Source organism: Solea senegalensis, linkage group LG14 (genome assembly GCF_019176455.1).
Source record: "Solea senegalensis isolate Sse05_10M linkage group LG14, IFAPA_SoseM_1, whole genome shotgun sequence".
Lineage (NCBI taxonomy): Eukaryota > Metazoa > Chordata > Actinopteri > Pleuronectiformes > Soleidae > Solea > Solea senegalensis.
In genome coordinates, this window is record NC_058034.1 from 1502812 (window position 1) to 1564355 (window position 61544).

The window sequence follows — 61544 nt, forward strand, 5'->3', positions numbered from 1 at the left end:
CTCACTGTAACAGCATATTAAAATGACTGTTATCAGTACTTCTATTATACTCTCACATTAATCTGGACACGTATATTTGTATTTGTACGAGCTCGTCTCTCTCACACACACACACACACACACACACAGAGGTCACACATTGTGATGGGCCACAGAAAGCACGTATTCAACAACGCACCTGCGTTAATTGCGTTAGCTCGCAAGTCAAGTTTAACAGTTCCAAACTACAAGTAAAGAAACAACAACGCCTAATATTCAAACTTGACAACGTATTACTCATTAAACCAAGTATTTGTACGAACCTCGTGTGTACGTAAATGTTGTATATGATACCAACTGCCCTCGACGAATTGTGGACGTTTTAAAATGGCGGAGCCTCCTGAGAATCATGTATTCGGTTTATATATATATATATATTTGAAATACTTAATAAAACACACTTCCTTGGTCGTCCTTCTCTCTTTGCATTGCGTTCACCACCAGATACCAACTACAGCTGCCTTGCCTGAAGGTGGCCTGAAGGTGGCAGTAGCTAAACACAGTGTACAGTCGACAGCTGCCTGAAAACCTCCAGCGAAGAAGAAGTACCCGGAACAATAACAGACTTGGAAAGTAGTGAATGAAGTACTATCATAATAATCATAATGTACATGTACATGTAACATAATCAGATAGTAGTATTATGTGCTTTATTTTCTCCACCGTTTGTCTTTAGTTTGGACATATTGAGACACATCGTCTCTTGTTGACTGTGATTTCCAATGGCGTCACATCTTAAAGCTTATACGAGTGATAATGGACCGTTGATTCTGGACGGTGGACTAGCAACACAGCTGGAGGCGCAAGGAGCTCATTTACAGGTGAAAACGTTTGAGTTTATTCTTCCACGATATGCTGTTTAGTGTGTCTTTACCATAGAATATACTGAAAACAAAATAAAACTGAAATAAGAATAACACACTCCCTTTATTTACACTTTACTACAGACTCATGGTCCATTCCAAAAGTACAAAAATGCTGATTATAATGAAATGTAGAGCTATTTACTTCCAGCGAAAAGGGCACCAGCAAAATGTAATAAAATAAAATAAAAATAACAATAGAAAGAGGGCAACATATAGGTTAAAAAAGGTTGGAAAAGTATACCATATTATCACATTTATTTATCAACTATTTTGATAATCATTTAATTGGTTTCAGTCTGATTTTTCTGCTTCTTAAATGTGAATTTTATCTTCTATGCTCCATATAAGAAATAAATCATTAAAATGTATTAATTTTGGTTTATGGACAAAACAAGTACTCAAATAATTGAGAAAATAATCAACAGATTAATAGATTATGAAAATAATCGTTAGTTGCATCTCAATCCAATCGATAGCCTCCTCAATTGTTTTGATATTTTTAGGTTTGGTTAATCGTCCCGAACAGAAATATCTTGAAATGATTTCAATACACTCACAAAACAAATACATAAATGAGGTATTGCATAAAAGAACCTTTCATTTTCATTATAGGGCCATATACAAATAGGAAAGTGTTTAGGTTACCCTACACCTTCAAGAAGCCCCATAAAAAGGGCATGTGCATATAATTTCCCATCATCAATATGATGCAACTAGACATTTGATATTTTCATTCAACATAATAGTTTTTACATGCTGTAAAAAATGTCTTGTGTGTCTCACACGTCTAGGGAGATCCACTGTGGAGCGCAAGACTTTTGCAAACTAATCCCCAGGCCATACGTGATGCTCATTACAGGTTATGTCTGTGTGGAATATTCTGATTTAACAGTAGAGTTCATGTTTGTATGTGAAGAATTGAAAAATAGCTGTAATCACCACAGGTTTCTTCTCAGTGGTGCTGATGTTGTCACCACGGCTACATACCAGGCCAGTATTCCAGGATTCATCCGTCACATGGACGTGAGCTCTGAAAGTGCCAGAGAGCTGCTGATGTCTGGTGTTCAACTGGCCAAAGATTCAGTGAGGCGCTTTGTTTCTGACGGTCGTCCAACAGGTAAACACTCTCATATACACTCTGATATTTCCTATGCTGTGTGGACACATAGTCTCTGTGCTTTTGTCTCTTTAAAGAGCAGAGACGTCCCTTGGTGGCAGGCTCTGTTGGACCATACGGGGCGTTTCTGCACAATGGCTCAGAATACACTGGGGCTTATGCAGAGGAGATGAGTGTTGAGGTGAGCGTAAAGAAAAGTGCAACACATTTTGCAGCTATCAAGTGCATTCATTTAAAAAGTACTTCAGGCCAGATCACCACCTAATAATGTCTTCTAATTAGAGAATGAAAGGTACTTACGTATTATTGCTGCTCACCTTGCTGCTGTTTGTGCTCAGTTGTGTCACATGTCATCTTTTTTTTTTTCTTTTCCCAGGATCTTAAAGTTTGGCATCGGTCACAGGTCGAGTGTTTAGCCGCAGCAGGAGCTGATCTAATTGCTTTCGAGACAATTCCGAGTCTCAAAGAGGCGTCGGCTCTGGTGGAGCTGCTCAGAGAATTTCCAAACTCTAAAGCCTGGCTCTCCTTCTCCTGTAAGGTAACGTGCTGCAGCTGAAGAGTACGTTGATCTGTTTGTTTTTAAAATACCCGCTCTAACGTTCTGTATTCAAAAACTCAAAAGGATGGGAGGTGTATATCAGACGGCAGCCCGTTCACAGATGCAGTGCAGATCGCCAACAGATCCACGCAGCTGGTGGCTGTGGGAGTCAACTGCTGTTGTCCGGCCTTCGTGGAGCCGCTGCTGGACTATGCAGGATCCCTGTTGAGCCCAGACATGAGCTGGGTGGTTTACCCCAACAGTGGAGAAGAGTGGGACACTCAGCAGGGGTGAGTCTGAAAATAAAAATCAAATTCTTTTGCTTCACTACACAGTATATTTGTTCATTTAGTCACAAAGGGTTTAGAACCTGACCGACTTAAAGCTGGGGTAGGTGATCTGATTGGCTTTTCCATGAAGCAGATTTATGTACGTGACCCTTTAGTGGAAAGTTTGAACTTCTTTTAGGTCGTGTGCAATAAAACATGTCAGTAAAACATTTCAGAGATGGACATATTACCTCTGGTAATCTGTGTTAATCTACTGGAAAGGGCTTGAGACAGAAAGCCTGCATCGCAAAACCGTAGTACTGCATCTTTAACGAGTTGGTTGTCTTTGTGTTGTAAGGGTTTACATTATGGTTTGTAGTCAGATAGTGAGTTTAAAATAAAAGAGAAGTGTACATGTGGTCATTTTTTATGTACAACTCCAGACTTTCTTCACCACCGCAGCTCAACAACCCTGTTTCAGTCGTTTTGCTTGAAAACAAACTAGATGTTAGGTGTTTGGTTCACGCTGGGGAAGAAGAGATAGTAAACTCTCACCACAGCTGATCTACACTGACACACATCTCCACAATAAAGTGTAAGCAAATTCTATTTTCAACCAAAAGTTCTTCTCAGTTTCTTTCCATCTTCAGTTTTCTCCACAACGACGTCAGACTTTGCAGGTGTGACACTGAAGACTGAAGGAAGTGTTGAATCTTTTTTTGTGTTTTGTGAGGAAAACTAAAAATACAGATGCAAATGTTGCAGGAGTCATTTCCTCAAATGAGGCTGTTTCTGATCTGTTCCTTTTATGCACAGACACTGAGCTAAGGCCTGTTTTCTTTTTCATACTCAGGTGGCTGAAATCAGGAAAAACATCAGCATCGATAGCTGAACTCTGCAATACGTGGATGAACCAAGGTGCTTCTTTAATAGGTGAGATCAACAGTTTTTCCTCTGTTCTTTTCTCCAGTATTTTCTCTGAAAAGCCTCTTTATCCACCAGGCGGCTGCTGCCGTGTCAGTCCCGCTCACATCGCTGAGATACGACGACAGCTGAGAGGAAGTGACGCGTCTCGAGCCTCTGCTCTTCAACTGGACTGAATATGTTACGGCAACTTTTGAAAGAAGAAAGTCTCTTCTGGGAGTTTGTAAAAAATCTTAATTTATTGTAAATGACATAAATAAATAAAACACTACACCAGATCCATGTGAGTACACAATGATGTAAGTTGGGTCAAGAACAAATGGCACCTTTTAAGGTCAAAGCAAAATAACAAAATTATACACCATGCATTCTTCACTTACCATGGTTCACATCTTGTTTAGTTTTTCGGAGTTACACCTGTCTGTCTTTAAAAAAACAGTCTGTCTCACTGTCAGTTTTCATAAAGCACGGCTAAACGTTAGCAGCACGTGGACTGGACGGCATTTCCACTGAACTAACCACTGCACAGCACAAGCCCACTCACTCACTTCAATGCACCTCTACTACGGCGTCTGCAGGTGAATTTACAGCTTCACACGTCATCGTCATGTTTCGTTAGCAGCAATAGTTGAATAGAACGTTCACTGTCACATTGTGATGAGGAGCGGTAAAGATGATGGAGTAATGTGTGTGGGGATGATATTCAGTTAATCCTGTAGTGTGACTGTGACACGAGGGCTGCTAAATGTCAAAATACACGTCAGAGGTCCAGTGTGTAACATATAGAACTTACCCTCAATTATGTTTGTAAGAGCGTGTAATTGTCTGTAAAAAAACAAAAAGAAAACACTTGGTTTTCATATGGTTAGAAAAGCCTTTTATACATATTTAATGAAAGGGTCTTGACTTGTGGAGGCCGTCATCTTCAGTCAACATTGAACAGAGCTTCTGTTTCACTACGTGTTACTACACAAACGATTGTGGACAACTTCGTCCTCATAAACACTATGAAGTCAAAGAGTGTTTATATACTTTCTGGTGTGCGAAGGCCACAGTAGTTCCCTGATTCACTTGGGAAAGGTTGTGGGTTTGATTCCTGGCTCCGCTAGTCTACGAGCCAATGTCTCCCTGGGCAAGACACTTAACCTCACGTTGTTCCTGATGGCTGTGCCCGGCAGCGTGTGAATGGGTATGAAAGAGTGATAGAAAAATGTGCTGCACATAGATGTGCTGTGTGAATGAGTGAATGAGAAAACTGTAGTCATCAAGACTAGAAAAGCACTATATATACAGACCATTTACCATCACTCAACTGTCAATATGGACACATCATTTGCTATATATAATGTGAACAGTTGCATATGCTTTGGGCTGCAGTCTAAACAAGGCTAATGTAGCCTCCAGTTAGCATCAAAATTCAAAAGATGTTTAGTTTGTCGATTGTGTGCTTCTGTAAAAACAAAGGCTAATTCTGCGATCATTAAAAACAACATTTCATACAATCAGAAGACTGTATGAATTAAATGAAGTCTAATTATATGATCTTCAAATTACACACTGGACCTTTAACACATTTACAAGTATAACTCAAGCTTTACAGGAGTTGAAGTCATTACCTGTGCAACACCTCAACATGTCTGATGTGATAAAAGACCCATACATGACCCCCGACACACACACACACACACACACACCAAACTCAGACAGGAAGTGACATAGGGAGGAAAAGAACTGAAGTTTGTCCATAGTTAGCCAAAAGATTAAATCAGTGATCAATACTTTGAGAAGATAGAAGGGTGGACAAAATAAAAGTGCAGCCGCCCTTTGAAGCTCTGGAACTGTAAGTGTTGACTTTACAGTTCACTTTACACTTTACTTGTTTTTTTCAAAGCCATAGTTAAATGTTTTGTGTTAAAAAAACACAGCTGTTGACCCATTTTCATTATTCTATTTCCAGTTCATCTTCAACTGACGTTCCAAACAATCCAAATGACGACAGTCCTCCATTTGCCCACAAGGTGGCGCCTTGTACTCCTTGTGTAGCTGCCTGTGTTGCTGTGATTTAAATGAAGTTGCTGGTGCATCAGTCGGTTATAGGACGTTGTTAGAATGCGGCATCAATACTCAAAATAACAGCTACGTAAAATCACATTATTTCTGAAAGACTTAAGGAGAAGTCTGGAGATATTATCATATTTGTTCTTATTAACAACTCCCATAGAAAGACCAGAGCAAACATTGAATTTGTCCTACTATAAAAGGCTGAATTATGATTGTATCCCCATTAAGCCATAGGGGGAACTCACTCAAACACTAACTGAGCATTCATCCTCTGCTGAAAGTAGTCTCCTAATAAATTCCATTTTATTATACAATTATTTAAGCTGCATTAATATCCTTTTATATTGATACATTGTGGATTTATTGATACGCCCTAAGAAGCCATATAATCATTTGTTGTCCAAAAGTCATTTACAGCTGACAGATTAACTAACACTGTGTTTGCTTTGGTCTTTTTTTGAAGTTTGCTGACAGTAAAACACAAACACATAAGTCCAGACTTAAACTCTTAAGGCTACTGAACTGTGTTATTTTGTCCTCCCCTCTCTGTGTGTTCTGTTAAACCTGTTCAGTCTGTGATGTCTTCTTCGAGGTCGCTGTCAGGACAGCCCTTCTGTCTGAACTCTGTCGTGTTGGACAGGCGTTTCCAGCTCGTGTCTTTCTGACTGCCCATACTGTGCGAGCGTCCCAGGTGCGACTGGCGCTTGCTGGGCGTCCTCTCCTCCGTCTCCTCTGAGGTGTGACCGTGGGTTCGCTCCACGCTGGAGTGGTGGAACTCGTGGCGCAGGTTCTCCAGATTCAGAGCCCAGGGGCCGAGCTTCTGCCAGTTCACCCTCTGGAAGGCCATGATGCAGTGCAGGTTACCGCCCACCTGTGAGCCAGCAGAGGTGTTTTTAGTACCAGCTCAGGTTTTTACTTTCATAAGAGAAAATTCTACTCTTTGACCTTCTTTAAGTTGAATTACTCACACATTCTTATATGCAGACCTGATTATAGACCACCGATAACTTACAAACTCACACTTTAAGGCCTCTCAGTAAACTTGTACTTCATAAATTCTCTATACAAGGGTCAGGAGATCTTGACCTGTGAGGAAGATGTGTTATTTATATACTTTAGATACTATACTTATATAAACCTGGGGATTGCTGGCAGAATTGAGAGGATGCTAAGATGTTAACAACACACTGTTCATGTCTGGCATTCATGTCTCTGTTCTCCTCGTATCTGAGCGGTTCAACTTCACTCATCACTGACTCCAGAGACTTATGCAGGATGTGTACCCTGCACATACACATGTACAGCATCTGAGTTATTGTGAGTGTCTTGCTGTGGGGAGATTGTAGGCTGTCTGTTAGCGTGAAAACCAGCCGTGCAAGACGAGGGCCATCAAGGGCCCTCTCTTTTCTACCAGCTGCCCTCTAATTAGGCTCCTCGTTGTCTCAAATTATACTACATAAATTTAATATTGAAATAAATTAGAATAAAACATAAACGTCACTCAGATGAAATAGCAATCAGATTATAATATCATTGAAATAATATAGATTTTAAAATAAGATAGAATAAGGCTCTAACATATGTATTCCAAAACTGTAGAGGGAGCTTTGTGGAGAAAAAGCAGGAACCACATCCCGACCTGTAAAGTTCGGCTTTAAAATGAGGGGATGTGAGAAGAGCACCAACCTTTTTGGTTTTGCGGCGCTGGATCCCCCGCTCTGAGTGACGGATGTCCAAGTATTCTGGATTCTGTGTGTTGAGGTCAGTCACAATGTCCACCCACCTGAAAGAGCAGTCACATCATTCCACTCACCATCACTTACTGCTTCAGTGAAAATATCGAATTGCGATTTTCCAGATATTTCAGATATTACGATTTGATTTTTAGTTCAGTATTTATTGTGTAACAGATTTAAAACATATTAATCACTCTGCATGTGCACTCATCAGACACTTTTAGGTTCACTTGTTTAACAATTACGTGGTAGTAACTCAAAACGACAACAAATGAAATGAGCATCAGAACGAGGAAGAAATGTGGTTTAAGTGACTTAAAATATGACAAAGTGTCTGGTGTCAGACGGGCTGGTCCGAGTACTTAAGAACCCTCTGATCACACCCAACAGAGAACGGTCTGAAAATGAGAAAACATCCAGTGCCAGAGGGAGAATGAACAAACAAGAACAGAATAAGCTTTCACAAAATCTCAGACTGTGTTCAATAAATAAAGCAATAACAAAACTGCAGGACCTCTGACAGTGTAATAGTCTAATCATTTATTACAGCACAGCACTGACGCACATCAATCTAGAAGTGTTTTAAATAGTGAGTTTGATTATTTGTTTACTCGCAAACATCATTTACGATCATTTCTGATAAAACAAAAAAACAAAAAACAGAACGAACACTTACTTTTTACAGTGAATTGCTGGATGTTTCCTACTGGGCTCCCCGATTAGGATCCAGTGTTCCATGTCATTTGTAGGGAGATGGCCCCTTTAACAGGAACACAACAACAATCTTTCAATTATTAACACAGTCAGTCATATGACTCATGAGCTGAGCAACAGAGAAATACTAAGCATGTTAGTCTATTACCAAAAACTTTCAAGGCCTGGATCCTTTTTCTCTAATTCACAAAGTGGCAAAATGTCACACGTTCTTTTTACATCCAATTATTATCCAATAAACACAAGAAAGAAGAGTATTTTAGGTACAAAGGGAGGGGGCAGCATGAATCTCTGAAGACATCATCATCATCATCTGTACTAAAAATAAAAATCACTGTGATGTGATCTACCTGTAAGCCTTTGCTGCTTTGAGCGGCGTAGCCTCGAATCCCACTGGGCAGAAGTAGTGGTTCTGGCAGTGGTAAATGTAGGCCATGGACTCATCCTTCAGCCCCTGGGTCAGTTTTGTGAGCGCTCCTTCAGCTGAAAGACCACTTTGGATTTAACGGAGTATGAACGGACACGTAGAAGCGTTTCAGTGGCTGAGCGACTCACCTGTTTCACCTGCCGTCTTGTGTTTCCCATGAGGTTTGTACAGAATGTAGGAGCAGCCTCGCACTCGGAAATGGTCATTGATCTGTCTGAACCACCTGTGAGAAGAATGCAGCGATTACTGCGCTGAAGACATTTACTGAGTGGAAGTGGTCGTTAAAGGGAGAGAAAAAAGGCTGCGAGAGCAGTTTGTGTTACCGCATTAGAGTGGCGTTTCCTGTGAAAGGACCAAACTTGATTTCTTCAAACGGTGGCTGAAAGCCCAGAATGTGCAGAGCTTCTTCCTGAGAGAGTGGTGGAAGACTGGCAATAAAACAAAACACAAAAGCACACATCAGGAAGTGACTGTGACCTGAAGGAAATGGAACACACCTCACATGGAACCAGCATCAAAGATAAGTGCTCAGAAATATGCTAGAATCTAGATTATCCACATCTGCACCTTGTTCGTTCAGTAGATATCACTCTGCATATACATGGATTTTGTCATATGTTGAGTCTATTATACAATAGTTGAATATTTGGACAGTTTATGGCTGAAAAACCTGATGACGTCTAATTCTGCGAGAAAATGCCAACGTATTATCACTCAATGAAGGACTGTAGAGACTATATTGAATAAATACAGGACTAAACAAGCTCTTTGTTAGACAGTGCATTTGCTACTGCAATCAGAGTCAATAAACAGCCTTGAATTGACTTCCATTTGTTCCAAGATTGCTGGTATCAATCACAATGAGCTCACATCATCACAGCCTTCAGAGCAGCAAACCGATGGGGGTTTTCTTCACGTTCTACTCACCTTCCTGCACCCAGAGTGCTGTAGAGGAAGTTCCAGCAGGAGATCAAAGAAGATATTCCACATGAGGTTTTGTACTGAGGCCGACTGATGCAGTACCTGAGGCAAAACCATCCAAATACAAACGTTGTTCAATCACAAAACGTTTTTTGCCCTTAAATCAATTTCAGTTACCTTACGATTTCCTGCACCAATTTAAACTTGTTATTTATTTATTTAACTTTATAAAAGTCCTATTGTAACTTTACCATCTTCTGAGGTCGAACACCTTTCGCTGTTTGATCTCCTCCTGGGACACGTGAGGAGAGACGTCCTGCAGATTTCTGGACGACTTCATCTTCTTCGAGCCGCATTTCTTCACATTGCCTGAAATTCAGGGTTAGTCCGTGTTCACCTTCAAAACTGCTCTGACTTGTACTTGGGACAACGATGCATCTAGAGCACATGTGTCAAACTGGTGGCCCGGGGGCCACATGTGGCCCTCCAATCGATTACATGCGGCCCCCCGGCCCACTCACCACTGTGCGAGGTGATGGCATAGAGACAGAATATAACTAAATGTATTTGCCGGCAATATTTTTATAATAGTGATAAGACATTCGGTTGTAATCATTGCTTTATTAGATTTATTACACTCAACATGAAATTACATATATTTAAGCTGTTTTAATCACAATTATCCTTGTCATTATTTGCTAAATTTTGAATTTAATTTGTGCATCATAAGTATGTTTTTATTGTGAATCATTTTATATCAAAACAAGCACTTTTACTTTGGAATTCTGTCTAATATCATAATGAATATCTTATATTGCCCACCAGCTTCTTAATAGTTGTTTTTTCCCCTCTATGTCGGCCCCTGCTTGACCAGACTAGATGCTCATTGGCCCCCAGGTCATTTGAGTTTGACACCCCTGATCTAGAGTGATGAAAAACTAACATTCAATTCCAACTTTAGATGAGGAAACTTTAACATATCTAGAATCCTAAATAGAGTTTGGAGTGTTTCTTAAAGCGGGCACTTCTCCCAGAACCTGGGCTGGATGAGGAATATACAGCACTGTTCAGTGACTGGGTCTCCACGGTCAAAAGAGAAGGTTTGGTTTCCTGTCAATGAGAGCTACCAACAGCTCAGACTCTGATCCCAAAGGTTGGGACACAATATTGATATGGCAATATGAAGTCACTGTTACTTAATTCTCAATATGCATTTGAATTTTAAAAGACAATTTGAAGTGATTTCTCAATATGCATTTGAATTTTAAAAGACAATTTGAAGTGATTTCCCTCCAATTTCACTGTCCAGTATCACTGAGATGTTGTTAGATTATGGATTATGAAATCCAAGATCCTGCAAATTACCTTTATAGGGGCATTTTGTATTATATATGTAATACAAGGTAATTGTGGCAGGTTAACTTAAACCTCTTCATTGTTCAGAAAAGAAGAAAAAGCAGGAGTACATCTGAGAGAGCAATAGTGAGGCTTTGAGATGTGTTTGGACTTCACAATTTGTATTATCAAAATCCAAAAGGTGACAGGATTAAGTGGTTAATTCCGACTCTCACGTCGCGTACGCTCCGTTGTCTACAGGGGGCGCTGACGCTTGGCAAAACGCAGATGAACTGTAAGATGTTTGATTCAGCTATGTGTGAAATCACAGATTATAACACATTGTTGACTGAATGGAATTATGAGTTCTTACTTGTTCTTATTTTTCTCGTAAGTACAGCGTTGAAGTCCGTTGTGTCAATCTCCCAGGCCAAAATGGGCTTCTTGTTGCCAGAGGGCAACTCTTCCATGTCACAATCCCCGTCTGATCCAACATGGGCTCCTCCAGGCTGACTGTAGTCAGCTGAGGACTTGGGCTTCACCAGGTGAGGACCATCGCCCTGCTTGCTCGGGACCACATCCCCGGCTGTGCTCACAGGACGGTACACCGCAGCAGCCTGGTCGACGAGAGCGTAATCGGAGCAGACCGTGTAAAACTTCTCTCTGGAGTGAGTGACCGGGCAGGTCCAAGGCAGGTGGAGCTCGGCACTGGAAGCTCTCCTCGCTCTGGCAGCATCCCGCGTCAGGGAGCTGATCAGGCCACGGTCGTCATCCCCATCAGTGGACCTCTGCAGTGCCGAGGGCTCTGCTGGCCCAGACAAGGTCGGCCCCTGAACTTCTGATGTATTTGGCATTGAAGAGCCACGTGTGTCACGGTGAGAGGACAAATTGAGGTCCACTGTGATGCTGAAGTGATGGCTGTCTCCTCTGGGGAGGAGAGGGCAGACATTTTAGAAACACCACAGAGGAATGAGTCTTTATCACCACAGAAATGTTGGCATGTTTAGTAGCAAAGGCACAGATGTTACTAATTTACTGTCTTGTTAACTCTCTGTTCAACAGTCACTGAGGGTTTTGTAACAATGAAACAATAATCACAATAACTGCACAAGCTTTTTATGATCAAATGATTAGATTATTATGTATGAATCATACCCATCCCAATCATGGACCTGTGGCAGTATCAAATCAAAAGGTCTTCCACAAAACAAATGTATTTTAGTGATAGTTGCAGTAGAAAAGAACAGAGGGAAGTGAGAACTATAGAAAACATCATCCTTTGCGTCTAAAGACCAGTGTTAGCGATGAAGGAGTAGAAAGCACAGATGTTTGAAGCTGTGGATGCTCCAGCAGCTTTTAACACGACTTGTAGAAATGTTTCTGTTTCCTTGTGTCAAGAAATGAGAAAAGAGCAGACAAATAAAACTTAAAACTTACATTACTGCAGGCCAGGAGCTGATTCTTTTTTTCCTTGAGACTTGATATGAACAGTGATTGTTCATCACTGAATAACATTTATTTCAGTATAAGTGTAAGAATTTCAGTCTTTGTTGTCCCTTTATAAAACTCTGCAACAAATATCATGCATTACGTCTTCTTGTGATCGTTAGATATCCAGTGTCTGTGAATGTGTAGCAAATAGCAAATTATTATTCCAGAAAGCTTGTCTTCATATGGGTTTGCAAAGGAGGAATCTCGTGCTTTGGCTAGTTTGTACATCCAGGCTGCGACACACGATGGAGAGCTCCATAAAGCAAGGTTCTTACATTGAATTCCTACAAAAGGCTGATTTAAAGATTCAAAAATCAAATGATTTTTTTCTGTTCATGTGACCTTTAAAGATTGCACTGTTTAGTTCAAGTTGTGAGGGCACAGAGAAAGCTAAATGGAACTCAGCCATTGTCCATTATTTACACCTTGTCCTAATGTAACCCGTGACAAGGACTCAGCAAAGACGTGGGGATTCAGTTCTAACACAAATATAAAGCCAGGCTGTTTTTTTACTTGTGTTTATGTCATTGTTTTAACTCGCAGCGTCATCACATGATCACCTTTAACCAGTAATAAGTCTGCTGATAATTGACTAACATCTCACCTGTATTTGGATGAGCACACTGCTACATCGGCGCTGATGCTACGTAAACACGGCCGGATGTTACGTTAACTCTCCTTCATACCGGGACATATGTGTGGCAACGACATGGAGCTGTGAAGCAAAAACACGGGTGACTGAAACACGGGTGACTGAAACACGGTGTTCATAAACATTTCACAGAGACGGACCTGGACCGATGTTTCCCATAGCTGCTGCTCCAGCTCCTCCTCCTGACCCCCGTGTCGTTTTCCTGCGCAAGTTCAACGGACTGTACCATTCTCAGAGGCAAGAGGGGTGTCCCAATATAACGAAAATACTGTAAACAAGAATAAGTCACTAAAAAACACGTAAGTGAGTGCTAACATCATAAACAAATAAAAACGACGTGTGTACATGTTTGTTTTGAAGTGTGAACATTTCCCGTCGTTTTCTCAGCATTAACACACCCCTTGTTAGGAATACGACCTTCCATTCAAAGCAGAGTCATTCTCAGTGTGTGGGTGCTGCGTTCACGTCACAGTCACACGCTGACGGTAAGTTTGATTCACTTAAATATTATTAAAAATGAAACATAACAAAACAACCTCTGACAGCACGTGACGTTACTGACTCGTGTCTCGTTAAAGCGAGAGCTCGAGTTTGTTATTTAAGTTATTTCAATAACTCTGCTGGTTTTATCGAAAAAAAGTGTTGTTTTTGATTGTTCCAGAGAATCATGGCAAAGAAACTGATGATCATCGACACAGACTGTGGCATAGACGACGCTCAGGCCATCATGATGGCCCTGGCTGCTCCCAACGTCCACATCCTGGCCGTCACCTGTGTGTTTGGAAACGCAGCGGTGGACAACGTGTGTCAGAACGTCCTCACGGTGCTTTCTGTCTGTGAGCGCCAGGGGGTGTGTCTATTCAAACAGAAACTTGTCTCACTCCTCACTTACGTCTATTCAAACAGAAACTTGTCTCACTCCTAACTTATGTCTATTTATGTCTCAAACAGAAACTTGTCTCACTCTAACTTATGAGAAACTTGTCTCACTCCTAACTTACGTCTCAAACTTGTCTCACTCTAACTTACGTCTATTCAAACAGAAACTTGTCTCACTCCTAACTTACGTCTATTCAAACAGAAACTTGTCTCACTCTAACTTACGTCTATTCAAACAGAAACTTGTCTCACTCTAAACGTCTTACGTCTATTCAAACAAACTTCTCTCACTCCTAACTTCTATTCAAATAGAAACTTGTCTCACTCCTAACTTACGTCTATTCAAACAGAAACTTGTCTCACTCCTAACTTACGTCTATTCAAACAGAAACTTGTCTCACTCTTGAGTAACTTTGAGATTGACCTCTGACCTAAGTCTTTTCCTGTCACATAGTTAGAAAACGATGGCTAATGAACAATAGACGAGCGCCATGTTGCAAAACTCCTGTCAGTAAAAGAGTTCATCTTTGTGCCGTGTGAATGATTGTCAGCTCAGATTTGCACAGCACCCGCTGTGACCCTCATGTGGAGGATAAAGCGATAGACTATGTTGATAATGTATACAGTAAATATTAAATGAAAGCTTGACTTATGAGCGAGTAGTCGGGTTTGGCAAAACTGTAGCATGAAGCAGCTTTGAGTGGTCGTCAAGCCTAGAAATGTTCCGTTAGACCAGAGAAGATGTTCTCCTTGGTTTGCTGCTGCTGTAATAATAAAGTACATCCATGAGGTTTCCTCTAATGCTACAAAACCAAATGAAACCTTCTCTTTTTTTGTTAAATTCTGCAGATCCCGGTGTTTCGAGGTTCCGCTGTTCCTCTGGTCACAGTATATGACCACATTCAAGACCACTTTGGAAGTGATGGATTGGGAGATGTGATTAAAGACAAAGATCCAAAGTGGGAGGAGAAGATCCAGAAGGAGCATGCAGTGAACGCAATGGTCAGACTGGTGTCCGAGAACCAGAACCAGGTGAGAAACCCCTCTGTGATCTGTAGCTGACACCTGGTGGTGCAGTGGTGCTAAAACCCGCTTCTCTTAGGTCTCACTGGTGGCGCTTGGCCCGCTCACTAATCTCGCGCTGGCTGTCAGACTGGACCCACATTTTCCCCAAAAGCTGAAAGATCTTTACATCATGGGAGGAAACATGGAAGGTCATACCTCAACATGATTGCAGTGTTTGCATTTGACCTACGGCGGCTTGTAAAAGTGACTTTTGTCTCTGCAGGAAAAGGAAACGTGAGACTGTGTGGAGAGTTTAACTTCGTCATGGACCCTGAATCTGCCTACGTTGTTCTTGAAGAATTTCTGTGCCAGACGTTCATCGCAACATGGGAGTTCTCGTGCAGAAATGCTCTGACATGGGTAAGATGTGTGGAGCATTAACGCTATGCTCAAAGACGGATCAGAGCTTTAAAATATTGTGTCTTCTTCATCCTCCATACAAGGGTCACAGCTCTAGGTTCCGACTGACTTAGAGTGAAAGACGGGGTACGCCCGGGTCAGATCACCAGGTCATTGCAGGGGCAACATATAGAAACCAACAACCGTTTACTCACTCACTCATAACCCATGGTCAATTTAGAGTGTTCAATAAACCTCTGCATGTTTTTGGACCAAGAACTTGGAGAAAAGACACACACACACACACAGGGGAAACACAGAAAGGCCCGGACGGGGACGCTAAGCAGAAACCTCCCCGAAAGATCCTCGCAAGCATTAACCCTCGTATGACCATGATGATAATCAGGCCACCTGGATTTATATTGATTTTATGGCATTTTCAAGATAACGTTCACTCTCCATATCTGGCAGTTATTCAACCGCTCAACCGTACCAGTCTAGGAGTTCTCTGAGAATCGTGTTGGCGACGACAGGATTGATCGGCTGGTCACAGTTTCATGTATTGTACAAAAGAACTATCCCTTTAAATGACATAGTGTTGCTTTAACTCTCTTGTGTGTAGGAGTTCTTTGAAGAACTGATGAACCAGGACGCGCCCGCCGCTCGCTTCATGAAGATGATAACGTCCAAGTGCTGGGCTTACTCCAAAGAGGCCATGAAGAATAAGAGAGACATTTACTTCGGACCCGGCTTCGTCTCGTACGACTCTTACGCGATGGCAGCCTGCATTGACGGCAGCGTGGTAACGGAGAGCGTGGAGTGTCCGGTTCGCGTGGAGCTGCAGGGCTCCATGGCACGCGGCATGATGGTGCTGGATCGCACGGACGAGCTGAAGAAGAGCCACAGCGTGTCTGTCTTCTCCAAGTGTGATGTTGCCAGATTTGGTCAGCTGCTGATGGAGTCTCTGCGACAACCAGGGATTAAATAACCTGTGGTGCTTTCATGGAAGAGGGATTTACGTTTTCAAACTGGTTTGGGTTTGGAAGACGGCATCGAGGAAGAGGACGATCACAGATGGCCTATATTTTTACTTCACAAGAGGCTTCCGAGTACAACAATATAGTAAATGAGTTTTCATTTTGTAGTCTGAAACACTTACTTTGTAATCAAATAACACCAGGGGTCCAGTACTTTTTAATGGTGTCGTCTTATTGTAAGATGTTCTTGGCTTAGAGAAAATTCAGAACCCCCAAATAGATGTATGTAAGGTTTAAATATTCTAATACTGTACTAGTGTACAATAGAAGACTCAAACTCAGGTGTTGTATAGTCAGAGGTTGACCCATACATGTCGACAGATTAGAATAGAGTCAGATATGTTTGGCCAGTTTTCTTATAAATTATATTCAAAATAGCTTCAAACTATTAGGTCCGTGTTTCCACTTACTGGACGTATATATTCTAAATAAAATAACTTCTAACACATGAAGCAAGTGGTAAAAAAAAACAACCAAACAATCCTTGCAGGTAATCGTCAACCTCTAGTTTCAGTTCAGTGTCTGTGGTGGAGAAAAGTTCATCCACTTGGACGTAACAATAACTTGTGGCTGCAGGGGGCGCCACTGCCCAGCAAAAAGGTACCAAAGTATTGCTCCGATTGTGCAACTGAGGTGTTTTTTCAAAGACGATGTTAATGTTACACGGGATTGATTGATGAAGCATCATTCTAGAAAGCTGTTTACAGCTGATACACCGAATTGTATCCAAGTTTGTTTTTTGTTAAATGAATTTTCATAACTTTGTTTCTACTTCAATACAATTGATGTAAAAATGAATTTGGATTAAACAAAAATGTATAATCCAATAAAAGTGTTGATCATAAATTCTAAAAATGACTTTTCATTACTTTCCTGAGCTTCATGATACTTTTAAAATGTAGTCCTGTTGTGTATTGTCTAGTATATCTGCAGTAGTACAGTAGTACACTACTGAAAATAAAATAAAAGGAGACAAAAGCAGGTGTTTTGCTGAAATCCTTTATTTAAAGTGATGTACCATACAAACCTTAAATTACTCTTACAGAAGGCTTTGTCAGTTTTGGGGCAGAGCCAACTTTAAAATGAGGAACATGAACGTCGACGAAAGCTTTCTGGGCTGCTGCATTTCTTAAGAATCACACGTCAGATTACGACAGATCTCTCCTGCCAAACAAAAAGCCTGGTGTGCTGATTTAAACGCAGATTAAATCCAAATTTTTACTATTCAAACCAGGTTTTTATAGAAACCAATATTGACTCCGATAAAGAGGACGCGGCTTAAAACAAGATGTCTGTTCCAACTTAATACTGATCTTTAGAGATTCTGCATTTCTATATGAACAAAATGTTTGCCCTGGCATTAGCATTACCATGCTATCAACAGGTTTAACTTAGGGGCTTCCTGTTAAAACAAAACCAATAATAAAATGGCTTTTCTGCAACATGAAATAAAAAAAAAACAAACAGCTGAGAACTAAATTGCTGTGTTGGTCACCTACAACACTGGGCTACCACACATTTCAAGTAACATTGCTTTTCTGTTGGCGTTCTCGGTTTTAAATAAAAAGGTTTTGATTTGGCGTACAGAGTACATCAAACCTATGACATGCTTCTTGTTAAGTGCCGTCTAATTGCCGTTTTCAGAGGAACTAGGCCACGGTTCTGAGCTACGTCTGCTCAGCGTGGGGCGCCACATGCTCCACGGGTTGTAGGTCCGACTCATCTCTGTGGGAGCCGGTGCCGGCGAGGCGGAGCTGTTAACCAGGTCAGTCAGAGTTGTTGTGGTAGTCGTGGGAACAAAAGGGTGTAAGGCTGAATCTGCGCTCGTCGACCAGATGGAGCTGCCGAAGGGCGTGGTTGTAGACCAGGGACTGCGGGTGTTTCCAAGGAGTGACTGAAAACAAACACAAGAGGAGTTTCACAGTCGCGTCATTAACAGCACGTCGGTCTATGGCCTCGTCTTAAGCCTCGGTGCTGTCATGTGCCTCCTGGATGTGGCTCCTGTGACCACACACCATCAGATCTGGCTTCCCCCACCCTTTATTCAAAGACACACTGTCATCATGACTAATCACAAGCAGCCAAAGTTAGACAATAATTACATGATCTTAATGTCATGTACACACGTTAATGTGACTACAAATCGAGCTAATCTTAGTCGGACTAACATAACTGGATAACGCGACTGATAGTTCTGCACATGCACCAACGTTTCCTTCCTGGTCTTAGAAGGAGACGACGTATGAACAGGCAGTAAAAAAAGGCTGGCAACCCTTACCAGTTAGGGTGACAACCCTCTGTTGACAACCTATCTGCTACTTCTGTCCTACTCCCTAGACTTTTCAAAGCAGAAGACTATGTCCTTTTTCCATGCAGTCTTTGTCACAACGGATCTTAATGCCAGGTTCTCTTACAGTGGTCGGGGCAGTGGGTGAGCCGGAGCTGCTGGGCCAGGAGTGCAGAGAGTCGCTGCTTGGTATGTCCCAGATAGACGAGGACACGGTGGTGAAGTCAGGCCAGCTCTGCTGAGGCTCGGACGGTTTGGGGAGATTCATTCCACTGAAAACTAAACAAACACACGACACACTTCAGTTCCAATGCCGACAATTCGCTGCACTGTCCCATGGTTACACCACATGTTTCTTCTCTTGAGAGCCACTCAGGTTACCTCCTGTCAGGTTGAAGGAGTTGTTGGGCCCAAAGGCAGAGAAAGAGTTGGCAGGATGGTAGTTTGGACTGCTGGCAGTGTCAATGGGACTCCATAATCCAGAGCTGTGAGGGAAAACACACACACACACACACACGTTCAGCTGGCATTGTACTGATGTCATGTCTGATTGTTTACTTTATCTTTGCCTCATCGTACCTGTCAGAACTGTCACTTTCCACTGAGGTCATGTGAGCCAGACTCTTCCCTTGGTTGTCTGATTTACCTGGACCTGAGCCGCCTGATGACACAAATATGATGCAGCACATCAACATCAGCAGTGAACATACTTTCTATTGTTTTCACCCCCAATACGTGTGTGTTATGTTAATGATGTCGTTAATGTTGAGTGGAACGGGTCAGTTTTTGTACAATTTATGGTAGGCATTTTTATTCCATTAGGAATAGTACCAAAGTAACCATTCTTTGGCACCCTTCATTTAGGGTACCAGAGAAAATGGAAGCTAGAGTGGCTCCACCCACAACAGTCAGCTGATGGAGTGACAGAAAAACGTCACTCCCTTGTGATATGCGTCACACCCCAGACACAAGCCTGCACCAGGGCTTTACCATTCCAAACTGTACTGTACTGAACCATACCATAATGGAAAGACAGCATGAGAAGGTCAAAAGGTCAAAGAATGATTTTTGCAGGTATCTACGGTCCCTATAGGATTATAAAATGTATATAAACATGAACAGAGTCTTCCAGTTTCAAAACAAACTCTCATTGCAAATGAGTCAGAATCTTCATCGACTTCCATTCAAACAAAATGTTTGCAGTTTGCAGAGTCGCCCCCTGGTGGCTAACTGCGGCTTGCATCATACTTCCTGGGCTCCACTTTTCAAACTGCAAGTTTACTTTTTATGTGTATGACCTCACTGTGTAATCACATTGCACAATAATGTTATCACATAGTAGTATAAGTTATATTATCATGCATTTCCATAGTTACATATTTACCAGGGCTTTTATCATAACCAGCAGCAACAGCAGCAAACGTGGGGTTGCCATTTTTGCCTGGGAGTGGAGCAGCAGGAGACAGTTTGTTTCCCGGGGCCTTCTTCTGGTGTACCTCGCTGCAGAAGTGTCCGAAAAACACGACAGATAACGTCACATTTCAGCTACTTTACCGGAGAACAACCTCAGACCTATAATCACTATAAACCTGTTTGTAAAAGCTAAATAAATAAATAGCTCTGTATTCTAACAGCATGGGTCCATAACACTTAAGCCTGATTTATACTTCTTCGCTCCATGAAACAAAAGTCCTGCAACATTTTTATTTTACGCTCAAGCAAAAGGTTTCAGTTGCAGTCGTGTCTGAGTATGCAGACACCTTCAGTAGCCTGTGCACATTTCATCATTTTCTTTATTTGTACCAAAATATGAACTACTTTTTCTTCATTTTGATGAAGTTGTTGATTTAACTGAGGAGAGAGTGACTTTGTATTTATTTTCACTCAAAGAGAGGTGACCTGTGCAGTGCTGAGGCCAACAAGGATGTAACAGGGAGAATATATTATGGTCTTTTTACTGTCAAACAACAAATAAAGTGACTTGGTGTCGGCTTTTTGTCATTAAAATCATTATTTCTACTAAATGCACTTCCTAAAGTAACTAAACCAAAAGTGAAAAGTATTGAGAGAGTGGTCAAAAGACTTCTTCCCTTAACCAAACATGTCATGTTGTTATATTAACTATATTTTAATGTGATGCTACAACAGCGGCTGAATGGATGGATACCTGTTACTGTTGAGTACGCTGCTGTAGGTGCCTCGGGACAGTAAACTGGGGGACGTCGGTGGCGGTGAGCAGGTCCCGGCTGTGGCTGATCTTTTCAGGAAAGGGTCTGCGTTTATGGTCTGGAGGGAGAGCTGCTGAAGACTATCTGCTTCTGCTTGTGGGCGACAGAGAAACGCTTGGTGACTTAGAATAGAAGAGACACTGGACAGCACAGGACGGTTTTTCGGGGTCTCCACTTACGGATGCTGTTTTTCGAAAGAGGCACATCCCACTCTGGAGGAGCGAAGTCCTTCTCGCCTTCAGAGCTGCTGCTGTGGCCCTGTTCGGGGGCAGAATCACTGGACAGGAGTTTGGCCAACATTGATGGACGCCCTTCGTCCACCTTACTGTCTACTGCCAAAACAAAGACGTCACTAAGCACAGCTGCTAGAGAAGCAAAGGACGAGCTTTATGGTGTGGAACAAAACTCACGTCTTTGTTTCTGCAGAGGTTTCATCTTTGGGATGGTGAGAGGGTGCAGAGCTTTTGGTGTGAAGCTCTTACGCTGTTTGGTTTCAAGTGGTGTTACATAAGGCAGCTCCAGAGAACTAAAGACAGGAGAGAGATTTGTCTGAAAAAAAGGTGATGGAAATAATAAAGAGTGGCAGTGATTTTGAACTAAATACAAACCTGGATTTCTCTGCTTGGGGTTCTTTCTTTGTGCTTCCTTGTTTCTTAGTTTTCGGCTTGTTTAAGACAACTGAATCTTCTTTCACTTTTCCAGAAGTCGTCGTCCTTCCTTTCTTTGTCACTGGTTCCTGGAGGAAATGATGGGAAATGCATTTGTAAACTTTTTCATGTTTTATTTGAATAAGATATGTTAATTACAGAGGAGGCCAAACTCTGTATTCAAAACTCAGAACAAACCTAGTTTATAGACATAGACTTAATGAGTGTGTCAATGGAGGAGCAGTGGATGTGACCGATGATTGTCATTTACCTCCCGCATGTTTGTCTCCACATCTGGGTTAGAGGTCTCTGTGGTGGTGGAGGAGCTATCGTCGTTGTCAGCCATGTTGTCTTTAAGCTCGTCTCCCTGAGTCTTTGCCGCTGATTTTCTCTCTTTCTCTTCCTTCTTTCTCTGCGCTTTTGTTTTTCCACGCGGCTTCCCTTTGGATTCCAACACTGGAAACGATACAAAACACAAATATTAACAAAAACAAACCAATAAACAATCACAAGTGATTATACACTTCTACTCTCTGCTGGTAAAACCAAATTGCTTGCACCTTTGTTTTGTACGGACTGAGAGCTCTGCTCTTGTAGAGCCTCGGCACCAAGTGATGGGGGGCGGTCCAAGTCATTGTCCATGGCTCCTATCAGATTGGCAAATTCTGCATCGTCAGAGCAGAGGCCTCTGTGAGGCAGTGATGACCCGGCTAAACTTTGACTCTGGAGATCCAGGTGTTTGGTGCTGCGAGCCTTGCGGTTGGTTAGCTGGCAGGCAGCTGGAGGACCTTCATGGCCTGAGGTTGTACTTCCTTTGGTCAGCTGGGAGGAAGCCGCTTGCATAGGTGAGCGTCCAAAGCTGATCCTGGACCTCTTCTCTTGGCTGTCCGAGTCAGACAGTGTGCGGTTGTTACTCGGTCGACCCCCTCCCCGTGCTGCTCCGTTGCTATACAATCCTCTGGAGTTTTGGGTTGAATCGTTGTAATCGTTCAACCTGAATATGGACACATTTCATTTAATACAGTCAGTACTACATCACACGGTAGATAATCTCCGTAAAAATTGTTAAATTTAAAAATTAAAGCCACTGTAATTGACAAACACGGAGCCTGTTTTCATGATCCAGAACAAAAAGAGTTAGAGCTGAACTTAGTTCATTCCTGAACTCTTTTACATAGAAATAATAAAGAGCAAATTAGTTGAACGTGATTGAAATGAAGACAATTTTAACATTGCTTGTTCATTTCACCGTGAGACTATATAAATGAAGTATGATCAGGGTCTGTATGTTCCTCACTAAATGCAGTCTGTATTAGTCTGTGGTCCGTCTTCATGCTGCACGTAGTAGAATCTCTGCGCTTGTATGATTAATGGATGAAGTCAGTGATGTGCTTGTCAGTCAGCCTCAGATTAAACGTGTAAAGGAGTCAACCTGCGGTTCAAGCAACAGACACGGTGGTTAACCACAAACACTGCAGCTGCTGACCGACTACTCAGTGGGTCAGAGATAATTTAATCCACCAGATAAATGTGGTTGTTAATCTAAGTGAACAACCGATTAATCAAGTAGCTTTAGAATTACGCTGATATTCCTGACAGAGAAAAAGTGCTACATGCGTGACAGATGACCCATTTTGTTGCATTTATTGTTGCACTCTTTTTCCATTTAGATTGCTTTATAGTTTAAAGCTGTAACTAACCATTGGTTGGAATAGGAAACTAAAGCTGGAATAGGACACGAGTCAAGAGGAGGTGCAGTTGTTATTTTAGGGAAGATGAAAGATTATAATGGAATTATTGCTTATTAATAAAATGATCTTGACAGCTTTCAATATATGGGCTGATAAACTTGTCTCTCACTTCAACCTTTGCTCAGGATATGACTCACACTCTTCTACTGAATCCACTTACTTTGAATCGCTATGTATTTGCACTATGTCCCTGAGATTAAATGGTTTCCCAGTCTCCAAGGTGGAGTTGGATTCCACAGACACGCATCTCTTAAAAGGCTCCCAGATGCTCTGAGCCTCCAGGTAGGCTGTGGCGATCACCAACAGAAACATGGAACTGCAGAGACACAAACAGAAACTGTTAGATTGAAATGAAGATTCACCCAAATCTGATTTTTACGCATATCCAGATTGTATCTAGCTTGATGTTTTGGCAATCTGGAGACTAAAAAACACATGAGATCTGATTTTTCTAAAGCTGATTTTTACAGATCAATTTCAACCTCGGTCACTCAGAAGGATTTTAAATTGTCTTCTGCGTCACTCGCAGCATGACTCAAACAACAACAACAAACACTCAACACAGTGGAAGACAAGAGTTTAAAAATCAGAAGAGAATTTTGGGCCAGAAACAGGCACAGACTTCTGTTGTCCATTTTAGACTACATGTGTTTCCAGGGGCGTGGCCTGTAACTATAGAAATCCATGTGGAAGACTAGACTATGTCAATATGGACACACACACACACACTACAGATCACATGCAATATATAATGTGAACAGTTGGTCAGGAAGATCAGATTCTGATCGGATGTGTTTACAAATACAATTTGAACAGCAAGGCCTTCACGTGACAGTGCTTTACAGCAGTGGTTCTCAAATGGAGGTCTGCTGCACACTGCCAGGGGTCCCACGAAAGGTCAGAAAGGTCACATCAATCACATGGTTTGTCAGATAAGTTTCAGAAACTGCAGATTTTTTTTCTCCATCTTGTCATTTGACAGAGCCACACTCACCTCATAATGAGAGACACTATGATGTAGAGCTCCAGCTCCCAGCTTGGTCTGGGCAAGGTCTCTGCACATGCAGCCAACATGTGGTAGGGCAACGAGGCGTTCAGCACAAACACAAACTCGGAGCCTCCGCATGTGATCAACTTCAGCTCCCGGATCACTCGAGATGAAGTGAAGTCAGGTGTAAACCTGTGAGAGGAGAAGGGAAAAGACATATTAAAATGTGCACTCACTCACTCACTCAAAACAAGAAGCCTGACCGGTGGTTTATGTGATACATGGCTGCAGCCTTAACAACCACTCAAAACATATGACATTACAGTACAACACACCCTTCCACTTACACATTCATACAATAATAATCCCATTCAAACAAGAGAGCGGCTCAGGCTGCATTTTTCAGTCGAAACCCAACACGCGTCCAACGCAGCTAATGTAAACTGCACTGAGTATGTCCCGTCCCTGCCGTTCAAATGTTGCCATAGTTACTGCTGTGTGTACAAGCAGGTCACAACTGTGTTTGGTCTGGACAAAGTCAGTATATGTCTGTGCATGAGAGACAAACCACTGCTTAAATGATACCTGAGGGAGGCATGCAGTGTGGCACACCTGTTTCACACGTCTCACTGTATTCTAATGTAGTCATTTTCAGCATGCAAAATGTATGTGTGTGTGTCTGTGTGTTTGTTAGTTTAGTCAAATTCTTTGGCAAAGTTTATTCAAACCAGGTTGTTCACAATTAGGGCAAGAAGAAATTGTACAGAAAGGTTTTACCATCAATGCAATCGAGAAGCTGATATTAAAAGGTCTAGGACGGCTTATTGGCAGACGTTGTATATACTACTACTATATGTGTGTTATATGTTTAATATGTGCTTCAGGCAAGGGTGTTGCTTTAAGAGGCGGCCATCTTGTGTGTACAGCAGCCAGAAACAGACAGACCAGCAAGAGCACATATCATGCTCTCTTGTATGTGACCAGCTTGTGAAACGGGAGTGTGAGCAGAGTTTGAGTTTGCCTTTTGTTACAATCTGTAGTCTCACCATTAGATGTCACTAATTCTTACACACCGGACCTCAAAATAGGCAAATGTCCCTAACTGTTCCGGTTGTCATTAAAGACACTGCATTCATTGTTTCATTGCCAAGCAAATAACAAGTAACAAAGATTTCTACAACAAGTTGAATACAAAGGTATAAGTCAATTTAAATCTATGTACAACTATATATGTACAGTATATCCCTCATCTCATCAGCTCCACACGACTCTGTTAGTTTAGTGGTGTTTAACGTTGTGCCTGCAACATTACCGCGCCTCACACAAGCAGAGATTTGCACTTGTAACACACTAGACAGCGAGTGTGACAGTGTCCTTGAAAAGTTTCAGAAATTCAGTCAGGTGTGATGCTTTAAGATCAGTTAGACATCTACTGTTTTCTTTTTTTGTTTGTTTTTTTAACATGTCTTTTAGAGGATGATGCAGTCAGTGCACACATGTTGTGACAGACGGGGAAAAAGTAGGTGCAGTCGATACCATCGATGGCTACATTCCACTTCGGAGTGTCAGTGCTATTATTGTACAATGGATTCATTCAAGTCAGAGACACCAGGACAGATCAACGCCCTCACAACTGTTTGTTTGTCTTCACCTGTGCTTCTCTTACTGTGATGAGACCAAATGTCTTGCATCTTGAGTTAATTAAAAAACAAAAAAAACATGTAAACATTTTTGGTGCCAACATATATCATTAAAGGTGGAATAATTAGTGTTTATTATAATTACGATGATAATAATAATAATAGCAATTAATAAATTGTTTGCATGGTTAAGTTATAATTAGGTGGGGAATGTGAGGATTCCCTGGAAGGTTGTAAACTGAGATATAAACATGTAGACAAATTTCCTGAACAAATGTTATGCCCAAGGTCGTACCACCAATAAATCTGCAACTGTTATCTAAGGCTGTGATTAACCTATCAATAATTTGCTTTCCCAAACAACTGATTAGCTGTTTGGTCCATAAAAATATCAGAAAACTGTGAAAAGCATTGATTGGTGCAACTCAAACTCATATAAATTATTTTGTCCACGAATGAAAAGATTCAAGTTTACGGTCACAGGAAGAAGGAAACCAGAAAGAAGGAGAACCTGTTTTAGAAAAAGCACTTTAGTTGGCAAATACTAGTTTAATAACCAATAAATTGTTTTTATTTATTTATAGCTTTTCTCGGATTGATCAGCAACTGACGGGACAATGGACAGATACAATCTATCCTGCCACGTTTCAAGGTAAAACAACATATTTGATAGTTCACTCAACTTTTGTAATGATTCCCATTTGTGTCAAAGACATTGATTGATGATAACTTTGTTAAAAAACATGTTTACTTTGTATCAGTTACAGTATCAAACAATACAGTTTGGCTGCAAAGTGGTTGCATGCTAACACCAGCTCCTCTGGACACTAATAAGCTATGTTGTTTTTACCTTAAAACGTGGGTCAGTAACCATTCTTCGTTAACTCAGTTGCTGAAGCAGTGAAATTATTCGTCACATTCATGTTGCAACTTGTAACTCTCTACTTCAAGTGTGACAGCAGAAGAAGATGGCTGCCATGTGAACAAGAGGTCAATCCCACCTTCACTCTCCGCCTGGCTGGACAGTTTATTTTTAGTTTAATTTCATTGCACACACACAGTTGAGTGAGCGCACGAGGGAGTCGTCATTTAGCAGCTTTAGCTAGGTGAGTTGAAAATTGTATTTTTTATTGTTCGTCTCAAAGAGAGCTAATGCAAGCTACTGCTCCGTGGAATGTGACTTGCACACAGAAGGAGAAAGAATGACAGCTGTGGTCTGTTTTTCTTCTTCTTCTTCTTTTTTTAAACAAACCTTCAAGCTGCATTTCCCATATTAATGGGGCAGGACTGACCTTTTACAGAACAGTCTAATGCAAACTGTGACAAGGATCAGACATAATCACAGAAAAACAAGGTGCCCTCACATCCACTTACTTGGTATGGGTAGGGGCACCACAATGCATTTTAATTAAAGTGACATTAGACACTGTGCTGGTGTCATTGACTTTTGAAGAAAACCTGTTTAAAGAAAAACACCCTGGCATAATAATACTCACATAAGTATAAGTACATATTTTTATTTGCAAAACAAATATAAGAGCGGGTCTGTCCATGTCCAGCCATGCCATTCGATGTTTAGTGATGACAAAAAAAGCTCAACCCTGGGGGGAGAAACCAGCAGAGACAGAGGGTCGATTCATCCTCTTACTGAAACCTCTCTCAGCAAGAGAGGCTGAGTATTTATAGAGCATGGGTGTATGGATGTGAGAGTATGCACACACACACACACACACCAGTATATACTAGCATTCTTGGCAGGGACACTCATAGATCTAATGCATTGCATTCCCTAAACTTCAATATCACAACTAAATGTCTAACCTAAACCCTTCACCTAACCCTAAACTAAACTAAACCCAATTCTAACTGTAATTGGGTCTTATCCCTTAGCGTTTTTATGATGTGAGGACCAGCCAAAATGTTCACCCACAGATCAGTTTCAATCAATATTTGTCCTCCAAAGCTACTAAAGACGTACTCGCATGCACAATTGTGCAGCTCTTCTTCTTTGCAGTGACATCCATTCATTTAGACAGGTTAACCAAAGTGTTGCCTAAGCATAAATTGAACCATTTCAACAATTTAAACCAGTTAATCTTAACCAGTTACTCAGAAATTAGGTTCTGCCTCATGAGGAACAGGTTTTGGTCTCCATGAGCATGCTATAGAGCATGCTAACAAGGTCAGTTTATGCCAGTAAAGGTCTTCAAGAGGAAACAAATAGAAGAGCGAGCGCGCGCACACTTACAGTATGATGAGGTCTTTCGAAGCATTTGGTTTAAGTGCAAACTCTTGACAGTTAAGAACTTTGAATCCATATCCTTCACAGGCTTGTCCATTGATTTCTGCTGATCGGATGGTGATCGGAAGCAGGCCCGTGTTCTCCACTCTGAATGTTCTTTTCAGAGTGAAGTTTGGCTCTCTATCTTTTGTCTCTGCAATAAACAAAGGTTAATAATTAATGGAATAATGGCCAAGAATGCACAAAAGAGAAGGACACAATAACGCAACGTTGTACTACATTTAATACAATTGATTTTAACTTTTGTGGGCAATAAAAACTTATTTGGTACAAGTGACAATGCAGTTAGTATGCTGTTGCTCAAGCCATTAAAACTTTCTTCTTTCTTCTATGTAGATTCAACACACTTGGGATTGAGGATCCACTATTGTGACATTTTATTGCCATATGAATCAATGTTATCATCAGATTAAACTCACACAAATGCGGAAGTGAAACATTTTCTATAAGAGACGGCATTTTGTGTTTTAACAGGAAGCACAATATTTACTCTACCAACTGATACTTCCTGTTTTTGTGACAGACTAAGGTTACAGTTTCCTTCCCTCTGCATATACAGTAATGTATGAAAAGTTGCAGTGGCATGTGTGTACCTTCAGACTATTGGTTAGACCTATAGAGACCTTGTGACAGCAGGTGTGTGTTAAGCTTTAGCTGTTAAATATTGTAGAAGTATCTTCCTGACTTGAGCATTTAATGAGACTTTCATATGTCTGTTAATGTGGGGCTTTTTCCAGGAAACAAACTGAAAGCATTAATGAAAGTGAGACACTGTGAAAGCTTCTGATGCTGTGTAACAAAACACTGCACTGTCCACAACGCAACAATGACTTAGCCTGGGATAAACTTGCTTTGCATCCGTTTGGTGCGTCAGTTGTTAATTAAATAGACACATCAGCAGAATGCAATACTAACATGAACAGTAGGGCAGTGCAGCGACAGTATCGCAATTTTATGTACTACAATAGGTAAGTTTGTATAGGTACACGATCACTTGTTAACAAAAGACTTTTGGCTTTTGTAGCTTTACAGTAAGGCTTTTACATGTACTTAAGGTAAGGGGCTTGTTTTACAAGATGGCTAGAGGGTGTGTGTTGCAAACCTGTTGCATAAAATAACAAAGAAGAAAGAGGAAATGGCAGATGCTGGGAGAGTGGAGAGAGAGAGATGAGTCCCTCCTTTCTACTATATAAGGCAAACCATTATTCCCTAACACACTTTGGAAAGGGAGGGGTTAGAACTCGTTCACCATTAGATGTCACTTATTCTTACACGGTGGACCTTTAAGGGACTCGCATATGGCCACAAACACAAACTCACTCTCTGTGCAGTCTTTCAGAAGCGCCTCCGTCATCTTAAACCTGAGCGAGCTGCCTTGTCCCGGCGGCTTCCCAGCAACTTTCAGACTCTCCGTTGTACCTCGCCCATGAAGAATGATTGTGTCGATTACAGTCAGATTATTCCTTCACAGATTTAAAATGAAATAGAGAGAATTAGAACAGAAAAACCTTTTACTTAAAGGAATGTATGAAACTGACAATACCTGACTATGAGGAGGGAGGAGACACTGTGGTTGCTGATGGGAGTGAATCGCACACTGAATGACTTCACTTCACCCGGTAGCAGGAGGAGGTTGTACACAAAGGGTCTGGTTGAGCCCTCTATGAACCCAGTGCTGGTTTTCATTAGGGATGACTGTCGAACAAACAGAGGGCCTGTTAGAGTCAAACATCACCCACGTGCTGCCTCAGCTACAGACTGGACCCCAGAGATCCAGCTGATTCTCTACTACTCTATTTTTGATGAATGTTGATGTCAGTGGTCACTAACATAACACTCACTTGATTTCTGTGAACCTGGAACTCAAAGGTGTTTGTGTCAATGTTGATGTTGGATACATTTCCTAGAGGAAACCTGCAAAATAAAGTGAGTGAGGATTGCATCCAAGAGCAAGATGAAGAAAAACACAGGCAAAATGTGAGGATTGAGAATTTATTTTTTTTACCTGTCAGCCAATTTTCCAGAAAACACCGAGGGGTTGGGTAACAGTGCCAAGGGGAGAACTTGGACGTAGACGGGGACATCAGCGGGATTCTGCAGAATCACCTCCTCATTCTGCAAAAAAATCAAAAGAGATCTCCCCCTCAGTTTCAAGCAAGAATTCCTATGTGCGTTTTTGAACATGTAAAAGCAAGAGGTGGAGTGTTTCTACTCACAGAGGAACTGTTTGTGTTGGTAAGAGGGAATGTAATTCGATGTGAAGAGTTGACCAGTGAGGGCCAGGTCAAGTGTGCCGTTATTTTAGCTTGCACATTTTTTTGAAGGTCTGTGTTGACTTCAAAGACGGCTTCAATCCTTTGGTGAGAAAAGAAACACTTTGTGGCACTCTTCTTACACTTGACCAATGAGGAATAAGCAATTTAAGAGCTAGAGAACCACAGCCCACTGAATCCTTGACACACTTACTTGTGTCCTGCACGCTCTTTCAGCTCTTTCCATCGTCTGAGAAGTTTCTGATGAAGATCCACATCAGCGTCCCATATATCTTCCTGTAAAGCCAGCCCATGAGGCTTGGACTCAGCTAGGGAAGAAAAATGTATCGTCTATTTAATTCAGAAGGGATTATTATAATACACGGGGAGAAGTGAAGGGACTAAAATATCCCATGTGGTGTTCAGTAATTAACAGCAATCTTAACGCTATTTTAATCATCACAAAATAATCCATTGGCCGTGTGTTTCCATTTTAAAATTAATTTCACTAATTTGTTTAGTTGATGTTTACATCTCTCATATTATCAGACATACTGAGAAAACAGCACCACAGAACAAAAGTTCTGAGGAACGATATCGAAAGTGCATACTTTGTTGTTGGTGGAAAAAGATTAAAAGTCAGTTATCAAAACGTTTTTTGGCTTGCTTTAATTTCACACTTCCCCAGACCGGCGAGTTTGGGCTGAAAGTTGAATTGTTTTCAAATTGAAATCTCAGTTTGAGAGAAGACATTAAATTGCAACGGCTGCACTTTAATATTGTTCCATTTTTGATTGCTCTATGTTCAGTGCCAACTAAAAATGAAATACATCATTTATTCCTCATTCTTTCATGAAAGTAGTGTAGTAGTTGGCTGTAATTATAACCAGGGTTGGGGGTGAAAGATTACCAAAACAACACATCTAAAAAAAAAAACATTTAAATAAAAATTAAACACTGATGAGGGCAGATGACGATAAAACTATCACCTCAACTTCTGCAGAGAAATAAATCTACTTAAATGTACTTTAAAGCTTTGTGAGATTTGAATGTAAACACAAGCTTTACCCCCACAAAAAAATACACAACTTACATTTAAGCACAAATGGCAGCCCCACATAACAGTGATCACCACACTGCAAGCTGGCGTCAAAATAAATATTTGCCACCTGAAAAAGATGGAGAAATTAAATAAGTTTTATGTCTATAAGCATAACAAACCTGGCTCACTGAGAGAGAGGATTAGCTACCTTTGATTTTCGTCTGGGCTCCAGCTCATCTTTGTTGTTTCTCAGCCGTTTGTAGTAAAAACGAATGTCTTCCGTCAGCGAACGGATCTGCTGAAGCCTCACTTTCTGTGTAAAAGAGCTCTGTATGCTAAAGCTCTGATGAATGATTTTCCCCTAAGCGAACAAACAAAAAACATACATGTACATAAACCACAAGACAAGATTCATATCACATTTGATGTAATCACAAAAACCATCCTTAAAGTGACTTACTGGAAAGGAGGGTGGTAAAACGATGTGTTTGGGAGAGCTGGTCAATGTGCCCACTGCAATCAGAGCTTTCACTGGGATGGTTAATATCTGAGGAAAAAGCACAAATCCCAACAGTGTTAACACTGAAGAATGGCCACGTGGCCCTAAAAAAAAAAAAAAAGAAAAGGCTAAAACAACATGACTAGCGTCATTACCTCAAAATCCGTGGTCATGTGTATGGCTCCATCGTATGTTCCCTCCAGTGCCTTGGCCACAAGTGTCACTCTGAATGCTGCGTAATAGCCAGATGCTAATATCACCTTCACAGAGAGAAGATTAGAAACATGAGTTCACACTAGAAGTTAAAAGGTCATATCTATTTCTTGTAATGTTTATATTTCATGTCGTGGAGAGGAGGCAGACATGCTTCATGCAATAAAATAAATTCCCCACTTGTGCAAACAAGGGCAGTAATATAGCACTGTCTTTCCTACCTCTGTGTCTTGTTAATATTCTGTGTCTAACCTTGCTTCCGACTGTTGTGTGATGTAGGTGTTTACACTGCAGCACCACTACTTCTCAAAGTTGTCCATCTGCTGCATGAAAGTTGGCCTCACTGTGTTCAGCGGCAACAAACTAACCTCAGACTTATACAAATAATAATTCTCCTTTCATTGCTGGGTTACAATTGATAATAACATATATATTCAATATAGGAATTGTGTTCCTAATATGAGCATGCAACCTGTCCAGCATGGTAGCATAGTAGCTTTGATATCATGATATTAGGGGATTTAAAGCATTTGCTGATACAAAATCATGTGGTTTTCTTCAGCGGAGAAAAGGAACTACACTGCTCCCTCCTGTGTACCTCCACCAACCAGTGTCACATTAAGAGCCATTTCTTTGTTCAAATATTAGGTTTTATCGTGAAAAAATCAACACAATATGTGAAAAACCTGTCAGAGAAGACTGTCATTTCAACATCAGCTTTGTGGAGATCTTACAGTTTTGTGATGGGAGGCTGAAGTGTTCTGCAGCTCTTTCAGGCGACTCTGGGCCACTGTTGTGTTTCCTTTCTCCGTCTTCAGCAGCTCCATGGACAGACTGTCCCCAGTGACCAGCCAGGACTTGATCTCCAACTGGAGGATAGAATGTAGTACAAGGACGAATTAATTTAAATTGCTAAAATGCTGTTTGGCTACTGCGGAAATTAATGTATTAAGGATATTGCAACATAGGTTTTTAGTGAAGCACAAAGTCAGCATATTCAGAGTGTGTAATCATTACTTATACAGTGGATTGAACATTTCACTGGGCAATAGGAAAGACAATGACTAAACCCTGACCAACGACATAGAACCAACAACTGCATGTTTGGTTTGTACCTCTATGGGGTTACTGTTGACCACCACAAACGTGATGCTGCTGGTGTCTGTTGCACTGCGGATGCCAAAGTCCAGAAGGTTCTCCTTCAGACTGGGAGGCAAAACCAGGGGCTGTTGACACCAGAACACAAAGAGCAAACACCAGGTTATATAAGGAGACATCCTCACCAGAAATGATATTTAGTCAAAAGCAAAACAAAGAAACTACATGTTACTACATGCTACTGACTTTCTGATACGTACTTGTTCCTTGATTTGTTTGGAAGCTCATATGAATATGGTAACCGAAGCAAAGAGCTTCAAATGGTTGTTGCTAAACATTTAAAGTTAAAGTCAAAATGTAAAGAAAATGTAGGTTTTTTTTCCATCTGCTTTCTGACACATAACAATGGAGATGTTATCGTGTTTTCACGAGTTAGATCACTTCATTTTGTTGTGATGTTGCAGATGCTGAATATTTCTTCATGTTATTGATTATTCTTGCACACCCACACGTATACTTTTTCTAATGCTTTTCTTCTAATTTGTCCAAATAAATACATACAAACAAATACATCATTCATATGCCATTACACAAAGGGACATTGGCAATGACAATAATACCCAATATTTTGCATAAAATCTAAAAGTGTGTTGACTATAATACTTAAAACAATGTATTGGAGTTAAACAAGTCTATAACTGTCAGTGTTAGGCAACATGGCTCATATTCAGGAAGTTGCAGTTCAGTCAGAGTATATACTGTGATGCAATCTTCCTCCACCAGCTGCATGGGCAGCGTCTGTTATCTCCAATTTTTATCTCGGCTTCTTGCCTCTTGAAACAGATCACATCTTACAGATAGCAAAGTGGGTAGTGTCTGCATTTTTTCCTTTTGTACTCCACTTAACTCACTCAGCAGATGATGCAAAACTACCTAGTGGTCATGTGACCACAAGCCTCGCTTGCTGCATTCACACAGTGTTGTGCACAACAGGCAGTGAATGTGTGGAGTCTGTTAAGTCAGCATACTCTATAACTTCAGATTGCACATCGTTAAAACAGTGATGATACTGTTGCAGATGATATACATCACACACAACATTTTATGACATGGAAATGTGTCATTTTTGTTACAACAGCTAGTTAAGTGTGTATAAACGCACTTGTTGCTGTCATAACTATACTCTAGATTAAGTAATCTCAGGCTTGGTAAACTGTGAAGCTACGGACTTTCCATAGAAAAATGGTCAAAGCTATATAAAGTAGATTATAGCTAGTGAGAAGGCAACAACTTATGCAAACAGAACAAAATGTACTACTTAAATGTTTCCCTATTTCCATTTAAATTTTGATTTGGATACATTACTAAATGAAGGTAGTTTCGATTCATTTAAATATATAAATTACTATTATTTTAATAAAAATTAATTTTGAGCTATTAGTAACAGCAGAAAAGCTTTTATTCATAGGTAGACACAATGAGGTTTCTTGTGCATTTATTAAAGTAAGAGCAATTTGTTGTTTTTTCATGGAAATTAGGTGGAAATAATCTTTTAAGGTGAAACAATCGGTGAATCTGAAATTATGAAATGCATAAAATAAGTCATAACAACCTCCAGGAAGCCTGTGTAAGCTCGAACAGGCAGGTGGAACTTGGATGCGTTGGTGAGGAGCAGAATGTTGTTGTCGATGTGAATAGATGGGCGCACAGGCCGGAAGAGGAGGGAGAAGATGTACCGCGACTCGCGTTGGGGGATGACGATGGGCTCGCTGAAGTTGTATACCTAAAGTAGAGAAAGAAAAGGCGATGTCATTTCCTTACCTCTACATTTAACTTCACTGTTAAAATGACCTGCAAGAACACTTACTCGAAACATAATTGTGGCCTCTTCAGGCAGGGACACATTATGTATCTGGACTGCAAAGTTAAAGGCATTTGTCAGGAAGATGGGTTTGTCCACTGGGTCTACAGGACTGTCTCTGATGTGGAACAAAGTGGCTGTGTGGTCAAAGCCCAGATAGCTGCAGGAAGACAAGATATACCGATGTAACACCTTTCAGAAATGCATTGCAATTCACTGAGCCACCATCTCACCTCCCCTGAGTAACAAAAAAACTCACCCTTCTAAAACTTCTGCCTGGTATGGGATTTCAAGCTTGGAGTAGCTCTTTTCTTTTGCTTTAACAGTTATTTTACCAGAAAATTGATATGGTCTTCTCGCTTTTGAGGCTGGAACGAAAAGAAAAAAAAGTAAGAAAAAACATAATAGAGAAAGCAGATAAAAGTGCTGCTAAAGAATACAAGCACTCACATGAGGAAGGTGTGCAACACTAAACCAAAATGTATAAGAACAGTGAGGATAATATACAAGAAGCAGATAAAGAAGCTGAGAAAAGGAAAGCAGTAACTCTAGAAGTTACAAGGATAACAAAAAACTGCCTGTTGGCTTCTACAATATGATTTTTTTTAAATCCTTTTCTGCATACCAGTCAAGACACAAAGGAGTAAACTGGAATCTGACACAGTGACTTGGTTCTGTGTTAGGGAGAATGTGTTCAGTGGAAAATGTACTTCCTCAGAACATTTTTATTTTGTGCCCACATCATATTACACAGCAGGGAGTGGAGGGAGTTTGTTTTGTTTTTTTAACCTTCATGAACCATCATCCCTGTTAAAATTTGCTCTAAAAACAACTGAAAATACTGAGTTTGACTCCAATAATGATGCTCAAATGTCATGAAATATTTCAAGGAATATAATTTAATCCATTTATCCTTAAAATCAAATCTATTCTAAATCTAAAAAAAAATACTACTTCAGGATATTAATTTAAAAATATTGTAAAACAATTTACCGTCAAAACTAATACTTGCAACTTTGGTATATCTGCTCTCTCCAGCTTTTAGTGTGACTGCTTTGAAGTCCACTGTGACGGCTTCATTTGATGGTGTTGTTCGAACACTCTGAAGTAAAAAATAAATAAATAAATAAATAGTAGTCAGACAAACGATTTAAGGTTATGGATTTAAAAGAGTCTGCCAAAGACACCTACTGTTATTGGAACATCTTTTGTCCCTGAATTTAATAAGTGTAGATTCAACAGCTTTGGCCGATCTGTAACAAAGCATTTGGGAAGCAAACCACAACAGAATGATAAGAAACAAAGGGAAGAAAAACACTGTGTAATTCAAAATTGAAACATCTTTGCTATAGTTTGTACCTTGTGAACGCAGTGTACCAAAGTCAAGCATCTCTGTGGAGGAGTATATACCAGGGGCTGCATGCAGTAAAGGAAAACACCATGTCAACAATGGAAAAAAACATTATACACTCAGGGCTTCAGACAGTACAACCCTGTTGGTTAAACACACCTGATGTGACCTCCACCTCCACAGGCAGAATGATGAACTGGTCTTCATTGGGGGCGTTGGTTTTAATCCTGATGAAAGCTGTGTGATTGTCTGCATCTCTAGACGAGAAGCTCGCTCTCATCACGCCTTTCGTCTCAAACGGGGGAATCTCCTGAATAAAGAAGGTGTCGGTCACAACGTCTCCACTGACTGTCCACATCACTTTCTTCAACTCAAATCAAGATTCAATACAAATCACAGACACTGTGACATGAAACCAACCCATAATTTTCCAGTGCCTCCCTGTTGACCTGTGGGAAGCTCCAGATGTAGATCCCCACCACTTGAGTACATCTCAACAACCTGGGATAATGCAAACCAACATAAACACATTAAATCTGTTGATCAGCTTAAAAAAACAAAACAAATACATCAAAATTGACAATAAACGCCTTTGCACATCAATGTTAACGGTCGGAAATTGAAAACAATTCCATTTAAAGTAATAATTTTAGAAAAAGCAACACAAACTGGTTTGTCCACAAACCAAGATTCTTTTTTATTAAATGGAGCAAAAAACAGAAAATATTCACATTTAAGACTCATTTTTAAATCAATACAAAAACATTCCAATTAATCGGTTATCAAAATACTTGCCAGTTAATTTAGAAATCAATAAGGGATTACTGGTTGCAGCCCATCAATAACACACACTCTGTTTAGATGTGTACCAACTTAAATTGTCAAACAGCCAAAATGTTCCTCAGCTAAACTACATAACCGATGTTAAACCTCACATTGACTCACAAGATATCATTATGTGCAAATGTAATGCACAAAAAATGCATCTAGCATACAAAGGCCTAATACAAAGTGTACATTTGTTTTGTAAGTTACCTGCAGTGGTTCGCTGTACGGGTTGTGGATGTTTATTAGAGGTGAAAAGCTACTGTTCACTGGGACTCGAGCCCCGATGAAGGGCCTCAGTCTGTAGGGGTTTGGAATGCCCACCCCAAAAACCTTCAAGACACAGAAGGTAATTAAAGAAAGTTAGAGATGATACTAAAAATGTTTTTTTTAAAAAAGATGTCTACTTGAGTCTGTACCTGGTATGTAAACACTCCATGATGTGATGTATTAATAAATAAAGTGTTTTCTACATTCCCAACCACTCGAGCGAGAAATACCACATCAAACGATGTGTTTCCTCCTGGTGGAATTATCTGTTGAGAAAACAAATGATACAGTAAATTATATTTCTTTTACTTTTCAAAAAAAAGGAGCATATTTTGCCCTCACAAATGTTTTAAACATGAAAGGGTTTGTCTAATAACAACAAAGATCTTAACACTGGCATACACAACACCTGACCTTAAAGGTCAACTGCTACGAAAACATTACAGATACACTCTAACTTTAGCATTACAGTGGTGACTTTGCTACAAAGTGGTGACTCCCAAACATTTTTGCAGCAGATACTCCTACGTTTTTGTCTTGTCAAATAGTAGTATCATTATGGTGCTATAGAAACAGTAAACTGAGTAACAAAGACAGAAGCGGCCTAGGGCAGCTCCTCCTGTAACAACACATAACAGAACAGATCTTCTTGTGTTGTAGATAGGGGAGCTGTGAGACTGAGAGGAAGCTGGAATTTAGAAAATATCCAAATCAGTGTGAGAAAGTCAGCAGATAAAACAGGTGCTGACGCAAAGAAGGATAGAATATGAAATGTTAATCATTCTAGCTCCTCTGCTTTTAAGGAAGAGATTTTATTGTTTACCACACTTTCCATAATAACTGTAGTAACGCAAATAAAGTAAGTAAGTAAGTATAAAGTAAAATAGATATAACAGTAATCTCTCATATATTAATGCACTAACTCCAATCACAGAGAGACGATGGAAAACTAAATTATGTTCTACTGTAAGAGACTGTAAGTATGAAAACAAGTTTGTTTGTTTGTTTGTTTTTTTCTCAATGTCTGCCTGCTGGTGCTCCCTTTAGGCTTCATCAGATAACCTGAATCTGCAAGGTAAACAACTAGACTACAACTCCAGCCTGGAAGATTAAACCAAGGTTTACAAAAACACAAAAAAACCCTGCTCCATTTGCTTCTGCTACTCATCATTATTGCTCTGATTGCAGGGTAGTAACTGAAGCCAATATCAAATGAGAATCAACTTAATCAATTATGGAAAAAAAATAAACAGGAAATGTGGAACTGTACAAAGCTTTTATACAAACAAATCCCATGACAGAAGACTAAAGACCTTGGGCAGTTAGCTTCAAAACCACACTGACTTCTCACCCACTATAAGACTTAATGAACTGCACTTGTAAGTCCTGCTCTATTTTTACATTGGAGACACATTGGACACAAAAACTACACATATGATTGAAAGGTTTCTCTTCGTATAAGAGTACACTATGTAAAGCTTAACATGGAAGAATAAAGATCACAACACATTAATCTTAGCAAGGTTAACTGAAAAGTTGGTTCTGTTTGCTAAGTTAAGGCTGTAGTACTATGCTTTGTCTCATTTCCAGGTCATTAAATACTAACATTATGTGATGGAGTCACGCTGTCTCGAGCACCTCCCACCAACTTCATACATGACATATGAACCGAGGAAACATCATCTCTGGAATATTCCACCCATATTGACACACATTTCATTGTGTTTATTGTGGCACAATTTTTTTCAGACTCTCTCCCTGACTGTGCAGCAAAGGAAAATGTTTCCCATGCTAAATTAGCAACCTTTCCACTGAAGGGACAGGTATAAACTAACTACTAATAAAAACTAACTAACTTTATAAAGTGTGCAAACTATTAAGTTCATTTCACTTCAGAAATAACCACTGCAGTTGGGCACAGAGGAAAAACATTGATATTGAAATTTGTTATCAGATGAAACACTCCCATTGTTGATTGCACCATTTATACATTTATTGACTCATTTATATATTTTATCTGCAGTCTTGTGTATTTTATGAGCTGCTTGACGACTGAATTTCCTTACAAGGATTAATAAAGTATGTCTTACCCTATATTGCATATCAGCAAAGAAGTTCAATATCCGTACAATGAATCCTGTGTTTTGTTGGTAATATTAGTACTCCTACTCACACTTTGCATGGTTTGTTTAGACGACGTGTGCCAGATCCTTCACATGATTGATACTATTGCGGTTTGAGTTTCGTTGCATGCAAGGATGTGTTTTGAACGTGTTTACAGCTGTAACTCATCTATGACATGGAACAGTTAGACAATCCAGGCCCATCTGAGTACCTTGGTGTGGTGACATGTTTAAGTGGTTCATGTGGTTTCCATCAGGACTTGACAACATTATTGTCAGTATCTTAATGCAGTTAGTTAATTGTTTGGTGTTATACTTAAATGATAAAGCTCACAACACCACACCAAACCAAACATTCAAGTCTAATGGAGTATAAAGCAAAGAAAAACGACTCAAACTCCACCTAAAAGACGGGACGATACATCACAAGTGGTCGCAAATTAATCTTTTGAGTGTAACGCTATTTTTTCGAGGTAGCACAGGTGCATGTAACATCTCAAATGCCTACACCTTGGACTTTCATCTTTCGCAATGTCTATCTGTGAAACTGTGTTCTCAATCGGTTTGATTTGTGTGTGGGACGTCTCTTCCTGTGACGGCACTCTGGCCAGTCAGTGGCCGGCAGTCTGACCAAACATGGCATAGTACCTGCTTAAGCACACTTGGAACCTCGCCGGAGCAGGTACTAAAAATAGTACCTGGTACCAGGTACTACGCTAGTGGAAACTTAAAACCGTGTTGTGGTGAGGAGAGCCGGTGGAAATACGCCAGTTTAGGTTTATGTGTACTGAATTTATTTTTTGCTACAGCAAGGGATACTAAGCGTCTGTGAATGCAGAGCAGTACAGTCAATTTGGATGCACCTAAATGAAAACGTTGGGCACACCAGCAATTATGCCACTGCCTAATTACTGTCTTAGAAATCGTTTACAAAGCCTGATGATCAAATAACACGCAATGATCCAACAATGATCACAATTCTTGTGACAGTTCAGCTGCGGACAAACACAATGAGAGTCATAAACACGGGAGCACTTACCCTATTCTGGAAAAAGGATGCGTGAAAATGTGCTGTTGTTGCTGATATTGATATCAAACTTATTTCCTCTGAGCTTGGATTATGTAAATAAACTTTCTCCATTTTTGGCATCCCAACAGGCCTGTAAAAGAGGAAACAAACACATTTAAGAGAAAGTAAATAATATATTCAAAGAAATTTAAAGTTCATTATAGAGGAAAATGGATACAACAAATAAAAGCACAATTCTAATGATTTTTAAACCGCTCTTTTAAGTAAGTACACTTATACAGATTAAAAGCCAACATCTAGAACTGGAATTCATTTTTAGATAAAATGTGTTAATTGTTTATTCATCAAAATATTACAATATAAACAGTGATATCAATATGTCTCAAAAGACTAGTCTTTTTTACAATATGAAGTTCCAATTTGGCTTCGAAATACATTTAAAAAATCTTTCACAAACATAACATTTGTGTTGTATTAAAAATAAGCACTGCCACAGCTTTAATACTGCCCAAACAGTAACCAACCCTTATGAGGTTTGGATCATTGAGGAAATTCCTGCACAAAGCTTCTTAAAGTAAAATGACAAACCCTCCATTTGGTGATCCATGGAAGACAACCTTTGGGTTACCATCTTTAAAAGCTTGATTTGGTTAAAAAGGACCATACCAGTGTTTTGCATGCTCTAACCCCAGTTTGCACTGTTGCCAATCATCATCCAAAGTATAGCATACATCTTTGATTGCCTACAGCATGTGGTTTCTTTCATTTCAATGCGGTATGAAAATCACTCGCAGAGAATCGAATCTTGGGTTTTTACGATTCCACTCGCTGTGAATACAGAGTCGCGCAAGATGAAATTATTTCAACAGGGTAAGCCAACTAATATTGTGATACTGTAAATGACATTCAAATGATTAAACCTGAAATATCACACACGCAGTCCTTGAAACAAAGCAGATAAAGAGGCATGGGTTTTTCCCACAGAATATTTTCCCCATATTATTAAGCACAGTTCACTTGTGGCTGAGCTTCTGCAGAAGACATTTTGACATCCTGCCATCATTTCATGTGTTTCAGAGACTGGGTAAGAATTTCTCAAGGTTTCGCTTTCATGACTTCAAAACATTCACAGCTGATAAGTGGATTGTTTTTTGTTATAGCAAGATGGGTGTGGGTGTGTGTGGGGGCAGAATTGTCACATTGGAGGGTTTTCGTGCATGAACCGCCTTTTTCAGGTCATGCCACAGCATCTGAATAGGATTCAGGTCAGGACTTTGACTCGGCCACTCCAAAGTTTTCATTTTGTTTTTCTTTAGCCAATCAGAAGTGGACTTGCTGGTGTGCTTCGGATCATTGTATTGCTGCAGACCCCAAGTTCACTTCAGCCTGAGGTCAGGAACAGATGGCCACACATTCTCCTTCAGCATTCTCCTTCAGCATTCTCCTTCAGCATTCTCCTTCAGCATTCTCCTTCAGAATCTCTTTAGATCGCGGCATGATGTCTTCCTTTCTCAGGATCCTTTGGCTAACTTCACTTTGTCTGACAGGTTCTATATAAGTGATCTCTTGATTCAATAGGTCTGGCAGTAATCAGGCCTGGGTGTGGCAAGTGAAATTTTCCAAAAATGTGACTGACCACAGTTACCTCATGATTGGGGGCAATTACTTTTTCACATGGGGCCATGTGGGTTTGGATAGTTTTTTGCCCATAATAAATAAAATTGCATTCATTTTGTGTTTACTTGGGTTATCTTTGTCTAACATTTAAATTTATTTGATAATCTGAAACATTTAAGCTTGACAAACACGCACACAAATAAGAAATCAGGAAGGAGGCAAATACTTTTTCACAGCACTGTATATGCCAGGCCCGTATGTGACACTGTAATGTCACCACAGCAATGCAACAAAAACATAGAAGATGTGGAGCATTAATTATTTCTGAGTCCATATCGAAAACATTTCTCTTCTTGTGTGCTTATAAATGAACTCCTATAAAGTACTTTAAATTTCAATCTTTTTCAGCACTATACATTTATTTTTAGAGTAAATTATTGCTTTATGCTGCACTATCAAATGTTATGCTCCATTTTAGTTTAACTTTTTGTTTTCTTCCTCTCTTTTTATATTATTCTGTACTCTTTTATTAATTGGGCTTTGTCCAAATTTAAAATGTTTTGCTTTCATGTAAAGCACATTGAGTTGCTGCTGCGTTAGCGGGGTGTGGGGCATGACATCACATCCATGCAAACTGGTTGCATGCACAAAAACACAAGGGTGTTTGTAACTGTTGGATCAAAATAGCATTTTAGGGCTACCAAAACACTGGTGCCATGTGGATTAAAAGCTGATAGGACAAAAACTTTGCAGATTCTCCTAACCTCATTTTCATGTCAACGGACCCTGAATCATATGTGCTCTGTCTACACCCAGTTAATGCATTATAAGCTACAATTAAGGTTAGGTCATACCACATGGGTGTGCACCTACTGTCAGAGTGGAATGTGAGCTCATAAGTGGAACGATGAGGGAAGGTAAGAGCTGGTGCTTGAGTTCAAATATGTGCTTTAGTGTTCATTCTATAGATGTTTGAAATGCATCTTCTGTCGTCCATTTACAGGCTAAAAATTTATAGGGTTTTGTTACACTTTTGTACAAGGTAGCTTAGTAGCAGTCTTCAATCTGTCCATGTGGCATGGAAAATGTTAAATTTTTTGTTACACTCTTTGTGCTTTGCTTTTTTTCCCCACACAATGAGAAATAGTAATAAAAACACACATCCCATAGCAGCAAAATACGAAAATACATATTAAGACACTCACTGTTCGTGAAAGTCCAACATTGGGGGTTCAAACTGTATAGGTCGGCAATTCCCACGGTGCGGGGACGTGCTGCAGGAGAAAAGAAGACGTGATAGTAGCAGCAGAAGACTTGGAAAAATAGTATCCATTGTTATGTGCATTTCGAACAAATGAGGCCCGAAACATGCACAGTCCCCACACTCAACGTCCGGGCCTTTTTTTTAAATGCATTACGCTGGATATTGGACCACTCCCATTAGCAATGTGCTCTATTTCCATATGCAAAATCCATTGACTGATCAAAAAAGAATCCAAAGAGGACGGAAAGAAATGACTCCTTTAAAAAGCCTTCCTGTCACCTTTCGCTCACACAGTCAACAACTTCTTGCATCAAAACTGGTCGTAGAAAGCAGACTCACCAAACCTGTTCAACAACAGGTGTATCTTAACAATAAACAAGGTTGGCCCTACAAAGAGTTAACTCTTATTTAGTGGAACAGAACAATGTAATGAGAACCTTCATAAAAATCTCATGAAAACAGTTAGATGCAGGTGTGGTGCATAACTGGGCTTTGAGTCACATAATGGTTGAAAAGTACCGAATACCTAGACATGACATGTTCTTTTTAACCTGGGACTACTCTTTACAATTGGTGGATATAACAAAAGATTAGAGGCCGAACAATATGGGTTCTATGGCCAATGCCAATCTGCAGGAATTAGGGCAGCCAATAGTGATATGTGATGCCGATTTTTCATTTTTCTTTTTTACGTATTTGACAGGTTTCCAATTTTTCCCTGAGAAAAGTTTAATCATAAATGATACCACAAAACTGCTTAACATTTATTGAAAAACACAGTATGTCTCTCTAATCTGCAGCACACTTGTACTGTATATTCATTCAAGCACCTTTTCAGTGTTACACATTGTTACGAATACATATAGTATAAACACGCAAAATTATTATTTCACTTTTTAAAATCACATTACAAGAGACAGTGTTATGCTACAAAAATCATAATTTGTAATAGTAGGGGGATAAAAGAAATGACAGAAAGTCTGAGAGCCAGGCAGAGCGGTTGAGCTCATTCTACAACTTATTTTAAATTCTCACATATGCAAACTACTCAGTCAGATGGCTGTGGAATAGAGCTGCAACTAACGATTATTTTCATAATCGATTAATCTGTCGCTTATTTTTTCGATTAATTGTTTGGTCCATAAAATATCAGAAAACCTTGAATAATGTTGATCAGTCAAACCCGGAAATGATGACGTTCTCAAGTGTCTTGTTTTGTCCACAAACCAAAATGATTACATTTCTTTGTTATCCAGAGCAAAGAAATTAAGAAAATAACCACATTTAAGAAGCTTAAACAATCAGAAATCTTATTTTAATCATGAAAAAAGCTTTGAACCAATTAATTGATTATCAATTTAGTTGTCGATTAATTTAGTTATCGATTAATTATCGATTAATTGTTTCAGCATTCAAGTACTTCGAGCACCCTTAGAAAGTCTGAATAACTGGTTCAATTTTTTTATTCACTGGTGCCTTTAACTACTTAAATGTAATGACTCTTAACATTACCCCACAGTCTGACAATTGACCAGAGATCAGTTTCACCTATTTACTACTATGCCTACGTGTACAGGAACTGACAATGGTGGAGCTTGCTATAGACGGGATGGATTTCCATCCCCTGAGGTGTACAGCAATCCACACCGAATCCTCTACCATGCTCCTCTGGGATAATCTGTCATCTGTGGAGCCAGTTGTCCCATTTCTGATTAATATAACAACTACTGACAAAATTCTTATGGGATTGAGATGGATCCTGGCTGTGAATTCTGAGTGGCCTTTTCGCTTGCCACTTCGGAGCTAATGTGTTGAATTTCAGTATGTAACTGGAGAAGCAAGGGAGATTGTGGCCTCTTGGCCTCAAGATCTGCATATGTCCAGTGTCACAGCAACATTAAGACGACAAGCACACACATGAAAAAGAAAAAGCATTTTAATTCCTGTGACAAGGTGGAAGTGGAAAGTTTTCTTCCAAAGTTATATTGAGTAATAAAGATGAAGGAATCCCAAACAAAGCACACACATGAACAAATGAGAAATTCACCATTCCTACAGCCTGAAACAACAGAGTCAAACCTTCCTCCCTCACTGAAGGGTGTGGTCAGGCTATGCCAGAGCAAAATAACCCTGTTATGGATTAGAAAACACTGTGTGAATAGTGAAGGGCTCACTGTACGTTGCATCCGGACAAAGTATTTGTGAATAATTAAAAACAAGGGAACAACCAAACCATGGGCAATTGTCTGTACTAGAAGTAAAAAAAAAACAAAAAAAAACATCTGGCTGTCTCCTTCACCCTGCCTTGTCAGAGTGATAACATGCTCAAGTTGGCCTGCATTAGCCTGCCCTGGTCAACACAACCCAGTGTAGATGTGGCAGGACAGAGGCTGGTAAGTCCAAACCACAGGTAACAGACACTAAGCTGAGTAAAGGGAGGTTGACCTCAGGGGAAAAAACTCCTGTTTTCTTTATCTAAAAGTACTTTATACTTTTGACCATAGGGCATTACGCCTGATTCACATGCACACGGTGGAGGCGTCACATGAAACACTTCCAGTCACTATGAATGGAGCAGTATCAGGTGTCACTGAGCTGCATTGCGGGCCCATCGCTCTGCTTTTCACCCATTGCGTGTGTCAAAAGCGGAGAAATTCTAAGCAGCAGCACAAGCATTGGCCAATCAATCAAGCAAGTTTTGAATAACCACGACTCCGCTAGCTGCAAAAAGCACTTGTCCTCAGGAGTTACACTAGTTTTAGCTCTTCTTCAATAGCACATGTTGAAGAAGAGCCCTGAAGGTGTGGAGCCCTCCTTGCTGCAGCAGTGAGCAGGATTCAATGTCACATGACCACGAATGGGCCTATGTGATCACATGACCTCTTGCTAGCATCCTCCCTGCCACACCTCCCGGCCTATTTACACCACTGTATCTAACGCTGGCGATAATAGTGTTACTCTGAGAGCTCTTTTCTCAAACTACAAAAGACTGAGAAACACTGCAGTAGGAAATCTGAATGTTTTACCAGGGTTCAATGTTTCTATGCTAAAGTTCAAAGAAAATAAAAGCCGTTTTCCTGAAAACATTTGTGTCAAGTTAGTATGGCTTCATTCACAGGGCACCGTGGCCTTGTACTGTGCTGCTATGACAACTCAGGATGATACTGCTCAAGCTTTTATTATACTTGTTGCCAACAAGATGTGATAACATTCCTGCTCGGGTGTGTTAGGCTCAACAAAAAATACTTTTTTGTATTTGTTCACATGACCTTGGTGTCTGATAAGGCATTTACCAATTTGTAATCTTCATTGTTTGCTTCTTTGTGTTTCTCTGCACTGGTTGTTTGCTTGGTCAGCTCAGATTAGCAACACCAAATTTAACTGAAAAAGAATTAATCATTCAGCTCTAGACTCAACCTTGATGACTTGGACTCAGAACTAGGGATGTTGCGCTCCGATACAAGCAGTCAATTCCGCTCCAGCACTTCTATCCAGCAGCACCCGTTGTGATCACGTGGGCTCTGAGTGTTGGATGCTTGGAGAGCCCACATGATCACAACAGCGTGTGTGTGCTACTGCTATTTCAGAGGTTGAACATTTTTCTTTAACCTCTGAAATCAGAGGCTACAAAGCCACACAGCAAGCGTGAGCTAGCCGTTAGCACCACGCTACCTCATCCTGAGGGGAGGTGCGATCTTAAATAAATGGAGCTTATGATAATGGAAGTCAGAAGACTATGAATGGCACTCAATGGGCTAACAGCCACATGCTAAACCAAGACAATAACAAGCTGATAGAGGGTGCTTTACCCCCATCACAGCAGAGGTGAACAAACTTCAGTCACTACGTCGATTCTCAAATCGTGCTAGTACACCGAGACAAAGGCTGGAGCCCAGCTGAACGGTTTAGTCAAGCTTGACTTGACTGTGCATGGAAACGTAATGAGTGTAACTTAAGCTGTCTCTGTGTTTAACTGTTGAAAGATACGTGAAATATGACACCTTTAACAAAGGGGTGGAGTGGCTCAGTGGTTAAGACTGGTACCCTGTGTGCGAAAGACATCGTGGTCGCAATGGTCGCAAGTTCGACTCCACACCTGGCTGATTGTATTCAATACAATTGTAAGTCGCTTTGGATAAAAGCGTCTTCTAAATGACATGTAATGTAAAAATACCATTTTGGAATCGACTGAAAGACCCCCCGCCCCAATCCACCCCTTCTATAGCAGAAATAAGGAAGCACTGCGCTTGCACCATGTCCCTCTCGCCCTGTTTAGAACACGTTGACTCAGTCTATTGGCCCATGAAAATGTCCATCATCTGACACCAAATCTTCTGCCTCGTCAGTCGACTCGCCTTTCGTCATGTGACCAGACTCCACTTCTCTGTGAGGTGACTCAGCTGCTGCTCTGAACTAACACTTTCAGTTTATAACTGGTCAGACCACTCACTCAAGTCTCTGGTTTGTTAAACCATTAACTTGACATTAACTGACCGAGAGCAATACTTATTACTAAAGCAGAACTCTGCATAAGAATTCAGTTTAGACCCAATACAAGTTATCTGATCAGATTTTCAAATATGACTTTGTATTTGTATGTATGACTTACAATTACAAGTGAAACATGTAACGGTTATTATGACACAAAAATCATGATTTCATATGATCATGTGTTAACTCCAAGTATTTTCATGTTTCATGTTTCATGTTGCAGCTGAATATCTTTCTGCTCTCCATTTGCTTCCAAGTGTGTTGTAGACTCTCTGTAGCCTTCAGTTAGCACCAATACAAAAAGCTGTTTAGTTTGTCCATTATGGGCTATTGTGAATCATTGTGGTCCAAAATGGCAGCCTCAGTAGAGGTGAAACCAGTTCTGACATAAATATAAAACAAGATGATGGTACACTTCATAAAAATGAAGTATAATTGTTTTATCTTCAATTTATGTCAGATAAAATGAATGTGACCTGAATTTTACAAACTGGACCATAAAGTGTACACAAATGTATAATGTTCAAAATATAAATGGTGAAATGAGCACATTTGTATTATTCTCGACGACACCAACATGGCAGCCCCCCATATTATCGTCCACCCTTCAGATAGCTCTCAGCCTGGAAAAGGTCATGACCCCTGGTGTGAAATACAGCCTTCTCAACTACTGCCTCACTATGACAACCAGGACATCATTCAGATACATAAACATCAACAGTAGAAAAAGAGGAGGATATTTCTAAGGTGATAAATTCAAACTTACCTTTGTTGATGATATAAACTAAAATCAATGTCAGATTCTGCCTGTAAAAAAAAGAAATAGACAAAGTGAGTAATTACTTAAGCGTGACTGAGCAGGCTGTCAAATTTTAAATGACCTTTTAACTTTTCTATGCAATGCATCAAAAGGTGTCTGTTAACAAGTGAAAAGTGAACATTGTTAAGTGACAACTTACCTGTAAAAGGCTTCCCTCGCCAAAATGTAGAACTTCTAGAATTGTGTCTGACTGAATGAATGCTGAAAAAAATAAGAGGAAAAGGCATCAGTATGATCTCAACCACTGTCATCATCAAATAAAAAGGACATCAATTTGTTGTTTTTAGATGACCATTTTACACAACAAGCTTGTGCAAGCCTGGCAGGTCAAACACAAAATGATACAATCACATTTTAAGCTGGTGGTATATTTCAAATGTTTGGTGTGGCAAAGCACCCTTTAAACCCCTAGAAAAGGCAGGGGCTGGTTTTCAATGATACACTGTAGCTGTACACACAGAATCTATGCACTGTTAAAAGTAATACAACTAAAGTGAAAACTAAAAATATAGCCATAAACAAATGCAAATGGAACTCTGCTGGCAACTTCTCCTCGTAGATCTTGAAAAGCAAAAGTCCTACGTTAGCAGTTATCATATCTTCCTACACCACAGAGTAATATACTGGTTAAGATAACTCTCCGTTTGAACTTTAATCTCTGCACTTTCTAAGCAGACTTCAGTGAAATGCCTCTCCACTTGGTGTGGATGTTTACTAGTTCATGTTAAGATATAAACATTACATCGTTCACTATGAACATGTAACACACGTGTCTATTTCTGGACATCACAAGGTGTAAGCCCATCAGGCCTTCAACTGTCTAACCTGGCTCAAACTATTGATCAGAAAATAAGTCAACCTTACATTCTTGAGCAGTGTTAAAGCTGCAGTGCATAGCTCTTATTATTATTCTTCCTATGTTCGTTCTTCACAAACAGAAATGACGTAACAATATTTGTATGCTGTGTCCTTATCAGACCTGAATGAGGGAGCGTGTGTGTGCATACGCCACCAGTGAAGTTGTTGGTGGGTACAAGAGGCATTTATCCCATCAAACAGCAGAACGACTGGGCTTTTGAGCAGCAGTATTAACTTGTCAGTCATGCTCCTTTTTACAGTTGTCTCACTTAATTTGCACAATGTTGCTGTTGCCTCCGTGTCTTGAAATATGATAAAACACTTCCTGTGTGCTGCGCGAGAATATCATCAAGCAAACTAGATCTTAACACCGCTATATTAAGAAAAACATGGGAATTCACATGGAGCTGATAGAGAATCAGCGTTGTGTGAACTAATTGAACAACTATGAATGTCTCTATTTAATAGTTATCCACTAGTTTTTAGACATACTGTTAGAAAGTAAGATAATTGTGTGTTAATAATATTTATTAAACCTGTATCCAATCAATGCAACTTTCATATCAGCAATTGAAATGAAAACTATCATGTTTTTGCAGGTACAAATCTAACAACCAGATCGTGTGTAACTGATCACAGGAAATGAAAAACATTCAAATCAGCCAATGCACACAGCTAACAGTGTCACAAACAGACACGCTCTTTCTCAAATCTTCTATCAAACTCGCCTCCTTTAGGGCCATTACAACCTCTCTGGGGGGAACGAATTCAACATATGCCTGAATGAATGATTTTGAAACATATATAAACAGAACTTATTCCTCATCCATAAACTCCAAACACTCCCTCATCCAGTTGAAATTGTACACCAGACCTTTTGATCCAGGGGGAAATGTTTTCCTTGATTATGATTCAACTTGTCCTCCATTGTAAATCAAAAACAGCTTCCCACTCTGACTCTTTTTACTTGGGTCTTGATCATTTTTTGGGACAAACTTTCAAATGCTTTTCTAACATTCTTAATACTTGTGTTCATTCCAATCCACTGAGCCTTATTTGGTGTAGTCTAAGTGTTCTACAAAGTCTGTCTGTTGAACTTGAATGTTGTCCCTCTGCCATTTTACCATCATTGGCTTTTGATCATCTTAAATCAAAAAAATGAAAGATTGCTCCAAGACCTACTCATTTATTCCTTAATGAAGCATGCAATACTTTTCAATTTTCCATAACTATTATGTAACTGTGTTACATCTCTGAGCACTTCAATCTGTTTTGTTTTTGTTGTTTTTTTAAGTCAGGGATTTTGTGCAGCAACACAGATATATGAAAAATGTAATGTGGTTCAGCAAAACACTGTTCGACAGAGGACCCTTTTTCGCTGCTGCACCACACATGCTGTATAGTAATGTGACTGTGGTAGTAATTGCAGGAATGATCACATTACTCCACCACCTTAGCAGAAAACATGACTGAGAGTAACAAGAATGATTTCAGTTACGTTAACAGACATACACTCAAATACTTGTGTGAACAAACACACACATTGTATACCGGGAAAACAGTGACATTTTGAAAAATACAAAATAAACATATAAATAACGTTTTGCTCATGCCGCCCAGCACTAGGCTGGCTGTATCAAGGTAGTGTTTTTATTTTATCAGCTAATGGTCACTCGATGCTGACTTCCAGAGAAACAGATTTCCTGGTCCATAATTTACATATGTAATGTGAAGAGTGGGTGGTGCATGGAAAATTCACCCTTGAGTTATTCATAATTTTGTGCCGTTTGTTCATGTAGCGGGCTTTTAAAATGGCAGTAAAGCCTTAGTTATTACATGCTCATTAACAATCACTGACTCTCATATGACCCATGCAAAGTTTGGAGAACTTGACACTACACTCACTACTCAGCGTTTATTCTGCCGATACGCTATAGTGGATCTTTTCATCTGACACTACTACCATTTGTGTTGCAAGAACAAACTTTCCAGGTCATGTGCAATGAGCACATTCTCTTTCAATGTTAGAGCAGATGCAGGTGATCTAATCATTTGAGGAAACAAGCCACAGTTGTAGGTTCCTTATTAAGTTTCACTTCTACAATAAGAAACTTTGAATGTATCCTGCCATGTTTCAGCATTAGTGCTGGGCAGTGTGAGCAAAACTTAATACCACTGTATTTTTCAAAATCTCAATGGTTTCACAGTATACAACAGTATCTTTTAAGCATGAGCATGAATGGGTGCTCCAGTGAGAGAGGGGAGTTGAGAGAGAGAGAGAGAGTGTGTGTGTGTGCTCGTATTGAGCAAGTGGGTGACAAGAGAGGGAGCGGTGCAGTTGTGTGTGTGTGTGTGTGTGTCTGTTAACATAACTGCATATTCTTGGTTTTCTAACACATGTTTTCTGCCAAGGAGGGTAGAGTAAAGTGCTCATTGCTACAATTACAATTACTACCACAGTTAGTTATTTGGCTAACCCCTTAGCATGCATTCATATTTTAAATATTTTAAATGTTACAGACAGAGTAACACAATAATTCCATTTTCGAAACTAATGTAAACATACTGTGAGTTACTATGAGCTGGGCAACAATACAATAACGATATATACGGCGATAGGGAGCTGAAACAATTAATCGACTATTCTGATAATTGATTCATCGGTTCAAAGCTTTTTTCATGATTAAAACAAGATTTCCTATTGTTTAACGTTCTAAAATGTGAGTATTTTCTTAATTTCTTTGCTCTGGATAACAAAGAAATCATTAAAAGTTAATCATTTTGGTTTGTGGACAAAACAAGACATTTAAGAGCATCATCATTTCCGGGTTTGACGAACACCGATCAACATTTTTCAAGGTTTTCTGATATTTTATGGACCAAACTATTAATCGAGAAAACAATCGACAGATTAATCGGTTATGAAGAATCTCTAGTTGCAGCTCTACTGCGATATAACTTTTCCTCAATATAAAAACAAGATACCCTCAATATAACTTTGATGGAACTCATGTTTTGACAGACAATCCAAACAGCCAATGACATTGACAGAAACAGTTCTTGAACCAGTCATTTAGGTGGAATAGCGTCAGCCACGTCACATTAGGTCGACACACACACACAGCAAAAGACAAGCAGGGGGAGGCACGTATGGTAATGTTTTCATGACCACGGCCACTTTAAAGCTAACATGATGTCTGCACCACAACAGCACACACCAGTGTCTTCTCCGTCTCAATAAAAATACTGATTTCAAAAACGCAACTGCTGACTTTATTGCCAAAGACATTGTGCAATTAAGTACGTCAAAAATAACAGATTTAAGCAGCTCAGTAATTAGCCATTAGTACCAACTCCCTGGTTGTAAATATTTATTTCAGAAATGTCTTCCTTGCTAATCCCAGATTGCAGTGAGTGTGCCATACTTTGCTCAAGTCACATGTGTTTGTGTTTTTTGTTGCCAACAATTTAACCTATTTTTAACTTGACAAAGAAAGAGACACCACATGAAGGTAGTTCCAGAAATTTAAGTTTAGGATAAAGTGTAACTTTAAGCTTGACAGAAATATTGATGTGGTTTATTTTGTGATATATATCAATATCGAATGATATAAAAACCTTGATAAGATTTTTTTTATCATATGGCCCAGCCCTAATATAAATGACTACAAGTCAGTGACACAACAAAATAATTCTTAATTAAAAATAATATGGTTATAGGTTGTTTCTCTCATTTTAACTCAGTTAACCAAGTCCAATAGGATCGTCAGTCATGACAAAGACTGACGCATCACACCAATTTCATTTTAGAGAAATCACCAGACTGCAGTTGCGGTGCTATCCATGTCAATGTTCCCTCTATCAGAATGACTGTGGACTGTGTGGCAAGTTTGAAGAAACCGGTGATTTCTAAGAAGCTGGCACGTTGTTGGAGTTGACAGCTTATCTCGGGAACATGGGCTGCAGCTGCAGTGGACTTATCTTTTGTGACTGATATGATTGGAGGATCTGACTACAAGAAACTTTAGTCCCCTGGATAAACAACGTGCCTGAATAGCGCCAAGCTGAAGCCAAGCAACCAAGGTTCAAACCAAAACGCTCAGCCACGTTGACAATATAACTGTCATCTGACAGAGGCACACAGCAAGGTCAGTATCAGGACCCTGCCCGTGACAACGCTGACAATAACGCTGTCAAGCTGACTTCACTTCATCACAGTGTGTGCGAGTGTGCGCTAACATTAGCACTAGCCATCGTACGAAAACTACTCTAACCGTTACCTCCTTGCGTTCCTCCCGTTTTCTGTGTTTGCTAGGTGCAGTGTTAGCTCAACTTAGCCATAAAAGGAAGCGATGAAATGACATGACAACAAGCTACAAACCAAGCTAGCACACAGTCTAACGTTTAAAGGCCCACACAGCAGCTCGCTCACGACACCACTTCTATTCTGAAATGTATGTTTACACTCAAACTGTCAACCGCTCCAGGCTTTAATAACACTAAATACATATAAGTACATTGGAGCAGCGCTGGAGGGAGCGGCGCTAGTGTTAGCCAGGTTAGCTGTGTTAAAGTTGGCCCTCAAAGGTAACCTCGACCGACTCTTGGTGGAAATGTCTGCGGAAGTTAGCGCGAGCTAACGCGGACGTCGGCAGCAGGCAAGTTACAAACCTTGTTTGTTTGCCCGCGTCGCGTGGATAAAAGCAATAAATAACATCCTCAGTAATCCAACACATGGCGCTGTGGTTCTTGAGTGTGAGTGGCGACAGCTCTGCGCTCTTTCTTGACTCGCCATGCCGCAAATCTTCCTGTTACGATAACAACCGAGCGAGTGAGCGGACATGCCCGTGTAAACCTCTGCTGACTCTGTCAATCATAGCCGAGAGAAAAAACTCAACTCCCGTCTGAGCAGCGGCTGCAGCGAACTGATGCTTCTTCTTCTTCCTCTTCTTCTCCTCCTCCTTTTCTTCCGTTGCATGCACCGCGGCGTGTGCTGCCCCCAAGCGACGTGGAGAACGTACTCGCGGAAAAACAAAACCCAAGCGTCCCAAAATTCCTTACATGTATCAAAGGTTCCGAGATATTACCACATTGCCTATGAATAATCGTAATAAAAGTATTCAGGCTTCAGTTTAACGGACTTCTTAAGTCATTCATTCTCTATATTTTCATTCTTGGATATCTCAAAGGTTAGCCCAAATATTCGCTTTCATGTGTCAGGAAAATGTCAAAGTCATAAAAGACAAAACAAGGACACTCTTTCTGCTTTTTTGGAGGGGTTTAAATCTGTCAACCCTTTAAATGCCAGTTTGAGGTTTGAATTGAATGTTTATAGTTTTAAGCGATTTATGCAGTAATGTTTTTATTACAGGAAGTAGACATTTTTGTCATCTAATGACATTATTCTATTGATCTATTAGGAAATATTTTAAGTTGAATTCCAACATTTGTCAAGAGAGAGATTTTGTAACAAAAGAATGTGCCATTAAGATTTGCCCAAATGGACAAACGATGTCTGAGGGTTCTTACAAATAATTGAAATGACCATGTTGGCCATAACTGAAAGGCCATGTGAATAAATCTGAATTTTCTGAAAGTTTCAAAAGTTGATGTGTTTGTGAACATTTTCAGAAAAAGCAGCAGTTCATGTGGTTTCAGTTCATGTGTGAGTAATGAGTACAAGCAGACAGAAATACAAGCAAAAGCAACAGATGATAAATCACAATCATACTAATATGTCCCCACGTGTGACTGAAAATGCACAACACTAAACTACAGTGAATTATTCGATCAACAGGTAAACATTAAGATTTGCAGTAAAGCTTCAAATGAATCCACAATAGAGCATCGTACTGTATAGATACTAAATATTCCTTCAGAGCACTGTCACCTTATTTGGGTATAATCTAATAAAGCGACCAAGCTATTTTTTTTTATTACAAGCGAATAGCACAGATAACACCTCCCCGACCAATAAAATAACAAGCAGAGTTTTTGTCTACAAAATTTTATTACATTTTATTTAACCCTTTGTAGCTCTGCATTATGGCTGGATCCTTTCATCTTTGACAAATAAAGTGGCCTCAAAACTTAACATTTGGCAACAGTACATTCATACTGTTACTGTTCATTCATACTGCAATAAATAAATAACATTTTACATTGAAATACAATTTTGTCACTAGCAATGCTACAAATGTGCAATGTATATATCTATATAATGGTCTGTTTGTTTTTTTCCGGACAAGACACTTAATTGTTTGAATGCTTTACCCTTAAATGTGTCACAAAAGGTGTTCAAAGGCACATTCAAAGTTTTTATACAGCTCCTCTGTATTTTTATGTTATGGAAACATGTAGACAAAACAAAGAAATAAAAGCATACATTCAGATTTGAACCTTTGTTAAAAATGGTGTATTGCCAAGATGAATAAAAATTGAAAATGATTAAACAAAATCCAGTTGCTATTTGTAGTGGTGGCCCAAGGCATTATGGGGCCCTAAGAAGAATTTGATTGATATTTAGATTATCTTTATGTTAAAATGTCTTTTTTTCTCCACACACTATTGGGAGCCCCCTTGTGATCGGGGGGCCCTGCTTAGTTTGCTTATGCCTTGGGCGGGCTGGAGTGCAGGGAGCACTCCAGAAGACCTTGTGTGACTCTGTGTCGGCATCAGCTATCTTTTTTGGAGTGGTCTGCTGTGGTATTTCAACACTCACTTGACCCAGTGGAAGTGGGTCACCATCACAGAACTGGGCAGCTCCTTCAGTGACAGACTGAGGCATCTGAAATGTCTGAGGGAAAGAATCTGCAGTAGACTATGGCGTTGGGCAACAGCAGCTCAGTGGCAGAGCGAGTCGTCTTCCATCTGGAAGGTTGAGTGTTTGATTCCTGGCTCCGCTATAGTCTACATGCCAGTTTTTCCATGGGCAAGACACTTAACCCCATTCAGTACCACCATTCATCATGCTGAACATTGTGTATACTGCAAATTCTATTCTTTTTATTTGTAACAAAGCTTCTCCCTTTAGGTATCACCACAGATAATCATCTTGTCCTCTACCTTGTGCCAAATTAGGGCAAAATAATATAAGCCCAGATCTTTGTTTGGTGTAAACAACAACTATAATTAATGACATTTACATTTGTATTAACATATTAAGTTAATGCAACTAAGTTCATCTTTTGTCCACTTTTTGTCGAGCAATGCCTTTCATTTTCTTGAAGTGGATGCTACTAAGTGTTTACTCACAATAGATGACGCCAATGGATGTGCAACCAGTACAAAAGAAGGATAAAACTGATGTAATGTAACACTATCATCTGCCTAGTAATAGTAACATTCATATATTTTAATTAACAACAGCCAGTGAGACCTGATGGAAGCCAGTGACCAGGCATTCTTTCACAAAAGTTTGTTACCCAGAAAAAAAACACAACTTCTTTCACAAATTTCAAAGCAGCATATTTGATTTTACAGCCAACAACGTTCCTAAACTGGAAATGTTCACTGTGAAGTGAAAGAAACATCTGCTGAGCAGAATACCCCGAGGCAAGACATGTTCTTTGTGCAAACCACTTGACACATCTGAGATGGGGCTTTGCCTCACAATGAGCAGTGAGAGTGGTTTGCACATTTTAAATCAATCAGTACGAGGACAGTTTGGAGAAGAACCATCGCATGTCAGATGTTTATGTGAGAGACAAACTCACAAAACCGGCTCAGGTTACTTTGCTACTTTCTCCACCCTGAGCTTTTGCTGTTGACAGTGTCAGAAAAAAAGAAACGCCCAAATGACACTGTCATTATCTTGCAAAACCAGGTTGCATGCAACCTAGAATTGTTCTGGTTTATTTATTCAAGTGTTTAATATCATCTCAATTAGCGCAAACAGTGCAGGAGTGTTTGTACTGCTAAAGAAATATAAAGAATACTGTATAAATATAAACAGCCAAGCCCTTTATACTGTAGGTAAATATACACTCACTGATCACTGTATTAGGAACATTGGTCGACACGGCTATGTTATCGAGGTCAAAGGTCAGGCTGATTTAAGTGACTTTGAACGTTGCATGGTGGGTGGTACCAGACTAGTGTGAGTGTGTTAGAGACTCTATCTATGTGTGCACAAAGTGACTAATCTTCCACTCATTGTCAATGCCAAAATTCAAATCAACACTCATTACAACTAATGTACTGCATGTAAGGCTGCAATCAGATTACCAGCTCCATTGTTCAAGCAGATGAGCTACAGCAGCTGCAGAAGACTCCACACCAGGTGCCACTCCTGCCACTTAGTCAGGTGTATTATTCCACACAGAGCATTTCAAGAGCGTCTGTGGGCCTTTTACATCAAACCAAAGCCAATGACAGTGGGCCTAGTTAGCGAGTTTCCAACCGTGCAGAGTCGTACGTACAGCTAAACTAGAGTAGACTTGTAAGTTAAAAGATATTCGGAAACCGATTTAGGCTTAACACTGGAAGCTGAGGAATGTCCGCATTCATAGAGAATACTTAACAAAATATCTAAATCAGTTAGAAATTAAATTTTCAATATGCATTTTCTACATACAATACAGTCACATCGAGTGGCTGTGTATGATACTGATGATCTGTGTTGGCACTGCAGGCAAAAAAAGGATACTTTTAATCACATGATATGGGCTTAAGTAGTTAAAGTAAGAGAGTTCTCAAGTTTCTATACACTTAAACAACCTGCTTTGATGCCACACATGATGCAAATCATTTCACATTTAATTAACAATAATCTCAAGGGAACATAAGTTCTATAATGTGAACACTTGAATGAACATTTGAATGCAGTGGTTGCCTAATGACAGACATGTTGATTTGTGACACAGGTGTCACTAATGTCACTAATAACCAGCACTTTACATAGTTGCCCCACTTTCAGGATTATCATTATGTTACGGTGAATGCTGTGTCAACAGTAAATCACTATGAATGCCGCTGATCCTGTTGTGTTAATTCCAAGCATCAGTTGTGAAAACGTGGGAGAGAATCATCATGGGTGTAATGTGTTAAGTGTCCTGCAGAGGGCAGATATGTAGGAATAGTGCTTGAACATCAATTAGTTGATGTAGAGAATGTAGAGGAGGTGAGGAAGTCTCACACTCCTGCCTACCCCTCCTTTAAAACCTATTTTGAACATTCACTTGTTTTTCATGGCTCCACAAAGCCAAACACACACACACACACACACACACATCAGCCACAATATTTTAAAAAGTGACCTGTTTTAATAATGTGCCTGATTGGTGGGTACTGTAATTGATACAAACCACTAAATCAATCAACTAACATAATTTCCCCATTGCAAATTAAATGTATTACTGTCTCTCACCAATAGTCATGGGATTGAGATCCTCGACCCTCAAAAATAAGTGTTAGATCAGTTAATCCTGTGCTTTTAATGCCATAATGACATTATTATAAACAGACCCATTCCTATTTACATGAAAACTGTGCTTGTATAATGTCTGTGGCATTCACAACATGGATACCAGTGATGAACACTAACCTAGCACATTTACTTAAAATACAGCACAGTTTCAAAGTTGATTAATTGACACAGTCAAACTTTGCACATTACATTATTTGTACTTTCATTTCAAAACTGTATACTAGGCTCTATTTCACATATCTATGGCCAAATCTGTCTTCTACGGCAAAATCAGAGTAGACGTGGGTGGAGAGTCCACAAATCTTCCATTTGTGTGAGACATGGTGCGAGGCATAACATTTGTGTGTAAAATAAAAACTGATCTGTCCTCTGCATACATAGGATTCACCTGCTGATCTGATACATACACTCTGGCTTTGTCCATCTTTACATAAATACAGGATAAAAGTCTTTCATATAACTCCTGTAATTAGTGGGAAACATTAAGCTCGATGCTGTTGGTGCATTCAGAGTCTTTCCATTGCAACATCTCTCTCAATTGTTAAAGAAAGACCTCGTGGCCTTTGCCACGTTTCTGGCCAGAAGGCTTATAGTAATGAAATGGAGGTCACAGGTGTCACCCTCTTACATTCATTGGCTTTGAGACTTTCTCTGCTTCCTGGGTGGTTGGATTTCAGAAAATAGGGGGTCCATTTGTCGGCAGATAAACATCTGCATCTTTTATGGTTGTATGGATGTTTGGCTCGGTGCATTTTAACTGTTACTTGTACTCTACTGACGTATTGTCTAGTAGTGACACTTTTGTTTGCTGCCTGATTGAGTGATTTGTATTAAAATAAAATAATAATACTCAATTATATTGTACGTATACATATTTATACACCTGTTGTGTATACATGGGTGGTACACTGGGTGGTGCATTTGCATTTTCTTGTGAAGCAAAAGAAAAGAAAAAAAAGAAACTGTGTACTATGAAATTATTATGAATTAAAGGTCATGCACACTGATTGACATGTTTGCAATCGCTGAATATCTGGTTAAACCTGCTCAGGTTGGAGCTTGCTAACCCAAGGTACTAATCAGAATGAAGATGTTGTAACACACCCCAGTAATAAATTATTAACAGGACGAGATAGAATCACTTGTCAAAACAAATTTAATTGTTGGTTTCTGTGGAGCTGACTCCTCTGATACGGTGTTTCTCAATCCTGGTCCTCGTAACCAACTGCAGTACATGTTTTAGATGTTTTAGATTCACATAATCAGCTCAGCTGACGCTGCAGAAGCCTGATAACGACCCATTCATTTGAATCAGGTGTGTTGTTTGTGCAAAGAAGCCTCTAACACTTGCAGCCCCACGATCAATTAAATGTGACCAGGGCCAAGTCCTTACAGGGCCCTAAGATGAAATTGATTTGCCCTAGATCATAGACTCATAGATTCATTTTGCATCATGAATATGCTTTTATTTTGAAGTGTACATCGTTCCATATCAACACAAACACTTTTACACTGAAATCTGTGAAAAAGGACAAGGGGACACAAAACTCACATGAATTGTTTTTAATTAAAGATAAACCTTGAAAATGAATGTGCTGACAAAATAAAATATGTAAACACTGAATGTATCAGTCACAATGGGTCATTCACCTGTCCTCATCATTCATCATTCACCTGTCCTCATCATTCATCATTCGCCTGTCCTCATCAACAGCCAACGATAGTGGTTATTCTATTTATTTTTTAAAATTCAAAACATTTTTTTACTCAGTAACGCGTGTGATTTAATAGAAGAAAATATACTTAAGTAAAAGTAAAATTACAAAGTTTTAAAAATGACTTTTAAACTAAGGACAAGTAAATTAATAACCTACTCAATTACAGTAACACGAGTAAACATAATTCAGACCATTCTCTGAGCCTCAGTCGTCACAAAAATCAGAAATGTGAATGAGCTCAGCCGACGAGCCAATCAGCCGGACTCACCGCGTTAAAATCAATGTGATTGGGAGAGGAAGTTATCAACAGAACACACTTTTGCACAGCATTCATAGTGAGGACACTCAAAGACATAATGCAGTCCCTAACCCCTTACCTTAACCTTAACCATCCTGATAAATGCCAAACCCAAACCTAAACCCTTTTCAAGTCTTAACCCTCAAAAAGCCCTTTTAATATCCTCACTCAATATGTTTTTTAGGTTTGTTTGTCCTCCCAAAGACACCATACAAGAAAACACACACACACACA

The 61544-nt window shown here is 39.9% G+C and overlaps 4 protein-coding genes across 8 annotated transcripts; 2 read left to right on the plus strand and 2 right to left on the minus strand.

Annotated features, from left to right (window-relative positions):
* The first annotated feature begins 560 nt into the window (after positions 1 to 560).
* zgc:172121 (uncharacterized protein LOC337599 homolog) lies at positions 561 to 4094 on the plus strand. Its single transcript, XM_044044788.1, has 9 exons — positions 561 to 612; positions 716 to 860; positions 1697 to 1764; positions 1850 to 2022; positions 2100 to 2203; positions 2399 to 2560; positions 2645 to 2850; positions 3683 to 3762; positions 3832 to 4094. The coding sequence occupies exons 2-9, from the start codon at positions 762 to 764 to the stop codon at positions 3927 to 3929; spliced, it is 990 nt and encodes a 329-aa protein (XP_043900723.1). The 5' UTR covers positions 561 to 612; positions 716 to 761; the 3' UTR covers positions 3930 to 4094.
* Positions 4095 to 5686: 1592 nt separating this feature from the next.
* Positions 5687 to 13417, minus strand: LOC122781163 (basic immunoglobulin-like variable motif-containing protein). Of its 2 annotated transcripts, none has more exons than XM_044044711.1 (11): positions 13231 to 13417; positions 12385 to 13153; positions 11321 to 11874; positions 9864 to 9981; positions 9619 to 9714; positions 9015 to 9119; positions 8820 to 8914; positions 8615 to 8747; positions 8227 to 8310; positions 7501 to 7597; positions 5687 to 6685 (listed from the first exon to the last, which is right to left on the minus strand). In XM_044044711.1, exons 2-11 carry the CDS (start codon positions 12447 to 12449, stop codon positions 6383 to 6385), a joined length of 1650 nt encoding a protein of 549 aa, XP_043900646.1. In that variant the 5' UTR covers positions 12450 to 13153; positions 13231 to 13417; the 3' UTR covers positions 5687 to 6382. The 2 variants fall into 2 exon arrangements, with proteins under 2 accessions (XP_043900646.1, XP_043900647.1); XM_044044712.1 differs by having other exon boundaries at positions 13043 to 13153; positions 13231 to 13412.
* An 81-nt stretch (positions 13418 to 13498) lies between these two features.
* On the plus strand, positions 13499 to 17388 carry si:ch211-201h21.5 (uncharacterized protein LOC555526 homolog). The gene is made up of 6 exons (XM_044044713.1): positions 13499 to 13575; positions 13752 to 13940; positions 14819 to 15001; positions 15072 to 15183; positions 15258 to 15394; positions 15996 to 17388. Exons 2-6 carry the CDS (start codon positions 13758 to 13760, stop codon positions 16359 to 16361), a joined length of 981 nt encoding a protein of 326 aa, XP_043900648.1. The 5' UTR covers positions 13499 to 13575; positions 13752 to 13757; the 3' UTR covers positions 16362 to 17388.
* Positions 17389 to 17395: 7 nt separating this feature from the next.
* Positions 17396 to 54802, minus strand: tmem131 (transmembrane protein 131). 4 transcript variants are annotated; one of them, XM_044044709.1, is made up of 41 exons: positions 54539 to 54802; positions 49149 to 49210; positions 48956 to 48996; positions 43640 to 43708; positions 40827 to 40947; positions 37814 to 37930; positions 37605 to 37727; positions 36990 to 37070; positions 36729 to 36879; positions 36578 to 36634; positions 36410 to 36471; positions 36212 to 36320; positions 35478 to 35586; positions 35225 to 35378; positions 34970 to 35140; positions 33375 to 33485; positions 32994 to 33128; positions 32202 to 32306; positions 32008 to 32094; positions 31756 to 31908; positions 31599 to 31674; positions 30720 to 30834; positions 30470 to 30608; positions 30259 to 30368; positions 30095 to 30167; positions 29797 to 29948; positions 29574 to 29716; positions 28200 to 28386; positions 24318 to 24503; positions 23484 to 23639; positions 22133 to 22566; positions 21844 to 22028; positions 21534 to 21661; positions 21336 to 21451; positions 21105 to 21254; positions 20865 to 21018; positions 20082 to 20197; positions 19277 to 19358; positions 19079 to 19182; positions 18825 to 18976; positions 17396 to 18304 (listed from the first exon to the last, which is right to left on the minus strand). In XM_044044709.1, exons 1-41 carry the CDS (start codon positions 54708 to 54710, stop codon positions 18038 to 18040), a joined length of 5415 nt encoding a protein of 1804 aa, XP_043900644.1. In that variant the 5' UTR covers positions 54711 to 54802; the 3' UTR covers positions 17396 to 18037. The 4 variants fall into 4 exon arrangements, with proteins under 4 accessions (XP_043900644.1, XP_043900645.1, XP_043900643.1 ...); XM_044044710.1 differs by having other exon boundaries at positions 20865 to 21015; positions 54539 to 54801; XM_044044708.1 differs by having other exon boundaries at positions 20865 to 21015; positions 21105 to 21257; positions 54539 to 54801.
* Between the last annotated feature and the right edge of the window lie 6742 nt (positions 54803 to 61544).

Coding starts and splice junctions, on each gene's coding strand:
- LOC122781163 (XM_044044711.1), bottom strand. CDS start 12,449: ATGAACAATCACTGTTCATATCAAGTCTCAAGGAAAAAAAGAATCAGC. Junction 8,748..8,819: donor CAAGACGGCAGGTGAAACAG/GTGAGTCGCTCA, acceptor GTGGTCTTTCAG/CTGAAGGAGCGCTCACAAAA. Junction 6,686..7,500: donor AGCGCCGCAAAACCAAAAAG/GTTGGTGCTCTT, acceptor GCTGGCTCACAG/GTGGGCGGTAACCTGCACTG.
- tmem131 (XM_044044707.1), bottom strand. CDS start 54,710: ATGTCCGCTCACTCGCTCGGTTGTTATCGTAACAGGAAGATTTGCGGC. Junction 36,472..36,577: donor TGGTACACTGCGTTCACAAG/GTACAAACTATA, acceptor GCTTTGTTACAG/ATCGGCCAAAGCTGTTGAAT. Junction 18,305..18,824: donor CACCCACTGCCCCGACCACT/GTAAGAGAACCT, acceptor GTTTGTTTTCAG/TCACTCCTTGGAAACACCCG.
- zgc:172121 (XM_044044788.1), top strand. CDS start 762: ATGGCGTCACATCTTAAAGCTTATACGAGTGATAATGGACCGTTGATT. Junction 2,561..2,644: donor GGCTCTCCTTCTCCTGTAAG/GTAACGTGCTGC, acceptor AAAACTCAAAAG/GATGGGAGGTGTATATCAGA. Junction 3,763..3,831: donor CCAAGGTGCTTCTTTAATAG/GTGAGATCAACA, acceptor TTTATCCACCAG/GCGGCTGCTGCCGTGTCAGT.
- si:ch211-201h21.5 (XM_044044713.1), top strand. CDS start 13,758: ATGGCAAAGAAACTGATGATCATCGACACAGACTGTGGCATAGACGAC. Junction 15,002..15,071: donor TGTCCGAGAACCAGAACCAG/GTGAGAAACCCC, acceptor CGCTTCTCTTAG/GTCTCACTGGTGGCGCTTGG. Junction 15,184..15,257: donor CATGGGAGGAAACATGGAAG/GTCATACCTCAA, acceptor TTGTCTCTGCAG/GAAAAGGAAACGTGAGACTG.